The sequence below is a fragment of the Dermacentor variabilis genome, chromosome 3, assembly GCF_050947875.1.
Source record: "Dermacentor variabilis isolate Ectoservices chromosome 3, ASM5094787v1, whole genome shotgun sequence".
Lineage (NCBI taxonomy): Eukaryota > Metazoa > Arthropoda > Arachnida > Ixodida > Ixodidae > Dermacentor > Dermacentor variabilis.
The window spans coordinates 127,368,217-127,440,305 of record NC_134570.1 but is presented as its reverse complement, the minus strand read 5'-3'; the positions used below and the strand labels follow the sequence as shown (position 1 = coordinate 127,440,305).

General features: G+C 47.2%; 1 protein-coding gene across 1 annotated transcript; it reads right to left on the bottom strand.

Moving 5' to 3' along the window:
* Positions 1-35,856: 35,856 nt before the first annotated feature.
* LOC142574736 (neprilysin-1-like) lies at positions 35,857-59,385 on the bottom strand. The gene is made up of 5 exons (XM_075683759.1): positions 59,283-59,385; positions 57,333-57,530; positions 47,006-47,238; positions 39,057-39,200; positions 35,857-36,210 (listed from the first exon to the last, which is right to left on the bottom strand). Exons 1-5 carry the CDS (start codon positions 59,383-59,385, stop codon positions 35,857-35,859), a joined length of 1,032 nt encoding a protein of 343 aa, XP_075539874.1.
* Between the last annotated feature and the right edge of the window lie 12,704 nt (positions 59,386-72,089).

The window sequence follows — 72,089 nt, the reverse complement described above, 5'->3', positions numbered from 1 at the left end:
TCCTGCGCAGAGTACTACACAGACGCTTCGAAGTCAAATGCCGGGGTATCCTATGCAGCCGTCGGCCCATCCTTCTCGGAATCCGATGTACTGCATCCGGAAACCAGCATTTTTACGGCCGAGGCCTACGCATTACTCTCTGCTGTGAAGCATATTAGAAGATCAAAACTTCCAAAAGCAGCGATCTATACAGACTCTCTAAGCGTCGTGAAGGCCCTAATGTCACTCTACAAACATAAAAATCCCGTATTCAATGAACTGTATTCGGTATTGTGTAAAGCGTACACATCTAACCAGAACATTATAATATGCTGGGTACCTGGCCACAGAGGTATCGAGGGCAATGTACTGGCTGATCAAATGGCCACATCACTCACATCACTAAACACTTCTTCTGCAGTTGCTGTCCCGGACACAGATCTGAAGCCTTTCTTGCGTAAGAAACTGCGACAACACTGGCAACGCATGTGGAACGCAGAAATAAACAATAAACTGCACGTTATAAAGCCACAGCTAGGTTTTTGGCCCTTCCCATCAAAATCACGGCGAACAGATGTCCTATTTTGCCGCCTCAGAATAGGGCACACATTTGGTACACACAATTTTCTTCTTACTGGAAACGAACCGCCAACCTGTGGTCGATGTGGTGAGAGGCTGACCGTCCTCCACGTCCTCTTGGAGTGTCGCGAAGCCGAACGTGAAAGAAAGAAGCATTTTCCTCTTGCATATCGTCATTGCATACCTCTTCACCCAGCTATGTTTCTTGGTAAGGAACCGCTTTTTAACACCAAGGCAGTCCTCGACTTCTTAAAGGATGTAGTTCTACACGTTATAAGCCCAATAAATTCGTAGAGCATCCTCGCTCCAGAGGATGCTGCTGCGATAATTGTTCTGAATAGCACATGCCTCCAGGCCCTTGTGTTTTCAAGGGCCATATGGAGGCAGTAGTGCTCTAGCATTTCTTATAATCTGCTATATTTTACCTATCGTACCATTCTTTTTAAATGCATCTAAATGTTCATAGTACAAGTCATACGTCATCGCCATAATTTTATTGTACAGATTTTACGCACTTTATTGCGTATATTTTAAGGCCCCTTTACAGCCACGTCACACCAACCTCATAGTAATCATAAGTACATTGCAAACCCATTAGCACAGACTTGGCGCTCTTTGGCCATACCTGGCCCTTGCGCCAAAAAACCCCATACATCATCATCATCATCTGTTGATGTCCTCTTGAATGCACGGCCGAGAGAATGGAACTGCCTAAAGGGGGACAAGGCGTCGGCACAGACTGCCTGTACTTGTCGCTGCCATCCAGGGATGGAGGCTGTGATTGCTGCGAAAGGAGCGTGCATGACGCGTTAGTGAAGCGTTCATGCTTCTCGCCCCGCTTTTGGACAGAACAAATTGCGTCACTTCGCCGCCGAAATGTTGCGTTGAGCAGTCTCTCACGCACCCCGCAGAAAAATCATGGGAGTGCAGGGCGCATAAAATCCTTCCTCTTTTTGTTCTCATGTTTCAGAATTTGAGATCATTTGCAGCACGTTTGCATACAATAAAAATGTGCCGGCAGCGTCATGTAAAATTTTTACTCGACGATGCCGACTTCTGGCAGTAATGTGGCATTTGTAATTAGGAGTGCTCGACACAAGTTACACGTTAATATTCGTCGAGTTACCTTAACATCTATAACGAAAAATTATGTAATACCCTTTCACTCTGTGAAGAAGGATAGCCAGGGCAGTTGTATAGGGATGATTATGTTGACAACTATATTGATTTAGTAAAGACACATACACGTAACTTTGTGGTTTTATCGTCTTTATTTTGCCTCATTCGTTAGCATAGTGGCCATAGCTTTCTGGTAGCTGTGGTATCATCGCGATCAGTTGTACTGCTATGCTAGACACGTACTTGCCTAAGGTTAAATATATCCACCACTGGTGACACGTGGTCGGCACATCGACGTCCGTGTAGCAGTCAATTCCAAACCGTTCCAACAGGAAGGGTACAATCCACTTGCCGTCGGTGCGTGCTAGGTTGACGGTAAGGTCGACGATTGGTGGTACACTATTGCGTTTTATTATACTTTGCGACCCTCTAATGGGAGCGTAGGAGCACCGCCATGCCACGTCTTATACATGGCCATGAAGGTCTTGCGTCATAACATGGTAGATAAGATGATAACATTCAGAGCGACCGCCGCGACTGTCATCACGAGGAAGTGGTATTGCATATTATACATAGATGGAAGATAACATTCGGAGCGACCGCCGCGAGTTGTTTCTGTCAAAATTTCGGACACTTTTACCAGATCCTAACCACAGACAGCTTCGCTGTAAAAATCGCGAGAACCCACCTCAGGATGACTGGCGACGGTAACGCGTTTAGCGTCGAATGAGTATAGCAATAGGACGTATTGCCACTGTGGAAATGAGTTATGAGACGGGTACTGCAGTGGGACTCCTCTGTCACGTTTCGCAAGAACAGTTGACGCTATCTAGCGGCGCCACCGCAAAGCCCACGCGTGGCCTCCGAAAAAATTGCCGCTCCAGTGCACGCGAGCGCTGAGAAACGCGCCACATGGCAGCGGGGCTGTTCTCTTGAGCTTGATGATGATTAATTGACATCCTATTTCTTAACACGCTGGAAGTAGTGGCGTTGCCGAGAAGTGCTCCCGCGACTTCCAAAATGAGAAGCGTGGTGCGCCGGTGCGCGCGAACACTGAGAATTGTTCTTTGGCTTATCGTGCTTTCGGCAAGCGAGTGAACAAACTATTAGGCTGGTAAGGCTGAGGAGTAAGGATCAGCGGCGAATATGCGAGCAACCACCGGATTGTATGTGACAGTGCTCCTGTTCAGAGACACTGCCTTATTGCAAAAACCAGCGTCTTCCAGTGCCTTCCAGTGCGAAAGGAGCGTATTTGTTTACGCTGGATCGCTCTCTGGGAGTCACTGGGGCACCGGTGAGAACTCCAGATAACAGCTCTCTCAGGCTGGACCGGGCGCTGGTTTCACTGCTGTTGAGGGCGAGCTCCACCACTGGAAAAGCTAGGGCCACTGTCGGCGTGACGGGGCATGAGGGATCACGTGGACACAGCGGCCGCATCGGCTCCTTCGGAAGCGCCGAAGCGAGATGAAAACGAAAGTTTAGTGCCACCTGCGCCGCGGTTCTAATTCAGCAGTCAGGCTTTGCAGCCTTAGATGTCTCTTTGACAACATTTGAAAGTACTATAATAGGTAGTGGCTGCCTTTGGAGGCGTGCAGCATGGTAGGCTACTGCTCGGTGCCGCAGTGCCGGACGTACGCAACGGAGCCCGGTGTCAGCCTTATTCACGCGTAGCCGCAGGGCAAGGAGCTGCGTGAAGCTTGGCTGGCGAAACTTAGAACCGGCAGACAGCCATCGGCTACAACTCGGGTATGCAGCAAGCACAGACGCGAGAAACATTTCTGCTACGGCGCCGGGACTGCGCGATGTTCGGTGAGTAGCAGAAAACGCGCACTGAGACGCTCGCCCGCTACCCGGCTGTCATGACGGTTTGGTCTGTGAACTTGTTGATGCTAGATACTGGCAAGTTCACTGGCACGAAAAGGCGTGGTAAGACGCACATTAAGAAAAGGCACGGCATATGGTCATGTTTGTGTGATGAATTAATGCACTGGATTACGAAAAATAAGCGGAGGGAAATCGCGCGCTGAGAAGACCGATAAACATACAGCGCGACGCAACTTGAGAAATAATATTGAAATGTCCAAGAATTTAGAAGACAAAAAAAGATTGAATCGTCGCGACGGCACATCACAGTCGCCGTAGGCGTCGACGTCTCTATAACGAAATTATTTTAGAACAGTTCTGATAGCGTCCACGCAACAATGGTTGCTAGTGTACTGTGAAATGCTCATATGCTCATATGACGCGGCCTAAAGCTCACGGCACCAGTGCGAACACCCGCTCACACCGAAAGCAGAACATTGTGCGCGGACATGCATGCAGACGTGCAGTCCGTCGTTGCGAACCCGCGGGATCGCTACATTGAGGCTTTATTCTGTTATGCCCCATTTGGTTATACAGACATATTTCACATAGTTTACTCTCAGCATTTGGCTACCTTTCACGCAACAAACCGGTTCGGGAGACTCCATCGCGGCGACCGCGCGCAGTGGCGTTCACTGTACGTATTCGCTGAAGAGGTAGCGTCTGTAAACGATTATGTCCTTTCAGTTTGCCCAAGATTAGTATATCGACAGTCAAAAACTTCCCTCGTTTTGAGAGTACCTACATAAATGTCCAGGAGGGCTGCCGCGAGGGCTGATTTTATTGAGCGCCGGAATTGAAGCCTATGAGGAGCGCGTCCTGTGATCCCTCATACTACGCAAGGGAGGCGCTTCCGACAGAGGGCGACTCCGTAACTCCTCGTCGCCAATAACGCTAGGGCGTACTGATTTGTGCAGTACACGCCCTGGTTGTCGGTGCAGTTCGCAGGCTCGTACTGGAAACTTGAAAATGCACTGGTTGCGTTTGTGCCGCACTGGTTCCAGTACAGAAGGGGTATAGGTGCTGTTGAATAATAAATGATTGATACAATTTCATCGGCAGATACTAGTCTCTTGTCCTGAATAACGCTTTATCATGGGGCAACAAATATTTATTTAGTGTCGAAGCTTAGAGTAAAGGTGCGTGAGCTGCCCCGCTTATGCATATATCCGACACTGAAGATTACTTTCCTTTTAGGCAGTTCCCTATAGCTATCCGCCCAGTCAAAACTGGGCAGATAGCTATATTCTTGAACGAAATTGCGCAGACGCAGATAACGCCTCGTTTTTACAGCGAAGTTGTACATGGCTAGACTGTTCGTCCGTCCGTCCCTCTGACGGTCGCCTGTACTCCGAAAACTCCTCCGGCGCAACCCCATGCGCATGCGTGAAAAAGGAAAAGAGAGAAAGAAAGCCGCGCGATTAGCTAACACCACTTAGATAGCACAAGGCATGTTTACTCCGATCCGTGACATCCCGCTACCTGGCCCGAAATTTCCGTTGACAAGGCCGGCGTGGTGAAAGCGGTGACTTCAATATCGCCGTTGTCTACTCGAGTGGATCCCCTTTAGTTTCTAATGCAGTCAGGCCAGGTAACATGCCGTCATAGATCGTAGTGAAAAGGCCTTGTGCTATCTGGGCGGCGTTATATTAGCTGCGCCAGCATTGACTTCTTTACTCTCAGTCGCAGCCGAGCCCGCGCGCAGTAGTTTCTCTCCGGCTCCAAAATGGGTAGGCGACAGGTCATGCGTGCTCCTGAGGAGCAGGCAGCTTTCAATAAGCAACGCCGCGAGCAGAACCGGGAGCGAGGTCGTTTACGCCTTGCCGATGCTGCAGCCCGGGCAGAAGAACAGCCTCGTGCAGTGGAGCGCAAGTAGCAACTGCGCACCGAGAATCATGCCGCCTACCAAGCCATCGTATGATGAACCGTCGGGATTAACCCAGTGATAAACACCGGGGCTGGACATTTCAGCTTCACTGGTTAACCATCTGTATGAAGTGCTTGGGCGGTGATTTTTTGCAGTATGTACGCAACCGATTAGTGGGAGTTGTCGCCGATGAGTGGGTTTGCTACCCTGCACGGGAGGAAGGGGCATGGGGACGAAGAGAGAGATAAAGAGAGCACAGTTTCGCGCATATTTGAAGGTTCGCATCGATTCTACACACGGTTGCCAATAGCAGTCGACTTGAGGTGTTTCGACAACGCTTTCGTAGCTTTCTGTGCCATCGACATGTACGGCTATGGTCCAAGGCTTTTCATCTCCGAAAATGGTCTAGAGTCCAGCTGGTTCAATGCTGTCCGGAGAGCTTCACGCTCGACGTCGTACTGGGGACAGAGACATAGGATGTGTTCAGTCGTTTCTATGGTTCCACAAGAGTCGCACATGGGCGTATCCCCGATTCAAATGCGGAAAGAGTAGGCTTTCGCAAATGCCATCCCAAGCCAGAGGCGACACAACACTGTCGCCTCAGCGCGGGAAGCTTTTGATGGCACTTGCAGCTTTTACGATAGATCAAGCCTATGGAGATGACACTTCGGGACGTTGGGAGAAGACCGGTATTTGTGTGTCATAGCTTTAGCTAGGATATGAAGCTGCCTTGCAGCGTCGGTTCTGGATAAGAGGTTTGTTACTTCTTGGGCTTCCAGATGCAGGCACTGCCATCAAATGTCCAAACTTCCATGGATCTCATGACGCTTGATCAAATGACTGCTGCCTCTAAAGAAACCCAAGAGATCATCTCATCGAGAAGCCGCCGCTAAAATCAGGAAGCGACGCTCTCGTCGCCGACGTTCTTCAAGGAAAGCCACGTCGTGACGCGTATTTCACGTCCATTGTCGCCTCCTCCGCTGCCACCCAAGCCACGTATATCGGCAAGGTCCACAAAGGACAAGGGCACTCAGAAGAATATGGACACTAAAGCCTGGGGTGCGTTGCCAAGACGGCAACCACTAGCATAATCACTGCACCCCGACGGAAGTAATCCACCCCGAGCATCTCCTGTCGGTGACTTGACTGAACAGGATCGCAAAGTGGTTATGGTGGTGCGAGCACTAATGAATACCATTCGCATGCTTCTGAACGAGCTGCAGACACCGACAGCTCAAAGCTCACGCAAATACTGGACGCGCTGAATCCAATACTTGCAAGCCTCATATAAGCACCATGGCTCACCCCAACCTTTCTTTTCGCACTGATGTTAGAAGTGCGACGATTTTTCAATAGAATGCCAGATGCTTGAAGTCCCGCATCTCAGATTTGAGCCAATTTATCTTGAAGAATCAGTTTCCTATACTTGTTATTTGAGAACCGAATGTGTCAGCTCCTTACAGATTACCTGGTTACGAAGTTTTCGCTTCTTCTACATGCGAGAAACGAAGCAACGCTCTTATTTACTTCCACACGGACTTTACCTATGTTTCGCATACTGTTAAGCCTCAGGAGTACAACCGATACGTATGCCTCCGCGTCAGAAAGAATAAAGTGTATTTCACTCTTATTGCTTGTTAAATCTCCCCATCCAGGCAGTTTAACTGCGAATGACTGAAATATATATTGCAGGAAACTGAAGGCCACTGGTTCATCACTGGAGACTTCCAATGCATTCCACTTGCTTTGGGGAAACACTAAGATCAACTGCAGGAGAAGGAATGTTGTATCGCTTGCCTCTGATTATGACCTCTCCATTATGAGCGATGGTAGCCCGACGTACCTGCAGGATCCTACGTACAGCAGCTGCCTCGACTTGACCTTAGTTTCACGGAGGTTCACGTCACATGTTAAATGGTTTTGCGACTCGAGACTCAGCGGGGTGGTCACATTCCCACCTACCTAAAGATAAATGGACTCACTCGATCTTTCTTTCGTGGTGTCTTGAAGAGCACTAACTGGACTATGTTTACGTCGCTTATTGAAGAAGCGTGTCCGTGTCGGACAGATTTCACCGGCAACCACGACCACACCGTCGCAGAAGCAATGAAAGCTGCCGAGTGTTTATTATCGCTGTTGTGAAACCGAACGGATTTTGACATTGAACTTGAGAGACATCATGAGATTCGACGGCGTGCAGAGCGACGATACAGACGCCCAAGTTATGACCTCAGAGATGCTCGACGCATTCAGAGGGAAGTTGAGCGTCGCATAGACAAACTAGAGAGAACGATGGAAGACATTCTAGGAATAACTGGACCCTCGCAAGCCGCTTTCACATAGGTGGAGGACAGTTCGTGGTCTTACTTCATCCCCGCAACAACGACACCCATTCGCAGCTTTGGCCCTCCTTCTTGGCCAAACTAATCTTGGTGTGGGGGAGGAATTCTGTGCGAGAGTCGCTGGCGAGCCTGTCAACACCAACATTGATATAAATAAACTCCCTGCGGCTCGGGTACCAGAAATCTACGTGTCTGTTACGATGGAAGAACTCGAAAGAAGTCGAAGCTGCCTTGACTGTTCCTAAACGATCATCCTATCCACGCCCTGACGGCGTCACCTATGCTGTCCTGGGACACCTTGGACAAGAGGCAAGAAGAGCGCTTCTGAACAGTTTCAACAACTCAAGGCACAGTTGAGGTACAGGTACAATAGAGGTACAGTTCCCCTTCAGGAAATGTCGGCTGGTACCTTTGCTAAAGCTGGGGAAAATCACCGTTGGACTTGACGGCATATTGCCCTATCGCTCTGGCCAGCTGCATCGGAATGGTGATGGAAAAGATGGCCCTTGCACGTCTAGAATGGTATCTCGAGCGTTACAATACCTACCTCACTTCCATGGCAGGCTTTTGTTGGGGTCGTTCCTCAACTGATAGCATCATTCATCAGACAACGTTTGCGGAACAGGAGCAAACGCCGTAAGGGCGTATCATTTGCGCTCTTGATGTGACAAGCGCGTATGGCAACGTTGCACATGGCGCCGTCCTCAACCGCCCTGGATACTATTACAATCGTCCGCCGCATGATTCGCTGGTTATCCGACTACATAACTCGCCGGTCGTTTTTTGTATAAACAGAAGATGGCCCCACAGCTGAATATTACACTTTCTGCGGCGTGCCTCAAGGAGGAGTATCGAGTCTCAAGTTGTCCAATGTGACACTCATTGGACTAGCTGAAGTTTTACCTAAAACAATCTACCTCTCGATATACGCAGACGACATCTGGCTTTGGGCTTCTGCGGTCGCTCGCCTTCAGGTTCGCGCGCGTTTGCAGCGGGCAGCAACTTTGACATCAGCATACCTTCAAACCCAAGGCTTGACTGTATCGACCGAGAAATGTGCATTGATTGCATTCACACGTAAACCTATGACACCGTACTCAGTCTCCATTAAAGTACACACTATCACCTATGGAAAGACCCATCGATGTTTGGATGTAATAATCAACCGAAATATTCCCTGGAGCACACATTGCACGTATCTGAAGAAAAAGCTCTTGTCGATTGCCCAGGTACTGAGATTCATGTGTGGGAAAACATGGGGAACATCTGTACACTCTGTACATCAGTTGTACAGACCTCTATTCCTTGGGTATCCACGCTACAACCTTCCAGTGTTGTCCAGTACGTGCAAGTCAAACATTCGCTCATTGGAAAGCTCACAGGGCCAAGCATTGCGCATGTGTTTAAGACTTCCTTGCTGTGCGTCAACAGCTGCAACAATCGTGCTCGCCAAAGATCATCCCATCTAAAGATACGTTGCTACGAATTGTCTCAGGACGCATATCTGTCATCTTTCCCGCGTCCCCGATCATCACTTGATGTTTACTCTACGTCAAAAATGCCGGATTGGCGTAAAATTTGTCAGACCAGATTTCTGTAAACAAAGTCAATTACTTGAATTGAAAAGAAGGTGCCTTTTTGGTCTCGGTGGCAATAGGCACACGATGGCGATCATGAATAATAATAATATGTTATAACTCGACTTTCATAATGGCGACTTATCACTACGGACATTGCGGTGGTGATTTGTTATTACTAGCGATTCGGCGCGAAACGCTGTTTCGTTTGATGTACATCATCGTATGGAAATTTACAGAATAGGCAGAAGCGCATACGGCAGGAATTTCAGTCAACGGGGGTAGCTGATATTCCAGTGGATATTCGGAAAACATATCGCGGCAGAACCCATCTCACAATAACTGTCGATGGTAATGCGTTATCATGAAATCTTACAGTGACACATTGTTTGCCACCTCCAATACTATTCATGTACGAGTTGTGTATTGCAGCGGGACTCCTCTTTAGCGCTTCCCTAAGAACACGGCTGCATCTACTGCGGCTGCCGCGAAGTCTGTGCATGTCCTCCAAAATGCACGGCGAGCTGGTGCGGGCGAACGTGGAGAAACTTCTCATGGGACAACCTGGTTCCTATCTCGCGCTCCTTTCTAGACACGCTGCTCCATATAGTGGCACTGCCTAGAAGTCTGCGCGTGACCTCCGAGAAGACAGGCGTGGCACTCCGGAGTCTACGAATGCTGAAAATTGTTCCCTGGCTTGCCGCGTATTCAGTGGCATATATTGAGCGACACAAGTTGGCGAGAGGTTCGTTGGAGAGCAGCACATACCCAGTTTGTTCCGGCACAGATCGCTAAAGCGTTGGCGTGTAAGGCGTTCTTTGAATGACGGCACATATACCCCGTGCACTTGTGGCGCAGCATGCCAATGCGTGGGCTCGCTCTCCTTGTGGCGTGGGTTCGATTCCGCTAAGCATCGGAGAAATTCCAGGGATATTTTTCATGGCTCAAGTTGGCATCAAAGAGGTTCACTGACGACCAGCATAGCCCGAGTGGCACATACACAGTTCTCCAAGACTGCGTCAAAGTGCTTATGGCGAATCTTCGGGTCCGCACACATGGAGTCCGCATCGTGCGGGCCCGTATGCTCGGACAATCCCAGACAGCCCTACTCCACTTCGAGGGACCCCAGGTGCCTAGATTTGTGTATTACTACGGAGGGGAGATGCCTTGCCGAGACTACCAGCCGACAAGGCAGTTCTGCTCCATCTGTAGAATCACCGGACACCGACCAGACGTCTGCCCCAACCCAACGGTGCGTGCGTGCAACGTTTGCAACCACATTAACCCTGACGCCGGACACACTTGTGTTCCGAAGTGCGCCCTGTGCGGAGGGGCCCATCTCACGGCTGCAACAGAGTGCAACAACAAGCTCAAGCGCATTCCACCCAGATGGAAGCCTACCTCCACGACCACACCCAAAACCCAACGACAGCCCCGCCCGGTCACTCAGTCGACCAAGGCGGCTGACCTTCGCCCGCGATGGTTCAGCTCCGAGCGGGAAGACTCCGACTACTCGGAGTCTCCGAGCATCTACGGATCCCGGTCCGCTTCCAACCCAAGGTCCAGGTCCCGCTCCTGCTCTCGCCCCCGGTCCCACTTTCGGTCGCCCAGACGGCGATCTCGGTCGACGCCCAAACAAGGAGAGCAGGCAGCCCCAGCCACCGCGGCACTCAAAGACAAGGGGCCCCAGCAGCACCACCGAAAGACCAAGGAAGCCTCACCCAAGAGGACTACCACCAAAGTACACGAGGTAAGCTGGGCAGCAGTAGCCTCCCCCTCGTATAAAAAACCACAGACGCCACTATCTGTTAAATTGGAACAGGAACTCGCCACCATGCGCGCACAGATACAAACACTCACACAAGAAAACAGACAACTCAAACAACAAGTGATACAGCTCACACAAATACCACAAGAGATGGCTCCGCACAAGGACATCATCGACCTACAAACCCATGTCGATGCCATCCGCAACCAGATGCAAGCCTTCATGGACGCTACACGCGCCCAGTTGGAACAAATAACACAGACTGCAATACAACGCACAGATGCAGCAATAAAACACATGGAATCCACTGTAGATAGCAAGCTTAGGAACCAGCTTCACTCCATAAAACTACGGAAGACGCTACGACAGAACCTTTACAAGGCCACACCTGTAGCAGCACCGAACCAAATCGTAACGTCACCGACCACAACGTCCAACAATGCCTAGACCATACAGGCAAGTCAAAGAAAACTTAGAAATTTGGCAGTGGAACTGCCGTGGGTTCCGGAGGAAGAAAGGGCTACTGACACAATTGATCACCCATTCCTCAAAGCCACCGGGGGTCATAGCCCTACAAGAGCCCGGTACCCGACCAACACTACATGGCTACGAAGAATACCACACAAGTCAAGACGACAAGTGGAAGGTAGCCACACTAGTAGACAGAAACATCACAACCATACAACACAAACCCATAGACGACGTGGACATACTACATGTACTTCTCGAAATAATATACAAAGGCAACCAGAAACAGAGCGCCTTCATCCTCAACATTTATTGCCCCCCCAGCCAAAGGCGGGCAAACATAGGAAAACTCTTTGGGGACACCCTCCGCCTTGCTAAAGACAGTCCCCTGGTAATCATAGGCGACTTCAACGCTCAGAACACGCTATGGGGGTACCAGAGGCAGGATTGGAAGGGTCTCCAGCTACAAACACTAATTGAGCAGTGTCACCTCACACTCATCACAGACCCGAACATACCAACGAGGGAAGGGAACAGCGTAACACGCGACACCACTCCCGACCTCGCCTTCATCACTCAAACCACGCGAGCCGAATGGCTCAACACACTCGAAAATTTAGGCAGCGATCACTACATACTAAACATAACACTACAGACTGGACGCCTACGCAGGCAGATCGGCACAGCTAGACTCACTGACTGGCGCAAAATCAGGGAAGCCCAAGAACAGGATGCCGACACAATCACGAACCTGGAAGACTGGTGCGACAATCTCCGTCGACATAAACAACGCCACACAAAGGAAATCGCCAGAACGGAAGAGACCCCAGAGGTGGATCCCCACTTACTACACCTGTGGGATGCCAAAAGGGGCCTTACCCGGCGCTGGAAAAAACAGAAATATAACAGGAAACTGAAGACGCGCATAGCACAAATAACAGCGGAAGCAGAAGAATATGCCATGCAACTCGCCTCAGCGAACTGGTATAGATTCTGTGACTCCTTCGGTGGCACGCTGGACACGGCCAAGACGTGGCACATCCTCAAAGCCATCCTGGACCCCACCAAAACCAAAGGAGAAGGACACAGGGCTCTGGAAAGGTTACTACACACCTACCCAGGCAGCCAACAAGACCTCATCGATGCCATCAAGACCAAGTGCTATGGAGATCCCACTCCCACACAACCATGTAGAACACCCTACACAGGACAACCCAACCCACTAATGGACGAACCGATCACCGAAAACGAATTGAGAGCAGTCATCGCAGCCACCACCCGTAACACAGCGGCGGGCACGGACCAAATAACGAATTCGATTATCAGAAACCTGAGCGACAAGTCTATCTCCGCGCTCACGGCCTTTCTCAACCAACACTGGGAACAAGGTACGGTACCGGCGATGTGGAAACACGCACGAATAATCATGATCCCTAAACCGGGCAAGAAATTGGCAATTGAAAACCTTAGACCCATATCGCTCACGTCCTGCCTCGGCAAGGTGTACGAAAAAATTATAAACACGAGACTCCAGAGACACTTGGAAGATAACAAACACCTACCGGACACCATGTTCGGTTTCCGCGCAGGCCTGTCCACACAAGATGTGCTACTTCAAATCAAGGAAGAAGTCCTCAGTAACGTTTCCCGCAGCGGCGAGCACGTCATCCTAGCAATCGACATCAAAGGGGCTTTCGACAACATCAGCCACCAAGGAATCCTAGAAGGGTTGGCCAACACCAACTGCGGCGAACGAACGTACAAGTATGTTCAGAGCTTCCTGAGCCACCGCACGGCGGAGCTGAAGATGGGAGAGATCCAGACTCCAGTGTACCACCCTCCCAACAAGGGCACACCACAAGGTGCTGTCATCTCTCCCACGCTGTTCAACGTCGCCATGATCGGTCTCGCAAGCAAACTGCAGGACGTAGCAGGTCTTCGGCACGCAATCTACGCAGACGATATAACGCTCTGGACCACAACAGGGTCCCTCGTTGAAAAAGAAGAACGGCTGCAAACTGCAGCAAATCTCATCCAAGATTACGTCAGCCAACGGGGTCTACAATGCTCCCCCGAGAAATCTGAGCTTCTACGAGTCTGGCGAGGCCGGGGTAACCACACAGTCCCCACAGACCCAACAAGAAGACTCGAGGTACGCCTCAACGGGGGCCTCATACCAGAGAAGCCATTGCTGAGGGTGCTGGGCATGTGGCTGCAGTCCAACCAGCGGGCCACACACACCCTTGCGCTCCTTAAAACCAGTGTCAAGGCGGTATCACGCATGATCTCCCGCGTAACATCCAAGAACAGAGGCATGAAGGAAAGGGACACCCTCCGACTGGTCAGTAGCCTGGTGGTGAGCAGAATCACATACAGCCTGCCTTACTACCACCTCACACAGTCCGAGACAAAGCAGGCCGACACACTTTTGAGGATGGCTTTGAAGACCGCTCTCCGCCTGCCGATGAGTACATCGACTGAAAAATTATTGGCGCTAGGGTTGCACAACACCCTCAGCGAACTGACAGAAGCCCATTACGTCTCGCAACAACAGAGACTTGCGCGGACTCGCACGGGCCGGCAGGTCCTACGAACCTTGGGGTTCCCAGCAATAACAACACGAACCCAAGAAACCTGCTTGATACCTCGTCACGTCCAGGACAGGTTTCACGTTGCCCCGATACCACGCAACATGGACCCTAACCTACACTCCGGCAGGAGGAAAGCAAGGGCCCAGTACATGGAGAAAGCGTTCAGGTTCAGTACAACGGCCCGGTTTACGGACGCCGCCATGTATGGGACGAACTACAAGGGCGCAGTTGCAGTGGCATGCGACCACCGAGGCCACGTTACCTCCGCGGCATCGACCCGCCCCTGCACGATTACGGAAGCCGAAGAGCTGGCCATCGCGTTAGCCATCCGCGAGGGCCTACACGCAAATCAACCATTGACGATCCTCACGGATTCCCAGCAGGCCTGCCGCAACTTCCTACAGGGTAGAATTGGAAGACCTGCTGCACAAGTCCTAGCCGGAATACTCAAGGAGGACTCTGAGGACTTCGCCACCCAAACTATCATCTGGATACCGGGTCACACAGGCATCACGGGCAACCTGCAAGCCGACAGAGCAGCTCGAGGATTCGTACATAACCGAGCACTCATCACGCCGGCTGCAGAAGACCTGGACCCTGTCGACCTCGAGTATTCAGCCATCGTGAACTACCACAGAGGGCGTCGCTTGCGATATCCACCACCCCATCGAAACCTAAAGACAGAAGATGCCGCTGCCTGGCGTAGGCTCCAGACAGGCACTTACACGAACCTACACATATTACATCGGATACACCCCACAGCCTACAGGGACGAATGCCCATGGTGTGGGGCCACACCAACCCTATACCACATTACGTGGGAGTGCACACTACACAACATAGAACACCCAGACACGAACATAACGAGGGAGCAATGGGAGGCACTGCTGTCCAGCTCAGCCCTCGACGACCAGCTCAAGCTGATTAAGAGAGCTGAGAAGATGGCAAGAGCCAGCGGAGCCCTGGACTAAGGGCCCCGACCATTAGCGGTTTTTCTGATTATTCTTTTAATAAAGTTTATCTATCTATCTAAGTGCTTCATCGAACAGTGGTACCTACCCAGTCCCGCATCTTACATTGACCCATGTTGGCGTGAAAGAGGTTCGTTGCGTAGACACGTATGCCCACACTGCCCCACAGTGAACCAGGTTAGTCCGATGGTTGCTTTCGAACCTTGTTGCTGCTTTCGAACCTTGTTGCCTCAGCACAGCGTCCCGATGCGCGGCCCATTCGACTACAATATACGTAGTGAGGCAGGGAGGGGTGAAAACGGCTAGATATACGCACATAGGCAGAAGCAAGGATAGATAGATACATAAATAGATAGCCAGATAGGCCTCGGACGGTGTGCTATGTACCATAAGAATCTAACGCATTAGAAGTGGGCCTGGGTAGGCATAGGGCAGATAAGCGGTGCTCTATTAGAGATCCATTCTTAAGAAAGTTTGCACCCTTTGGGTCGCATCTTGCCCCACTCCGATAATCATCATCTGTCTTGCCCGCATTTCCTTTCTTTAACGCTCCAAGCGCAGTACTTTTAAGTCACGAACGGCTTGCGCTGATCAACGTGACAAGCCCTCCTCGACACGAAAGTAGCGAGCGCTCACTTTTCAAGAAAGGAGACGCAATCAAGGCAGAGGGCGATTATTGTTGTTGGACAAGATAAGCCCGTAAGGTGTAAACTTTTAATGCGTAAGCATGATATGCCCCATTACGTAAAAATCCGGCGTTGTCGTCGGCGTGGCCGAAAGACGGCGCCAAAAATGGCCGATGGCGCGAAGAGTAAAAAATTCTGGGATTGTCACATTCGTCAGACAGCTTTCTCGAATTAAAGTGAATTAATTGGAAAGAAGGTACATTTCATTATGGGTGGGAGGCGAACCCGGCCCTCCGGGGTGCGAGACGGGCACGCCTCTCCGACGCTACGGCGGCTTCACGGTTTTCATTTACTAAAGTTGTGGCTAGTGCGTGTGTCATTCCACACATCACGTCACTGCCTCCGTCACTGCCTCCCTTGTGTCACTTGCTCTTTGGATTTTTTAAGCGCGCACAGAACGGGCGCTAAGGGAAAGTAGGTGCGGTTTAGAACGGTAGAAAATTAGGTGCTCCGATGAAATTGTGAATTTCTCAGGTGCAAGGTTCGAATAAATTAGCGCAAGACAAGGGTAAGTTCACATCGCTGGGAAAGGCGTTCCTCCGGCGGTGTACATGAAAATAGACTGAAGATGATTATCATTAATAATAATAATAAGACACAAGTCGACGTTCGTAATTGCGACTTATGACTACGGACATTGCCCTGTACATCTGTAATTATTACTAGTCATTTGATGGCGAACCGATGTTTCGTTTGGTGTACATTATTGTATGGCACAATAAAGACTAATGCCATGAAATTCAGAATAGTGATTAACCACTACAAATTAATAACAAAGAGAAACCAGCCACCCGTTATATGACACTAGCAAAGCGCTAATTGCTTCTGGGTGAGCACACAGGATAGATGATTCGGGGACATGTAGGTTCAGAGCAAGCCGTGGTCGCTTACTACCAGTATATGCTAGGCACAAAACTATGTAGGCGGTCGTCCCAAATGAAAGAACAGCCTTTAGTTCTGCAAACAAGGGCAAGAGGAAGCGTTGCGCAATCTTAGACGTCTTTCGGCCACGCGCTCCCACGCTTAAACTCATAGTGAGCGCGACAGCAGGTATTTGCGACTCAAGGCACTCGCTAAAAGTATAAATGCTGAACGACGTTGCATTTGTTTTCGTGTTTATGGAGGCACCATCTAGGCCGAGTAGTAGTTATGGTATCGCCATCTACATCTCGCTCGCATTAAAAAACAAATGGTCCTGAAGTTTCACAGCGAAGCTGTATATGGCTAGGATCCGGGAATCTTTCGCGTCCGTCAACAGCAAACTATCATCATCAATGGATCATACCCCTGTAAGCACATAGCACTCATAGCCCCGTAAGTCAGAGGCTTCAATCAATCAGCAAAGTGAAGGAAACAGTGAAGACATTCTTGGAAATCACGCATACAACATACGCGCAGAACAGCATGTGAAAAACTATCACCATCAATGGTTCATACGCCCGTAAGCAAGCAAAAAAAGAAATGCAATGGCTCGTACCCCTGCAAATCAGACGCTAGCAAAATGAAACAACAGTTCATACATTCTTTGGAAGCACGCATTCAACATACAGAGCAGTTTACGTTTCACTAAAGAACAAGCTCAAGACAGGCATCCAACCTCATAATTCTTGATCAGGCGCTTGTGATAGCAATGCGAAGCACGTAGCGCTCCCCGCATACGTTTCCCGAAAAGGCTACCCTTCCACAAGCTGACACGGCGACGGCAGCTTACTAAGTGGGGTATGACGTCGCTAGCCTCTCGTAGATAACATCACCAGCCTAGCAACTGATTTCTATGTTGTTGCCGCCCCTCTATATGGGCGGCGGCATGCTGTCAAAATTGCCATTACTCCAATTCCTACCATTACCCTAACATTTCAAGGACGCTTAAGCTTCGCCACTAGGAATGGAACGCGATAGCATTAGATGATCGCCGATTGCTTCTCACGTTTCCCGGCAACTGTAGCTTATGTAAATGTAATCTTTATCAGGAAAACGCTGGCGGTGAACGGCACAGGCACGAAGGGAAGCTTTCTGGTAGGAACGCGGCCTTTTGCGTGGGCCTATCATTTGTTATTGCTTCGCACTTTTAGTATTCAGTCTGAGAAGATTTAACGTTAAAGGCATGCGCTGTCGGTGTTTTGTGTCATGATATTTGTTTGTGCGCTCTCATTCTCAAAATTCCGAGGACTAACTTTCTAAAGAATGTAGGACAAGGTCTGAGCAACTTTAGTGTTGGAAGAACTTTAGTGCCTCATAGAATATGTAGGACGATTTTCGCTCACAGGACGGTTTACGTTGAACACCGACAACGGATTTTCGGCGACACGGGGCCCCTAATGCCCTCGCGTTAAAGTAGCACTACAACCATTACACGAAAGCCATAAAGCGTTGCATGTCACTCTCAGCTGTTGTAGTGGTGGTTTTCAGCAGCTTTGCTGGACATCCATTTTCACAGGGCCCGGATGGCCAGTTTTTTCGTGGCATGAGCATCGAGTGACGCCCTTGTTTCTTGCGCAACACTTCTGGTTCACCTCCTCAGCCGACCGTACAGAAGTTCAATATAAATCAGAAAGAATATGAAAATAGTACAGTACCAAATTCACGGCTTTCATTATAGATATGATATAAGAGCATACGTTTCATTACAAATTTAGTTACTGAAGTGCATGGAATAATTTGGATTAGTTAGAAATCACTGAGATGACCGGGGACAAAATTCAAGGGCTTCATTATAGAAATGATATCAGAGCATAAGTTTAATTACAAGTTGGGTTACTTAAGTGTCTGGAATAATGATAATTAGAAACCGCTGATTAGGCACACGAAAGCACGGAATCCTATATTTTAGAGACCTGCCACGTGAGCACGACTTTGGCGAAATTCCTGAAAAACCGGAAGTAGAAAGCGGAAGTAATGACGTCTCTAATTACGTCACATACGAGAAGTTGTCATGATATTTAACTGGCTAATTAGTCGGGCTCAGTGGTCTCCGAGTTAGGTTAACGTTAACCTAAAGAACAGTAACGCTGAGGTGCGAGTGCCGCTAAGAGATACCTAAAAGATTCGGGTCGGCTGCAAATTTTTTTGTTTGCGCTTTGTCACGACTGCATTTAGTACACCTAAATAGACGAAAGTGCAATGACAGAAGCGATCAAAATTGATAAAATAAAAATTGCATTCTTTCTGCGCCTTTAGAACGGTGTAGACAAGGTCACTCTGTAATATTGGCAGCGCGCTGGTTTAAGCTTCCTAGTACGTTGTCCGTGCTAATAGCGTTTGAATCCATTGCATTTCGAGAAATGTCTTTCGCTGAATGCCTAGTTAGCTCGACCATGCGCGGCAGGATTATTGCTGAATCTTCTACCTTCTGAGCCGTAGTAGCTAGACTGTCGGTCGCGTCGATACTGTAGTCAGTGAGGCTGTGACCGGCGCTTGCTTCGTGTTGCACGAGGCTCATCCAAGCCGCGAACACGCCGAGGAATACGAGCGCGAGAAGGAAGATCACCACAGCCTGCCTTGTCGAGACGAGGTCATCGGGTGGCACTGGATTCTGGGGCGCCTGCACGTAGTTCTTGAGGACGTCGGGGCCGTCGTCGAAGCCGCGTGGCATTGGAACGCCCAGGCTGGGGCTCCACATAGAGGCACGCGGTAGCAACGGTGGCCTGTACAGAGGCACTTTATGAAATGGATTTGCGGCGGGTAGCATCGGGGCAAGCGCCGCTGTCACTGGCTCTTCAGGAGGTGGTCGGTCCTCGGCGAGATGGCGTTGCTTTGGAGTCGCTGGCCCGCCAGCTGCAGCCGCTCCTGGAGCTTCCATAACGCGTCGCAGGCGTGTGGGTGAGCGAGCTGGATTTTCTTTTCGCCCGGCTATCTCGGGCTCCCGTTTTCGCAGCTGCGCATTATTGGCGTCCAACGCCCGAGCTTTCACCGGCGATCCTGGAATGGCGGCGCCTGGCTTTGTCGTGGCGGGACGAGCTCTGGCTGTCTTACGAGGAGACGCAGGCGTCGTCGGCGTTTTGCCAGCGGGTGTCGTATGTTTTGATGCCTTCATCTTTGTGGACTTCACAACCGGGGACTTGGTGTAAGGTTTGCCGTGACGCTTCTTCACCGTGGGCGATTTGGGATTTGCAGGCGTCTTCGCCTCGATTGGCGATGCGTCGTAAGACGGGTTCATAATGGCTCCTTTGAGGTCCCTGTATTCTTCCGGCAGCTCTTCCCAAGCATCGGGGAGGGCAAGCGTCGCTTGTTCGGTCGTCGGGCTGGCCGGAGACATAGGTTCGGCTTTTGAAGGTAAGGGCACCCCCTGGAGCTGCCCCGGTTGCGGTAGTGCCACTGCTTGCAGGGCGCCATTCTTTGCAGACGGCCGGACATGACGCGGGGCTGATGATGGTGCCGGAGCGACCTTTGTCAAACGGTCTGCCATGGCGATGCTTTCTTCTTCCTCGTCGCCTTACGTATTCATTGCACGCGTGGTGCCTATTTTCTCTCCGTATACTCTAACTTTTGTTTCGTGCGGATCAGCGACACGAGAGCTTGGAATCTTGATCATGTTATGTACGTTAGGTTAAGCTAAGTTATCTTAGAAGGGGTATAAATCAGCATTTCCGGAAAAGTCATGCGGCGGATGAAACTAGAGAACTTGACCAAGTCGAACTAGGATTGCACTGTTCCCTTTATCAAATAGCATGGCCCCCGCGCAAGGATATCATGCTAAATCGTGAAACGTTCCACATTTTTTAGCATTCTTTAATATAATACTTAGCAGAATCCCCGTTCACCAAGTAATAAGCACTTATGTTTATGGTGAGAACACTGCTTTTATTGCTATGGCTAGAGACATTTTTTCTGCCCTACATAAGTGAATGGAAGGCTGGAATACATAAGTGAATGGCTAGCTTACATTTAAACTTGAATGCTAATTAGTGGGCGATTGTTGTTTTTCTCGTTGAATACCGATTATACGTATCGCCTATTATCTACAAGTGCAGTCCACAACTAGAGCCACTTGCATATCCCAGAAGTACAATCACTCAAGTACTTTGGAGTTATTTACAACGTAGCTCTTAATTGGCGGCCACATATTGAATTTGTTTGCGGCAAAAGGAGTTCGTGCAGTGGGCATTTTTCACCAGTTGAGCAATCAAACATCGGGTATGCGCAGAAAATAACCTTTGAGGGAGAACAAAATGTACGTTCGGCCGGTATTAGGATTTGGTTGTGTTTTATTTTCAGGAGTGCCAACATACGACCTTCGGGCACTAGTTTTATTAGAACGAGAGGCCCCACGTTTGTGCTTAGGATTCCCAAAATACGTTGTGAATGCCGTATTGTACCTGGAAGCGAGAATCCCACCCATCTTATGCCGATTTCACCTACTGACCGTCGAGACTTTCTTAAGACCATTGAAATCGCCATCGCGCCGTACTCAAATCATTTTCACCTACGATCCAGAATCAGTTTCCTGTTCATTGGCTCGGGATTCATACACCGCAGATTATATTTGTGCAAACATTACTTGAGTCACTAAATGTACAAATACACGATGTGCTTCCCAGTAATGCGCAATGAAATTCTGCGGAAATTACGTTCGATGAATTTTTTCCAACCATGCGAAACGACTACCTCACGGCATCGTAAACGGCATATTACAAGACAATTTAAGCACACTAACAACAAACGTCATCATTGCAACAGATGCACTGCAGTGTGACGAACAGGCTGGATTTGGAATATTTTGCCCTGCACTCGACTAGCCTTTCTCAATAAGCTTGCCTCATTTCGTGCCCACTTTTTTGTCTAAGGTTATAGCACTATTTCTAGCTTCACGAAAATTAGAACAAACGGCTACAACAACTGCTATTCTTACTGACTCACTATCAGTGTGCACTAAATCTTTTTCGCTTGCTAGTTCCTGTCTATCTTCAATATGTTCATTTTATTTGGGTACCTGGTCATAATAGTTCTTTCTTTTAATGAAACTGCCGATTCATTGGCAAAGACGAAAGTCACTTTTCGGTTGAGTTCATCCGGTTTTGCCAGTGAAAGCACACATCATGGCGGTTAGATTTTGGATGTTATCAAATATGAAATCCTTACCAGGCCCATTACTTACTGCTTCTCCAGATTATCAGCACCTAGCATTTCCGTGGCCTAGTGAATCATGTAACACAAAGATACTTGAGGTCTCTATCACAAAGTTACGTTGCCGCATTCCCGCCCTAAAGTTCTGCATACAGAGGTTGGGTTTGATGCCCTGCTTTCTCTGCTCGTTTTCTTATGAGAAAGAACAATCCGTCACTTGCTTCTATCTTGTCGCCGCTTGAATGCGCTAAGAACAGGAGTATTGGAACTACCTCTTCGACGACTTGGCCTGGACTTAACATAAGCCGTTGTTATTTCGTGGGGGGCCTCGATTTTGCGATTCAGCCACAGGAACGTTTGTTTCGCTGTCCAAAAATTTCTTATGGAGTCCAGCCAAATGCCCTGTTAAAATTCAATCATTTCTCTTTCGTCTACTTTTAAGCTAATGACTGCTTAATTACTGATTCGATCTGAATTTACTGATTTTATTTTAACATATAATTTTACGCTCCACAGCGCTAGGTCCATGGATATCCTAAATTTATTCTTCATTGTGAATTTGAATAATACATACATTTCTTGGCCAGTTCCCTATAGCGGGAGTGGGTCACATGCATGACATGATACAATAAAAATAAGGACGTATTCGCACATGCACGATTAAGTTTCATTGCAGACCTTGGTTTAGCACAGGAAGCTGGGTGATTCGGTGACTGAACGTGTTGCTAGGGGTGGGCAGCGCAACCCGGACAAAAGGCAGAATGAAGTGGTCGATACGTGCGCAGACTACCAACTGGTTTATTTTTTCAAACAAGTGAATAAATATCCGCTTTTAAGATTAAGTCACTTTCTTTTGTCGTTCGTCCGGGTTGCGCTGCCCACCCCTAGGAACATGGTCGAGCCTTGGCCATTCCCCCTCGTGGGTACATGCCATATGTTAAAAGCGACAACATCAGTCAAATATGGACAGTCCGGCCCTGCGTCGCTTCCGCCTCAGCCTGCCTTCGTTCATAAGCATAGTGCCTGCAGTATCTTTCCTGCATGGCGCAATTGATCATAAGGAATTCTCAAACAAATTGTACAGCCCAATTTCTAATTCCATTTTGGGAACGATACAATAACTAGGGGCTGCAGTGGAATGACGGCTGCATAATGATGTTGGCTACACAGTCACTCGACGGTTAACTTGACGAACCATAATTGTAACGTTTTCTCTACAAAAACAATGACATCGTCGAAAAGGGACATTAAATTGTGTTTGATATCTCCAGCTTAATACGGTTGAAGCATGGGGCATGCGGCGGATATACCTGCTTACCACGCTGAAGAAAACGACAGTATGGGATGGATGTAAAAAGTTTATTGAAAGTCCTGAGGTACGCGATTATCGCGCAGCGGGCCACTCGCACGTTGGACGGGCAAGCAGAGCCTGGCGTCGATATTAACTAGCAGGAAATATAATACGAAGAAGTATTGCAGTTTGCGACGTTCTGATTGCAAGCGTTGGTGGCGGTAGATGAAACGAACCTCTAGCAGTTATGTGCGCTACGCCTGAGCGAACTTAACCGCCACAGCACTGTGACCACATCTTTTTTTTTTTTTGCTGCTATCCGCAGACAGCCACATGAACTTGGTCCTTTGTATATGGTCGGCAACGAACCGCTGCTGTCTTTGATGCTATCCTATTCTCGCGCTATGTGACATCTACTCTCATCAACTTGTAGTTGTTGCCACGAAATTTGTTCCTGGTGCCGCTAATTCTTCTTTTTTTTGCATTTGCATCGGCGTAACTGACAGAATGAACGAGCCCATTGAAAGATGAAAAAGGAAAGTGAACGAGGAGCGCAGGGGAGGATGAAAGACGGTGATAGCGAAAAGAGCATGAGGGAGAAAGTGAAGCAGAAGGGAGCGAACGCAGGGCGCAGCGCCGGATGAAAGACGGCGATATCCAAGAATGCGCGAGGAGGAAAGCAGAGGAGGGAGTGAACGGGAGCGCAGCGGAGGATAAAAAACGGCGATAGCAAAGAGAGCGCGAAGAAAAAAGCGGAGGCGGAAGGAGCAAACGCGGTGCGCAGCGGGGGATGAAAGATGGCATTAGCGAAGTAAGCGCGAGCAGGAAAGCGGAGAAGGCAGCGAACACGGAGCGCAGCAGAGGACGAAAGACTATGATACCGAAGAGAGCGCCAGGAGGAAAGCGTGGGAGGAGGGTACAGCGAAAGCATGAGAAAAGCAGACGAAGAGAGTATGGCAAACGGTGAAGAAAGCGGAGTGCCGCACGAGACGTTCTCCATGCCGATGGCATCATTATTAAGGCATGCGCCTAGTGCGTTCAGCGATACCATATATGGTAACAAAGCGCTCGCGTGGGCTTCGGACCCACTGTGTATGCGCCGCCGCTGCAGAATGCGATCCATGCCAGCCACTAGTTCCCGTGTTCACGCTTCCTTTCTGAATGGGTGACGCAACCGGTTGGAACTGCTTCGTCTGCCGCTGCTGCTAAAGGAGCTGTCGGAGCAGAGGCTCAGAGGGGTACCTGAATGTCTTACTCACCGGCCGCTTCGTACGGAGCGGCGGGCGAAGAGAACATAGAAGCACCGTAAGGTTCAGCGTCGCCGCCCAGAGAGTCCTATGGCTAGATTCAAATTCGTTGCTTCAGTATATCGCCAACTGAAAGCACCGAAACGGCTGCTCTGAATTTTCGCATTAGGGAGTATCGTAATCATCAGCGAGTTGTTTTGTCCCATTGCTAAAGCTCGTGAACGCGTAAATAGCAGTATTTATATGTTACGTGTTGCCTGCTTTGTTGATTCCCCTCCGTCTCATTAGCACGATTAGCTTTCTTCGTTCGTAAGCATCTTTAATGTTAGCAACTGGAGAAAAAATCGAGCCCCTTGGAGCTCCTTTTCGCTACATGTAAGCACGATGCCGTTTTTGTGCGCGTCTTGTTTTTGCTAGTCCACTTTAGGACACACGTCGCCTTGTTGCAGCTTGTCTCGACAGCGACGCCTCGTTTTCAAAACAGCCAATGCATCCGCTTTCGACAGAAGGATCTTGCGACGCGACTGAAATGCTACGACGCAGCATTTGTTTTACAGCGAAGTTGATTGTGGCTATAGCAGGTAGGCAGGCAGTGAACTGTATTCATTGTCCTGCGGAGCGACTTCGAAACCCCATTACGGCGGAAGTGTTCCGTGAAAATTTCATGTGTCGTAGCAAAAACTATCATATTCAGCAATGGCTCGTGCCACTGCTCGCGCTTTCGTCGTCGTCGCCTTCTTCGACAGCTGGTTCCGTGTGCCGCTCATCATGCCATCGTTCCCATGCTGCCCTTCGTGCTCGCGCCTTCGTCTTCTCCTTTCGCGGTTGGCTCCGATGACGTTCGTCATGCCAGCGTTGCCATGCTGCTCCTCCGCATGCGAAGGCGCTGAGGGCACAGGCCCACTGCCAATCGGAGCGGAGAATTGGGTATCAAATTCTTTGCCTCAATATACCGCGAAATGAAAGCACGAATGTATATAATGAATGTGTCTGACAAATGTATAAAACGAATGAATGCGAATGTAAAAAATAAATGTGTGCGCATACCTTTCGTCACTATGACCACCGACAAAGACAATAAATGTGCTCGTACCTTTGTCCAAATTCTGTGTCACCTCATTGTGGTTTGCGATGCAGCTTCGCTGGTCTTCCACGAGGGTAGTGCAGTTTAATTCAGCGGTGAAAAACACGCCCTAGCACAGTGGCAAACGGAGCGTTCTTGCATTCTATTTCACCTGGCAGCTAGCATTTCCAGACGTTGTCATTGAGATGCTGTGCCATTAGTCGTAGAAACAGACGCTGTCGTTTGACGCTCGGTGCCTCTGGTCGCTGCTGTAGCTTAGGATTCCGATGCGGCCCTTGAGAAACTGGCGCCTGACGAACCGGCTAGCACGCGCCTACGCCTAAGTCACGAAGGTACGGGGAGGGCCACAGAAAATACACAGTGTGAGCGTAGTGCCACCAATTACCACGTCCCAAAGCATGCTAAGCGCATTCTTGAGTAGTAACTGGGACTGGGTCTTCATAATGTTTTTCAGTACTGACACAGTGTAGCCCATATTTTTCTTTTTTTGTGGCGTAAATGAATTTACAAATTCTTGAAACTCTATAAAAAGGAAGATTAATCGCTAGGGCGCCCGAAATACTCCAATACGGGGCACGACATTGCTCTGGCTATGTTCTCACACCCGTTCTACGCACAGGTCTTGGCGCTGTCCCTCCTGAAAGCTTCCTTCGGGGGCTTCGCTACGCCGGGCATTCCCTTGCCACTGGTGCGGCCTTCGACGAGCTTCATCGATGACGTTGTTCCGGCTGAGTTTCACCGCTCCCAGCCAATTCCGTGCCAGCATCCAAGACTGACTGCGACATCTGCTCTCACCTGGCAACCAAAGCCTTCCAGCGTCACGCGATCCGAGGGGCGGATATATAAGCAGCACTTGTCAGCTGAGCGCCCGGGGCACGACATTGCTCTGGCTATGTTCTCACACCCGTTCTACGCACAGGTCAGTTACTTACAACCTGCTAAATGTTATCGTAGTTCTAATCGTTGCACAGTAGCGGTGTCGTGCCCCACCAACTTTCTATATGTTTTGCGAAAGTGCCTTGTAGGGTTGGTTTCTGCTATTGATGCTGTATCGAGTGTTCTGTTAATGCTCTCGGGAGATATCGAGAGTAACCCTGGCCCTAGAACCAATGCTGCACCTACAGGTTCTGACAGTGCCAAAATCACGGAAATTTTTGAAGTTGTTAAAGGCTTGGAAACGAATCAGGCGAGGTTTCTTCAAGAAATACAAGTTGTTAAAGAACAACAAAATGTGCGGAATACGTCAGTCCAGGCCCTTCTTAGCAGGGTGAATCTTCTGGAAACTGATATGCGTTCTCTCAAACAGATTGATACGCTCAATGCAGCTTCAGCTCCGTGCGCTCTCGACGCCCTTCGTCATGATATGATGAAGCTTAGGGCGTCACTTGATAGCGAGAGCAACAGATCCAGAAGAAACAACCTCATTATTTTTGGCCTGGATGATTCAACCGATGAGACATGGTCTGTATCGGAGGAAAAAGTACTGTCTTTCTTCGAAACGCAACTGGATGAACAGGTTACCCCAGAAAGTGTAGAGCGTGCTCATCGGCTTGGTAAATCCCAAGGAAGCAAAAACAGACCTATCATTATAAGGTTTGTTAACTTCAAGGATAAGGAACGTATCCTATCTCGTGGTATCAGGCTCAAGGGTACTAACTTTGCGATCCGTGAGGATCTCAGCCCTGACGTCAGGCTTGCGCGATCTAAACTTGTAAGTTATGCAAAAACATTGAATTGCTCTTTCAAACTTCGATACGATAAGCTACTCATTGATAAGAAGTGCTATGTTTATGATGGAACTCAGGATATTGTTGTTGAATTGAAAAAGTAGCAGAAGGGGCGGTACCCGAAAAATAAGTCTTCAAAGCAATGTGTGCGCACGGGACGTTCCGCTCATCCAATTTCAGAGCTTACCATTTTAGTCGTGAACTGCAGAAGTGTAAAAAACAAAACTGATGAATTCGCTACTCTGACCTCTTCAGTAAAACCCCACGTGATTATAGGTACGGAGTCTTGGCTCGACGAAGCTGTTGGTAGTTCCGAAGTATTTCCGCCTGGTTTTCACGTCTACCGTTCCGATCGCAATGCGCATGGCGGTGGTGTCTTTCTACTTGTGGACTCGTGCTTGCAATCATCTCCCGTGTTAATCCGAACTGATTGTCCCGAGTCAGTTTGGTGCAATATCCGATTTGAAACTGGGCAATTACTGACAGTTGGCTCCTTTTACCGTTCCCCCGCTTCCACATCGCCTGAGACCTTCACAACCCTATCCGAGTTTCTTTCTACAATAAATAATGACTATATTATATTGTTGGCGGTGATTTCAACGTGCCTGACGTGAGGTGGGTTCACTATAAGCCTGTCCGCGAGGCAATAGTTACCAATGACATTTATCAGTTTGTTACTGAACCTACTAGGTATGGTTCGAATAGCTCTTCTATCTTAGATCTGCTTTTTTCAAGCCAGCCATTGCATGTGTCTGATAACGCCGTAATTCCCGGTATTAGTGACCATGACTGCATTGTGGCGCATGTGCAGATTGTCCCCTTCTCATGTGCACATGATCACCCAAGGTAGGTATACTTTTTTGAGAAAGGCAATTATGTTTCATTGTCTAATGATCTTGCTATATTCTTGCAGGAATTCAGTCATTTAGCTCAGTCCGCAGATTGCAATACCCTATGGGATACATTTTCCTCCACACTAAAGCACCTGGTTGACACACATGTTCCATGGAAACATTTGTCTGCAAAAAATTGTAGTGATAAGCCTTGGGTAACTCGGGAAGTCAAGCAATTGATTAAAAAGAGACATCGCCTTCTGAATGCTTATAGAAAGCAGCGTAACCCTTCTGTATTTGTATTGCTAAAAACCCTTGGAAAAGATATATAAGTAAAAAACAAGGTTGCTAAGGAAGAATACTTTTTAGCATTGGGCCCAAAGTTACAAAATAACCCGAAAGAAATGTGGAAGTGTTTAAAAACGATTAGCAAAGAATCAGTTGGCATCCCGAACTTAAAAAACGGTAGTGTACTTCTTACTAATGATGTCGATAAAGCTTCTTGCTTCAATCTTTATTTCCAATCATCTTTCACAACTCCCTGCCAGAATGAATTACCGCCTATTCCCGACAATGTGTTTGAACAACGCCTCCTCTATTTTCAGTGCCCGGCAATTCACGCTCTCAGCGCCGTCGCGTCTCCGTTCACGTAGCGCGCTTGGCAGCCGCGAGGAGGCGCCACGTAAACAGGGTTTGTTTATCACCCGATGGCTCGCGTGATTTGGCCATTTGGGATTTGGCGACGTGCTTTGCTGCGTTGAAACATGTGCTTTTGCGACACGTCTCGCTTCGTCTGACATGGCGTACTGTTGCGTGCCTTTGTGCAAGTCGGATGAAAAAAAGAAGACTCCGGGACTATCGTTTCATGAATTTCCATCAGACTTGGCATTGAGGGAGAAATGGATTGCTGCAGTTCGATGCGATGGTTGGAAACCGAACGACAGGTCGTGCTACACAAAGGTTTGCAGCCGGCACTTCAAGAAGGAAGATTTCATTGAAGGCAAAAGACGTCGACTGAAGAAAGGTCGTGTACCTTCCGTTTTTGATGACTTCCCTCATCATTTGCAATCGAAGGCAACACGAGACAGGAGCACAGCAAGCATAGAGAAACGAGCCCAGTTTACGTGTTCGCTGTCGACGAATGCTTCGGCCGCCACCGCATCAACCTCTGCCTTGCTACCGTCCGTAACTTCGGCCGAACCACCTACTGAGGAAGGTGCTCTAATGGACACAACACCTGTCAGTGAACCCGCGGACCACTGTTATGTGAAGAGTAATATGAGCAATCGAGGCGTCCAGGTCGACTGCAGAGCACCAACAAGTCTACTGACAACAGAAAGAGCGAAGTGGAAAAGAAAAGAGAAAGACCTAAGAAGCCAAATTTTGCGACTGACACAGACAGTAGATAAGTACAAGCAGCTGCTAAAGGAGCTTAAGGAGGATTCGCTCGCTACAGATCTTTCTTACATACGGCAGAAAGCAACGGAAAATGAGTCTTCTGCTTTAATTTTGCTTGATCAGGTGAGAAATTTTAGGAAGAAACGACCAACATGGTCTGAAGAAACGACCCGTCAATGTGTTGTGCTGAGACACCTTTCTACAAGAGCGTATGAACACATGCGGGGCCATGGAATTTTCAAACTTCCTGGCAGAAAGACACTGTCCGCATACATTGGAATACAGAACAGCGAAACAGGCTTCACAGAACTTGTTGAAGCTCGCCTCAAAGCAGAGCTTGAAAATCTCAAGGTGCCTCAGTCAAGAATGTGTTCTCTCATCATTGACGAGATGCGTATTAAAGAGAAGCTGCAGTACAATAAGCAGCAAGACTGTTTTGTGGGGCAGGCAGACATGAGCTCGCCGAATGCTAGCAGTGACCTTGTGTTAGCGAACTCCCTTTTGTGTTTCGTGATCAGTGGACTTTCATCCTCGTACAGGATTCCTGTTGGTTACTTCTTTACAAAGGGTTTAACTGGTACGCAGCTTCATGCGCTTACGGTCTTCATAATGAAGAAAGTTGAGTCTTGTGGTTTTCATATTGTCAGACTTTCCACTGACAACCACAAGGTAAATGTACAAGCCATGAGACTTCTAGGGAACGGCATCGTTACCTACAGAACTGACCATCCATGTGACCCGGATAGGCCACTGTTCATGAGCTTTGACCCCTGCCATGTGCTAAAAAATGTGCGGTCCCAATTTTTGGCACACAACATCGGACCCAAAGGAGAAATTTCAGCGTCATATCTGAAAGATGTGTATGAGCTCCAAAAGAACTTGATTGTGAAGCCGGTGCGTTACCTCAGTCGGAAACATGTTTTTCCTAATAACATAGAAAAAATGAATGTGGTGAGGGCTATTCAACTGATATCTCCTGCGGTAACGGCCGTTTTGCAACATCTTCAGGAACAAGCTGGTCACACTTGTCATATTTCATTCGCAAGTGCAGGCCCGACCATCACTTTTATGGAGAACTTCTATCGCTGGTTTGTTCTCCACGACACCAGTAATACAGTTCAACATCTGCGCCAGAGGTTCCCAGATGTTAAGCAGTACGACAGCACAGAAGATGCCCGGCTTGAGTGGCTAGAGGTCACAATGCCAATGTATCTGCATGAACTGAAAACAAGGTGCACCCATCCTCGTGAGTTTCTGACAAAGGAGACATACGAGGCATTCTTGACCACTACGTACAGCACTGTGGCTTGCATAAAACACCTGTTGAGGGCTGACAAATTTGCATTTGTATTGACACGGAAGTTCAACAGTGACCCGATAGAGTCTCTATTTGGAACACTGAGAAGGTCAGCTGGGTGCAATGATGCACTAGATGTTCGTGCTGCCCTTTCAGGGCTTCAGAAAGTGCTGAAAATTGGAATAGCTGCATCCAATCCACTTTCGAATGTGGCACACAGTGAGCCGGCAGTCATGTCAATAACTGTATCACCTGAGAAGCCAGAAACATCTGTTAAACCTCATTCGCAACTGGGAAGAGCTGCTCTGAATGTTCTTCAAAGACTCAACACTACTGTTTTGCCTCTATACATGCCTTCCCTGCAGATATCTGCGACCGTATATGCTGGTGGCTATATTGTCCGCGTCATCAGTGAGCAGATAAACTGCGAGAACTGTGTGGCGATCGCATCCAAGCCACTAACAAATCAGCCATTGCAGACGTTCACTCGCAGCCAGGACCGTGGGGGACTTTTATATCCCTCTGACCAGCTGCTTTTTGTCCTGGACATCTTGCGTGTTTTCTCTGAGCGAGCCCTGAAGGAAAATCCAGCTCTTCCGAGACCCCTGACTAGCTTGGTGGCACACGCTGTTCCAGCTCTGTGTGCCTCAAAGTTGCTGCAATGTAAAGAGAATGACATGATGCACCGACAGAAGCTGATGGAACTTATTGCAGTGCGTTTTGTGAGGCCTCTCCTTGCAAACTATGCATTTAGCATCACAGACAAGCACGATGCTTACAAGTACTTTGCTCAAAAGCCACTTTCAAGAAAGAGTATAAAACTGAGATAAGCAGTGTAACACCTTCAGGTGCTCTTTGCACAATTGTGCACATAAAGTTAAAAAGCGAAAGCAATTTGAAAATAAACATCCCTTGTATGTATTTCATTAAACTTGAATCACTTCTGATTGTATTTATTCTGCAGATTTGAATAAGTGTCGCACTTTTCATTGTTTTTCAGGTATGCCACTGACGAAGTCGGAAAGGCTCTTTCTTAACACACTATATGTTGCATGGTGGACTTTTTCATATTGACTTGATTCTAGAAGGTCCTTGACACTTCACTGAATAGAGTCTGTTGAGGTGATTTAAATCATGGTGTGTGCATTCTTCCAACCCAACATAGCTTATTGAATTGAGTATTCTTAGTTTGTTCTGCTGCTGTGCGCGTTGCGTTATCCTAAGGTGCTAGAAATGCAGTAAAGCTAAATTCTCAATGGATTCAACTGGCGCCAGAAAAAGACAAGTGAATTTCACATCCATTCACATTCTGTAATATTTGTATCTGCTTCGGATGTCTTTCGGTTGTTTTTCTTTGATATCTTTGCTCAGTGCTCCTCGTGGGGCAAGATATGTTGAAATCGTCACATATCCAGACCTGCGGAAAACAAAGCGGGAGAACACGTCTTGCTGTGTTTTTATCCACTGCATTGCCACTTTCCACCACGCGCACCACCCCCGCCCCTCCGCTGCCCTGGTAAACCAGCGTAGGGGAACCCTGTTTAGGTGGAGGCACCTGGCGGCAATGCGTTGTACTATCGCCGACGGCGGCGGGCTATTGTCCTGCGCTCTTTCGCCGGGCACTGAAAGTATAGAGGAGGCGCTGGTTTGAACCTATGCCGGAACTGGTCGTGACACATGGTGGTATACTTAAGTTACTTGGCAATATAAATGTCTCTTCTGCAAGTGGTCCTGATGGTATACCTTCTTATGTGTTAAAGACTTGTTCTGGGACAATCGCCCACTATCTGGTTATTATTTTTGAGAAATCGTTAAGTACTTCTTGTTTACCTAAGGAGTGGAAAGTTGCAAACGTGGTACCAATCCATAAAAGTGGCCCAAAAAATATTGTCTCCAACTACAGGCCAATTTCTCTAACTAGTGTGTGTAGTAAAACACTGGAGCACATCGTATACAGTTCCCTAATGAAACATCTAGAAAACAATAATTTTTTTAGCAAATATCAGCATGGTTTTAGGTCTGGTCGTTCTTGTTCGACCCAGCTCCTAGAATTCAGCCACGATCTTTTTCATTCATTCGATCTCGGTATACAGACTGACTGTATATTTCTAGATTTTAAAAAGGCATTTGATTCTGTTCCCCATGTTTTATTGTTGTATAAGCTATCATCCCTCGGTATCTCTCCTTCATTGCTTGATTGGATTAAATGTTATCTACAAGAACGCATGCAACGTGTTGTAGTTAATGGCTCACAATCCGATTATGTTGATGTTACATCGGGAGTTCCCCAGGGATCTGTTTTAGGGCCATTGTTGTTTTTGGCCTACATCAATGACATTGCTCAGGTTGTGTCATGCAAAGTGCGTCTGTATGCGGATGATTGTGTGATTTATCACTGCATTAGGTCTGCCACTGACCACGAGTGTTTGCAACGCGATTTGGACTGTAAACACGCTGGTGTGTTAGGTGGCAAATGTCTTTAAACCCCTGTAAGTGTCAGTACGTGTCCTTTACGCGTAAACAAAATCCACATCTATTTCATTATACAGTAGACAATGTCCAGCTATTGCGAGTAACTCAGTATAAGTATCTTGGCGTTTATTTCTCATCGAATTTAACTTGGACTAAGCACGCTGAATATGTTACAGCGAAAGCCTGTAAAATGCTAAATTTTGTTAAACGCAACTTCCGGCTAGCTCCTCCCAAAATTAAAGAACTACTTTATTTTTCGAACGTAAGACCCATATTAGAGTATGCCTGTATGGCCTGGTACCCGCAAACCAAAACTCTGTCTAATATGCTCGAGCATGTACAAAACCGCGCAGCCCGTTTTGTCTGCAATAACTATGACTTTACTTCTAGTATTACAGCACTTAAGGATAGCTTGGGCTGGGAATTATTAAGCACACGCAGAAAAAACATGAGGTTGGAAATGCTTTTTAAAATTTATTTCGGCCTGGTTAAAATAGATAGAGAAACTTACCTTTTACCTCCTCATTTCTTATCTCACAGAAGTGACCACTATTTAAAAATAAGAGAACTCATTTGTAGAACAAACGTCTTCAAGCATTCATTTTTTCCACACACAATATCACAGTGGAATCAGCTACCGCAGGAAATTGCTGATTGTCACACTGAAGCATCGTTCAGAGCATTTCTGCTGAGCATTTAGTGGCGTGAATTTTTATATTGTTGTGTTATTTTTTTTTTGGTTGACCAGTTCTGTATTTTGTCGAGCTTATGTACACTGTACATTCCCCCCTGCAATAATGCCTTCGGGCGCTGCAGGTACTTGAAATAAATAAAATAAATAAATAAATAAATAAATAAATAAATACAATATTAATTTGCAGGAAGCGATTTCGCCTTCGCTAATCGGAGGTGAATGCGTCATGTAGTTGCTGTTGTGGCTGAAATGAAGGCACAGAAGGAAAACATAAAAGTAGAATGAGGGTACAAGAACGATCGCGAGGTAAGAGCATAGCTTTTCTTAACACTACAAATTTATGCAGTTCTTCATTATACAACAAAGATACGGTAGTAATAATATAGTACAGTCCCAAATACAGTAGATTTTCACCGAAACGTCATTTCGGACTGATATATTTGTTCGCTCGAAACAGAAAAAAAATTTTCTAGGACTATTTAGGGAAAAGTATTAACTAGTTGTTCTAAATCTAGGTGGAATCCAAGAAATTGAAGTACTGCTGAAATGTGAGCACACTTCTCACACACAATTATTACCTAGGTGTTGCCAAGCTCTGCTTTGGTGCAGTAGGCTTGTGAGTTAAGAGACATTGATAACGCGCTGCTCAAATCGTCATAGTTAAAAATGCTAACAGCGTTTCTAGTAAATAGTGATCAGGAAAATTCTCGCAGGGCAAAAGCACGAAACTACAAGTACAGTCCTTATTATAGTTATGCATTCTTCGTCGATGGAGGCTGTTGTCATATTCAAGAACATGTGCGTGTTTTACGAATGAAGAGTCCTTTTCGTGAGCCAAACACACGCCACGGTAGTTTAGCAGCTAATGGTGTTGCTCTAGTATAGGCACGAGGTCGCGCGATCGAATCCCGGTCGCGGTGGCCGCATTTCGATGGGGACGAAATGCAAAAGGGCATGTGTCCCGTACATTGGGGGCACGTTAAAGAACCCCAGGTGAACAAAATTATTCCGGAGTCCCCCCACTACGGTGTGCCTCATAATCATATAGCGGTTTTCACACGTAAAACGCCAGAATCTATTCTTCGTGAGCGGCATTTGATATCCAGCGCCAGGTGTTCTGCTGAGTGACGCCATATCAGCCAACATCAGTTTTGCGAAAGGGGTGGCAGCCACGTGCTTCACGGCGTGGCGAGGACATTGTAGTGGTGTTAAAATAAATAAAATAAATGCTCGCTTTAAAATTGAGCCGCGTATAGTTCAGTTTGAGCTGGGATCGGCGTGCCTTGCAATACGGATTGTATTCATCCCGCTCGAGCGCAACGTGAAGTTATATCTAAAAGTTTTTGAGAGGACGCTACTAACAATTTTTTTCATTATTCATTTGATATTGTATGTTCAATAGGCGTAGATGTGCTTTCTTGTTTCGGTTAGGCTGTCTGTGCAAACATTTGGTGCGTTTTACGTGGGAAACGCTGTCTTGTTTTTGAGCAGTGGGTGACAAAAAGTACGAATACATTTTTTTATTGCTTGCTCATACTGGATGTAAGTATTTTAACGACAGGCACTAGAGCCGTAGATATGTTTCGCCAGAAGGGTAGAGAAAATTATTCATTTTGTTCTTGACATAAGATGTCCTTCGCGTAGCGCCTTTTAATATCCGTGTAATTAGATCATTGTCAAGAATGGCTTCATGCAGTCAAATTAGTTGCTGAAAACCCCGTATTCGTTTACGCATAAGTTTACTTGCACGAATATAGAGCGCCGAGTTTTTTGGAAGTATCTCTTTTGGATGACCACAATGAAGTGAGAGACTGTACGCGTTATGACAAGATATGTTTGGAGGAGCAGAAATACGTGCGCATCCACAATGGCGCGGTACTGTTCCGTGGCATTTCAGGAGAGCGCCGAAGTGGTGGATCCATAGCGGAGGAAAATTGCTTTCACGCCCAAAACGGGCACTTGTTCGGCGGGTTCATGCGCACCGCCTGCGGGCACGCGAATGCCGCCGAGAATTCGGCCATGTTCATCAGGGGCACAAGGCAGCGCAGTCGGCCTGCCGCGTACCCGGCTACACTTGTCTGTCTGAGGGAACACCACTTTGCGCAGTGGCTGACAAAGAACAGCTGTTCAGCGGTCATGCCGAGTCCCGGTAAAATGGTGTCCCGCTGAGGTTGAGGTAGGGATGCGAAGGCGGCGTAAGAAATCATCGCGCCCACGATGTCGGCCAGGTTTTCCGAACCTACCGTCACAAACGTCCCGTTATTAGGCACGCCTTGACGGGCGCTCGTCTGCACCTGCGAGGTATATAGCCGACGTCGTTGTAATCGCGGAAGGGAAAGTCCATTTCGCATTTGGTTGAAACAGGGGCTCGCAATAGCATGTCTCATATCTATGTATTTTCAAGGTCCAACCATTAGCATATTCAATCTCGTCTTCCTGTAAGCGCTCAGCGAACTCTTTAGAAATCTGCCGTCATTACATAGTAAAAAGTTCACGGAAATAGCTGAGGCGAAGGAAACTTTAGATAATGCTTTCAAGGGGCTTGTCTAGTATTCGTATGGTGTGGTAGCAGTACTGAAGCACACCCGGTGCTACTCCAAACAAAAGAGCCATTCGCAAGAAATAGCGGAAGACCGTCTTGTCTTCGTCAGTTGCTGCCATGACGAAGGCAGTTGCCGTTGTCGAATGGTTGGGTTCAGTGACTTTCCGTTTTCTACCACTGTTAATCACCCGGGGCTACGAAGCACAGCACAGTGAGCGCCATTGCTGACATCATACCTTTGTGATTTTTATAGTGACAATAGGTTAGTGCAGGATACAATGAGATATTTTAGGTCACCCGTCCTAAGACTTTGCCATTTGTAACAAACATTGTGCGTAAAATCACGAGGCCAACATAGGAAGCGGTATCATTCGAGATTTATGCTACGGCGATAGTGACTACCGCGTTGGTAAAGCATATTGAAACGAAAACGGTTGCGTTCATACTGCCGATAAAGCTAACCCTCTAATAAACATTAATGCGGCCGAAGTTAGAATATGCATCCACAGTATTGGATCCCTATCAGATCACACAGATAAACACACTAGAATCAATCTAAAATCGCGCAGCAGGTTTCATCTTATGTAACTGTTCCCTTTATGCCAGCATTACTTCCATGAAAATCACACTTACCTTACCGGACCTTTCCTTGCGCAAAATGGCCACAAGATGTATCACCATAATCCACTATAAAACGGTCTTCTTATAGCTTGCTCATCATACATTTTATCCTGCTCCGATCACATGTTTAAAGTTGACGTTCGATTTTTTAGAACGAAAATGCGTCATAATTCTCTTATTCCCAAGACCAGTGCCGACAGGAACGACCTTCCTCCCTCCATCGCTGCCATTTCTGATGTTGACAATTTCAAGATCACTGTGTTTTCGGCCGTTTTTCTAAACCTATTATTGTATAATTATGCACTGCTTTTGTTGTACTTACAACTCCTTTCTTTGATACCTTGGGGCCAGGAAAGTAGTAAAAAAATTTAAAAAATTAATAAATAACCTGCTGTTTCCCGTCAGGCTATTTTGTCTGCGATATTGACACGCGTACTTATCTTTATCGGGCGACTACGTTTCGCCGCCTAACAAATGTTATCGCACAGCGCGGGACGCGCCCGCATGTATCCGAAGTTTCTGGAATCTTATCGATGGTTCCGTTCACTGTCTTTCACCGCAACTTGCATCTATGCGCGACGCGAATAGTGTAGAACCTTGTGGAAGACACGCAGGTCCCAGCGGTTAATCTCGAACATTCGACGACCGATCTATAAAATCCGACGCGCTTGACCCGCTGATCAGATTTTCGATGATCGCCGACAGTGTTCGCCGCTATCGTTGTGCTATATGTGTAGCCTGTTTTGTGGGCACAGGTTCGCCCAATATAAGTTAGTTTTGTCGTTCACAGTTTGCTACTGTGTTCTTCAACGTCAACACCATGTGACAATATCCTTCATTATTTCCCTTGCCCAATTCTCAAGAGCTACCCTTTAGGCGTGAAATAGGGAGTGGAATATTAAACAGCGTCCTGATGTTGAAAGATAAATCAATGTCTTTCGAGAAATCCTAAATCGTCCAAATTTCTGTCTGCCTGATCGGAAACAAAATTTTTTGCCTGATTTCCCAGACTAAGTGCGTAAGGTAGCAGCGGCTTTCTTTGGCAAAAGGCGAATGGTGGACTGCAAAGAAGGCTGCCGTTTTTACTCAAGAACAGTTGCTTCAAAATTGGAAAACAATTGGATACTTACACTGTGTTTTTTTTCTGCTCTAGAACCGTACGCCAGCTTCATTCATTGGCGCAAAATAACAGCCTATTTCATACAGGCAAGTCTGCACTGATGTCCACTTTTGAAAAAAGTACGTTGACTGCAACTGTGTTGTGAAATCGGCCGAATCTTTTGAATATCAACATGTGGTTTCATGACGTACACACTCACGTGGCGACATTTAAGACACGGGACGCGTGAATAATGATGTCTGCTTTTCACGTGCAAAGAACAGGAGCTGCAGCGTGCGATATTTTTTTCTTGATAGCCCATGAGCCTGCAGGAATGCTACGTCATTGCGAAGAAAGTTTAAGTGCGCCACGGTGACGTATCGAAGATATAACTAACTCCAGCGTTCGTGGGCACTTCGATCTGTGCATGATAGCGGTCTTCCCCAGTTGCACTTTCTATCTGCACGTCTGACAATGGGCCGCAATGTGTTTGGTGGACGTGATTCACATGGTCGCATAGATGAATGTTCAGGAACCTGTCAGTCAGGCCAATACGACATGGCGCGTGGTAACAGCGTGTGACGTGCAAGACACATGGGACGTATGGGCGGTTATGCATAAATTTGCAGTATTGTGTCGTTTTGTCTATCACGATTGGTAAAGTGCATATTCTTGACAATTTACGTAGGTCGAAAAGAGAAGATTCGTACAAATTGTTAAAATTATTATGCATTGCTGCGCATGCGACTCGTGCCTCAAGCGCGAGTGGACAGGATGAGTCGTTTAAGAATTTACAGATATTCAAGCATTCTCAGGATTTCACGAAACAATTTAGTCTACATACATTATGACCGCAGTCGTGTGAAAATTGTACTCACATTCTCGTAGGAGTGTTGCAGGCAAAGGGCTCTCTCCAAGTAGCGCTGCGTAGCTTCGGGAGTAAACCACATCCGCACTTTCCCGGTGTCATCGATCTGCGACCCCACCATATCGTATCCGTGCATGATCTCGTGGCCAACAACCTGACAGAAAAAGTATCAACGTGACGTTGTATTTGTCCGGCCTCTTGAAAATTAATCCTACTGTGTGGGTTTGTGAAGAAAATCCATTTGCAATCATGCAAGCGGTATGTCAATCAATCACCCGATCAATCAATCCATCAGTCAATCATGCTTTATTTCACCTCCACTCGGCAGAGGGCTACATGAGAAAAAGCCGTAGGTTGACGAGCCCTGAGCTTTAGTAATAATGTAATAGTGTCTTTATTTTTCTCCCGTAAAAGTACACGACACGGGAGACCTGCAGTAAAAGCTGTCATGAATGACAGCTTGACAGAGCCGTAGGCCCCCCATACACGGGGCAGTTACATAACGACAAAAAGGCATATAATACATATGAAATTACACATTCCGAGCGTACGATATAACGTACACAAAAAATAAGGCAAAATAGAAATACAAATTGCAAGTTCACTCATACAATAAAACATCACGTCAATGACGTTGTAGTCACAAAAGAAATAACGTAAATGCAGTTTCACTTATCCGCAAGAAATAAAAGTAATACATACTCATTGATGGTAAAGAGAAACAAAACAGATAAAGCACACATTATAAATTGAAAGAGGGAAAACGGAACCATTCCCTCACCATGTACACTGTTGGGGATAACGGGGCAAAGAAAAACTTGGTTTGCAATAACGAAAAGATAAGAAGGTAACTGTCTAGGATGTGTTAAAAGGCTGTCGAAGTTCTTTGAATGTTATATCTTCAAGTATAACGTGTTCATTATTTAATCTATTAAGTAACCTGGGTAATTTGTTCTGTAGTGTCTTTAGACCATACGTTGTTCTATAAGTTCTCATGTTCCAGGGCATAGTGTTACGTGTCAGGCGGGCAGAAGTGTTTTCCTGTAGGTTAGCTAAACGTTGTATAAAAGAGCTATTATTTATTGTTTCGTTTTTAAATGCTTTGCCTAAGATGGTAGTCCAACAAGCTGGCAACTGGGAGTACGTTGTACTTGTCAAAAAGATGCTGTGTGTGCGAGTGATAGGGCAAGCCCTCAACAATTCTAAGGAACTTTTTCTGCAACCTATGAAGCCTGTTTAAGTTTCCCTGTGTTGTTTGAGACCATATTAGATGGCAGTAGTTTACTCTGCCTGAAAACAATGAATTACAGATTAACATCCTAGTTTGCGGTGATGTGTTTCGCACACAGTGCGAAAGTGGTGTAAAATAAACGGAAGAAAAACATCAGAACTTGAACTCAATAAAGATTAGACGCAGGACTGCAACAAGTATACTTTACAACAGCTCTAGAAATGCAACTTGTTTTGTTGTCTTAAACAAAAGCGATATAGTAAAGAACGCCCGTTTCTTTAGCCCCAAGCAATACTGCAGACCTATCAGCTCAACAAGATGCGAAGGAACACGCTTTCGCTCGTGAATTGCGAGTGGAGGAATTCTGTTGCGGATACTATAAGCCTGGGAAGCCTGCACACCATTTCACAATAAGGAAAAAAAATTGTCACTTAAGTATCCTTACTTCGTTTGAGTGCGAAGGCATTATGGACGCGAATCGCCCAAGATAGGCATATCTCGTACTGACGAAGCGGCTTGCTGCAGCGTTCATATACCGTAGCGGCGCTTCCTCCGTTCCCCCAATACCCTTTGCGATAATGTGCACGGTATATGTCTGGACACGTATCGCACGACGCGCCACGTGAACCAATGGCAACGCTCAGAGTGATGTCACGTCATGAAGTTACACGTGACGTGACGTCATACATGAGGATCTCGGAATCAGTTTCGCTTCTAATTATCAGTGGCCATAATACGTGACATCACACATTGTCGCGTGTCTTTCAGTACTCTACCTTAGTCCACGTCAATCCGTCTTGCTTTAATTTGTGCCAACATTATTCCGCCCTAATCCACTTTATTTCTCCTTTATTCACTTCACCTTAATCCACTCTACTGCACCTTAAGTCACCTTACTCGAAATTCACAACTCTACTTTAATCCTCATTATTTCACCTTGGTCCAATTTGTGCGAACCTTAATCCGTCTTAATTCACTTAAGCCCGCCTTTATTCAATTAATCCGCCTTAATTCACTGAATTCCTTAAATCATATCGGCTGTGGCGGTGGAGCGCAAAGGACCCGGCACTTGTCCCTCTTTCTGTGTTTACGAGGTTCGTTGGGCACCCAACGCTACTACAACAGGCCTGTAGTACAACTTCTATTGGACCTGCCCAGCTGCTTCCATCTTCAGTACTATGCTACTTGCCAAAAGCATTTTCATCGCCTCTGCTAACCTGGACATTCGAACTTCGCGCCTCCTGTTCGCAAGCCGGACCACGTGTGCTGCCACCATGGTCGACGAAGCGCTGCTCGTAACTGAGCTGGGGGCGTTTCCTATCATATTGGCTGTGGCGGTGGAGCGCAAAAGACACGGCACTTATCGCTCTTTCTGCGTTTCCCAGGTTGGTTTCTTTCTCTATGTCTCATCTTGCAGAGCGCTCTTTCCGCTACAGCGAATCTACAAATTTATGATGATTTCTTGTTTTTATTGCCTTATTTTTGAAAGTCATAGACCCATACAGTTGCAAACTATGTCGCGTTGCTGTGAATGTCGCTCTGTGATAGATGAAAGCGAATTGTTTCTGACTTGTTCACAATGTGAATTTTCGCATCATAGAGGTACCTGCTCCGGCGTTCCCGAAAGTGCCATTACGGGCAAAAGAAATCAATTCAAAAAGTCTTGGAAATGCCAATCTTGCAAACCTACAGGAAGTAAAAGCTCCTCCTCTACCAAAGCATGTAATAATGAAAATGAGATTAAAAAAACTGGCTGAAATGGACCAAAAACTAAACTTGCTTGTTAGTTTGCCAAACAAGGTAGACGGGATCGAACAGTTCATCGAAAAACTTTCCGATCATTTTGATAAAATTCAAAGAAGGTTCGAGAGCCATGAAAAGGAACTAAACACTGTCAAACGGAAAGTATAAAAAATAGAGAAGTACGCTTCTCCTAGGGAGCGCGATCAGATTCAAGCTGACATAGACGCACTTGGGTGGCATAGCAGACGTCTTAACATTGAAATACACGGTGTACCTGAGGTTGACAGTGATGATAAGGTTGATATGTAGTTTTAATGGCGCAAGGGCCAGTTATGGCCAAAGAGCGCCATGACAAATGGTAATTTAAAGGATTTATTCTGAATGGCGTGGACAGTGAATTTATTATGGTAGGTGGGACATAGCTTTATAAGGGCTTAAATACTTTTGCTGTAAATGACGTAAATATATAGCTAGTAAAATAATGACACTGATTAGTTATGGACGTGGACGATGGCAGTTGTGTTTTGATAAAAAACATGCGAAAATGAGACAACAGTTACACTAAAGCATCAAGACGGCCCTCGAATACAAGGGCTGGTAATCACGTGTTTAACTTTCCTGGCCAAATTATTTTCTGGCTGTCGGTTTCGGCTAAGAAATCTAAGACTACTTGCAGTTCATCACTAAGAAAAAATCCAGGGTAAAAATCCAAATTTTCGCGATATCCAGAAGGGAAATACTTTTTCATCTCTGTTTCTATTGCAGGGCACAGGATAAGAACATGGAGCACTGTCAAGCTATCGCCGCATCTACTACAAGTAGGAGAATCCCCGCCAGTCAAGAGGTAGGAGTGACATTTCAGACAATAAACGAGTACACATTAACTGCCTTTCAAGATGCCTTGAGACAAGTATTTGGCAAGGAGGTTTTTCAACAGAAGGAGGCTGAATCAGCACACAACATTTTCATAAAGAAATTGTCAGCTGTTTATGCGCAACGTTTTGTACACAAGAAAAGAAACCACAAAGCTTATCGGAAACCTTGGATCACCAAAGAGCTTCTAAAATAATAAAGAAAAGAGTAAATTTCATGCCAGGTTTATAAAATCTCGCAACGGCGAGGATCTAAATTGCTTCGAAATTTTTAGAAATAAATTAAATAAAGAGCTAAGAAGTACGCGAAATCGCTCTTGTTTACGTATTTTTTCTTCATGCGAGGGACATACAGAGAAGATGTGGAACAAGATAATGAGCTAATTCGACGCACACGAAACACTGAACCTATAAAGAAAGTTTCTGTAAACGGATGCCTTTTAACCGGAGATCATTTAGTTAACGCATTTATTGATTACTCTACAGACACTGATTCCCATCCAGCACAAAGCCCACCATGTACATTTCAGTTCCCTGCAACTATGGACACGATTTTTTTTCAAGCGACAACCCCTACCGAGGTTTGTTCAGTTTTTCTCAAACTGAAAAAAATTCATGTAGCTGCGATACTGATGGCCTCCAAATAAGACCTATCAAACACGTTATTTGTGTCATTGCACCTGTGTTAGCTTATATCTATAACTTAAACATAACATCAGGCACTTTTCCTGAAAAAAATGAAAATTGCAAACGTAATTCTGTTATATAACAATGGTGGCAAGCTCGATATAAAAAATTATTGACCGATGTCTATTCTCCCGCAGTTTTCTAAAGATCTTGAAAAAATCATTCTTATGCAATTAACATCTTTCAGCAAGAAACATAAACTAATAACAGACGCTCCATGCGGTTTTCAACAAGGTAAATCAACAGAACCAGCACTTGTAGCACAGAAAGAATATATACTGCACAACCTCGGAAATAAGTTACTTTTAATTGGTTTAAATTGGTTTAAAGCGTTCGACTGCATAAATCATGACCTCCTAATACTTAAGCTTGAAAGATATGGCATCAGGGTCCTTCCTCTCCAGTTACTGAAATCTTTAGAAGCCTTAGAAATCGGCAGCAATATGTGTCTATAAACACCAGCAAATCTACACGACAAATACGAACAGGTGTCCCTCAGGGAAGTATTCTTAGTCCATTTTTATTTAACATCTACTTAAGCGACATAGTTTTTATCCACTTAGAAGCAAAATTCATAAACTACGCAGATGATACAAGTGTTTTTTTTATCAAACAACTCTTATACAGGCCTCATTGGTGCAGCGAACAATCTCTTAACCCATGTCTCAAAATCGAGCCAGGACAGCTTTTTAAAAGTAAACTCTAATACAACAAAAACAGTCATCTTTAAAAAAATAGGTACGTCTACTGCATTGACCCACAGCATATTTTACAACTCTGAGAATATAGAGGTTGTTGACGCGGTAAATGTACTTGGCATATACTTTACCGAAACATTGCAATCGGACGCTCACGTGGATCTTATACTACAGAAACTGAGCCGCATAACAGGTATACTACATCGAAATCGGGGACCTTTTACCAACGTCAGCTAAATTGATCAATTATAATGGACTGTTTGCCTCGCATGTAAATTATTGCCATCTTGTATGGTGCACAACGTCAGCTTCCAATCTCTCTAAAATACTACTGATGCAAAAAAAAAATGATACGCGCTACCGCAAATGTGCCGTACAACTCAGACACTGAAGGTCTTTTCACCAAGTACAACATAACAGAAGATCATCATCTCTACAAACAAACTCTCCTACGCACCTACTACTTGTAGGTAAAAGATAGAAGCAACTTAATAAAAAAATATAGCAAACCTACAAGAGAATGTACCCACATATGACACGCGCAGCCATGAAAAATGGCTCATACCTTTTTCCAGAACAAATTACGGCTACCAAATGGTCGAAAACACCTTGCCACGGTACTAAATTCTCATCTAGAAGCCGGCATTGGCATCCATGCCTTGACACCATCGGAGCTCATCTGTGTGGCGAAAACTACGATTTAAATCACCATGGCGCAGTGAAACCACGTGTATTGTCACTGAAAGAAATGTAATTACTCCCTTTAATTGATGTCACCCACGGTTATTTGTTTTTCATTTCTGAAAGTGTTCTTTTCCACCGGTCTGCCAATATGTAAAGGGCGCCAGAGACCCCTCAAGCTGCCAATAAAGAGCTTTTACCTTGGCCTTTTCCATTTGCTTGCAAATCGGCCCAAATGAAATGAAATGAAATAATTCAGCTTAATTCACTTTACTCCACCTTAATTCACCTTTCTCTAACTTGTTCTAACTTTAATTCACGTTAATTACGGATAATTACGACTAATTAACGTCATACCATTTAATGTATACTGTATTACCATTGGCGTTACACCTGATGCTGATGACGCCGAATTGACATTTGGAACCACTCGTTTCGGACAACGCAGCCTTTTCTGCCTCATGGGACTTGTAAAGTTTTTGCATAAAAACAGTACTTGTTAGCCTTTCTTTCTGGCCATTAAGTATGCTGACGTTTACAAAAGAAAAAGAAGCGCGCGATCTGCACTAAGTGCATGTTGCCTAAATGTGAGTTTTGAGGCATCAAACTCAGATTATCGTTCATGATTGCGTTGTCTTTGTGGGTTTACAGTTACAAGTTTACAAGTTTACAGTTACGGTTTCACAAAATGGAATGGAACAAGCTGCACTTATGGTAAGTATAAGGAGAGGCGCTTGCAGGAAAATCTGTATTTCATTCAAGGCTCGTCGCTCTTTCCTCTCAACGAAAGCTTTCGCAGCGAAGAAATATTACTGTACTTGCCGATGATTCACGGTTCTTTAATAATGCTTAGCTGTAATATGGCTACACATACATTCAGCGAATACCTCAAAGGTGATGGTAAAGATGGTTGGTGATATCAAGGCGTGTGGGCGTCAAACAGCACATTAGTGTCAAAACGAACGAGGCTTGCGCTTCATCATCAACAAGAACCATGTAACTACATCCCGAGAAGCCGAAAAATTTTGCTCACTGAAGCGCGGTGCACATACCCTATTTAATTTTTGTTATTCAGTGCCGATATAGACGGCGAGTGCCATTTTGTTTCACTCGTATTCATAACAGGGCGCACTTCTTGGAGTCCATTACATTGCGTCTGTTTCAGGTTCTCTACTGGGATGTTAAGGAAGCGTTTATCAGACTCTTCGGCATTGCTCGACACTCTGTTCAATTTTATTTTATTGCGACAGCAATTATATGGACACTCCAGGCGCATTTTTGCCATCACCGTCGCCGTGAGGTTCCGTATAAAGTCGAAGGGCGATAACAGCGCCGCCGCGCGCCGTAGGCTGTATGTGCGAGCGAATGCGTGCGAGGTTGAGGTGACGATGGCGGCTCAGTCTCGCGCGCACAAGGGAGGAAGCGCGCCATCTTTCGTCACGCTCCGGGGGGAGGGAAGGGGAAAGAGCTGGGTTCTATTCCGGCGGCTTGCATTTGCAACAGGGACAGAGTACGCCGTGCGCTGTGTTTTCGTAGCTTAGTTCGCGTTGGATGTGAGAGGCAGCATGGAAGTCAATTCGCTCGCTCCTGCAGTCGCGTTTCCACACTTCAGCGTTTTGATAGCGAATTTCCGCGGTCATTGAGTGAGATGTGGTCATGTTTGCTTGGGCGCGCATCGCACCATGCATGCTCGTGTTAATTTAGCAGTAAGCCTATGTTTTGCAAGTCCATATGGCCGATAACACTATTATCCTTACTTGATGTACCTGTGTACTAATTTGCTATTGAAATCAGTGCTTCTCTTTGTGGTGAAACTTCAACTTTTGTCTGCTGTGACCGCATGCCGACGCGGTAGTGTAGGTCGGAAAGGTGACAAGGACACCAGGCGCCCTTTTGAATATACCCATAAAGGTCAGCCGAGCGGATATACAAATCTTGGCAAAATCTTCGCTATTGGTATAGAGCATTGACGTTACACGAGCAGGCAAAGGCTCAATAGAATTCTGAGGTACTCGTATGTATAGAGGCGTGACGAAATGCAGCATACCGTTCCTGCGCCGCCGTAGTTTATCGCCGGCGGTCCTTCAGTGAAGAAGAACGGTGGATGGAGCATTGCCCGCGGAATGACCATAACGTTGATGTTGGCGTAGTAGAAGGCGTTAGCGGTGAGCTGCTCGTAGAATGCGTGTGTCTGGTCTGTCCACAATTGTCGGGTAGCCGCTGACAAGGCCTCTCGCCATGCTGTGAAGAAGCGGTCTGTGGTAATGTCTGGCACTAGTTCTACGTGAGAAAAAAAATGTTGATCAAGGAAGTAGCACTGTTATAGTAGTGCGCTGCAATATGCCAGTTGCAAACAATGTACACGTGTTAAACATTGCACAATACGTATAGATAAGAAATTATACGAAAGAAAGCCGTACTTTCACAGCATACGCTGAAAGGGATAACTGGCTATTAAAATGTTGTACGAAGTAGTGCTCGTAGATATTACGGCAGTATAAATTGCCGTAAATAATCGTTTATTAACGCGGGCTGAAGGAAACACATGAATACAGTTCAGGTCACTCGATAACCGTTAGCACTGGAGGGCACATGGCATGATAAGTACCGCCCGTAGTGAGAAGCGCGTATTGTTGTCCCACAGGGTACTTCCCGTGCTGCCGCACGTTTACTCCTTCGCTCTGAACCATGCATATCAAAGGACTGGAAGTCAAAGCCGGGGACGTTAGCGTGGCGTGGCAAGTCAACGAGACAACAGTTCTGGAACAGAACACGTTTATTACATCCCTCATCGAAACGCGTCCGTTCGCGCTGGCGGCGGGAGCAAGAACGAGAGATAGCGAGCGGGAAAGCCTAGCACCGTGTAGGCATAAAGCTGGCGCAGGAGGTGGCGCCAGCGATCAGTTCCACTAGACAGGCGCTCACATCCCACCTCTGTCTGACTGACTAAGTTTCGTGGTCAATGAGTTCAGCAGTCTGTCCCATAAAGGTCACAGATTGGCACACGCGTGACAACACACCTCATTCCAACACGAAGTCCTCGAAGTGTCTAGGCAACCACCCAAGGCGTTATGGCCGCTGAGGCTTCTGCTGCGTTATGTAGGCCACTCTTCACTTCCGCGTTGCACGAGCTCTGTACGTTGCATGATGTAGGGTGATGGAACTGTTCACTGCAAAGGGGGGGGGGGCAAGATGACACGTAACTTTGGGCCGATTCTTCCATGTTAAGCCATCGATAACAGTCCTGCACCCTCAGCAAACCCCGCAGGGGCGTCTGCGCAAGCCGGCGTTTAGTGTGTTGCGACACCACGTACCCGAGCACACGAGGGTTGGACCCTCCCGCGTGTAGCCGTGCGCGGCTTAGCCGTGTCTGGGGAAAAGGGGATCCTGGGGGTTGAGTCGATGCTGGGTGTTTGGACCTTTAAGGCCCCCCGGCGGAGGCAACACACTTCTTCGGCCTCAGCTTCACATAGACGGCACCTCCAGACTGACCCACCTGGAGGAAATCGGCAGTCGCCTTTTCCTGTCCTCCTCTCCAATCTTCGTCTTTCTCTCCCACTTTTACATCTTTCCTGTCTTCTCTTCACTTCTTATTACTTCCTTTCTCCACGGCGGCAAGGGTTAACCTTGTGTATGTGCCCTCCCTTGGGTATAATATATTAGGTTATAGTGGCAATGCACGGTTGGCGCCTGCAGCCTTACGCGTTAAGTTCTGCAGCGTCCCCATGTTGGGCTCCGTGGTGGGTGGCCGCCATTGCCGCCGAAAAGAAACTGAAATACTATGGGAACACCCACATTTCCCCGTCTACTTGATCGTCACCCTCAGAAGAGGGGATGCACCGATGACTTAACTACATATTTGACCCGCACAAAAGAGAATTACCCGAAATACCATGTTGTACATAGTGAGAACGCTGCAAAACAGGCGAGACTCATTTCACCATTCATAGCTTCAAGATCCTTGACCGAAGCCTTAGGGTCAGGTTATAAGGTGACGAAAATGGCAAGCGGAGATCTTCTTCTTGAGATCCCCCAGAAAAATCAATATGAAAAGCTAGGCAGTCTGGTAACCTTTGGTAACTCTTGGAAGGGTGGAAAAATCAAAATGTGACCGATGCAAAGCGTATTATCATTAGACGGGACAATAAGGAAATTCCAACCAAGCATCTCATCTTAACATTTGCATCCAGCGTACTACCAGAAACAATCGAAACAGGATACATCAGGTTAACTGTGCGACCATATATCCCCAACCCTAGACGGTGTTTCAAATGTCAGAGGTTCGGCCATGGCTCGAAGAGCTGCCGTGGTCAAATAACTTGTGCAAAGTGTGGAGTCCAGGGCCACCCTTCCGACAACTGCAGTGGCACACCTCACTGTGTGAACTGCAGTGGTGACCATGCAGCTTACTCACGCTCCTGTCCGAACTGGAAGAAAGAAAAAGATATAATCACCCTTAAAGTCAAGGAAAACATTTCGTTTAAGGAAGCTCGTAAACGGTGCTCACCTTTTCACAGCACACCTTATGCTGATGCGGCGCGTCGGGGGGCAGCGTCGCAGCGGCCAATGCCAAGTACCCAGCCCGCGTGCAGCGAGCAGGTACCTTTGGCTCCTGCCCACAGGGTGGAAGTAGGTAAGCCTACTCCATCCAACCAGCAACCAGGCCAGGCTACCCTTGGGTTGCCGGCCGCACAAGAGTCATCTGCGGTAACCTGCGCTACGCGCAGCGATCCCGCAGGGCCGATAGCGGCCACGAAGGTAGGCGCAGCCGAGGCTGCCTCGACCTCCCCGGCCCCTCCCAGCGCTGGCAACAGCCGGCGCAGCCAAATTCCACAGGGAGCCCCATCGACCTCCGGGCTGGTGGGCGCAGCGGTCTTGCCCTCCAAGGCGGGACCCTCGCTGGTAATTTTCCGCTCGCAAGAGCACGTGCCAGGCGCCTCACAAGAGGCAATGGACACAACACCTATCCCCACGGCGCACCAAGCGCCTAAGGAGCGGCGAGGCTCCCTCGAGCGCTCCAAAAAAGGCAAAACCCCGGTTACAGGGCCTCGCAAGAGCTCTGTAATCTAATTCAATATTTCTGTTCACGTATACACAGCACCAATTTACATTAAATATGGATACACAAATCATACAATGGAACGTCAGAGGTCTCCTTAGAAACCTTGATGATGTGCAGCAAATCATCCACCAACACAATCCAAAAGTGCTGTGTTTACAGGAAACACATTTAAAACACAAACACACAAACTTTCTCTGTACTTATGTTACGTTTCGTAAAGATCCCGATGATGCCGTCGCATCATCGGGTGGTGTTGCGATTCTCAGTCATAAAAGTATAGCATGTCAACCTTTACAGCTTCGAACGCCCCTTGAAGCAGTGGCGGTGCGAGTTGTTCTGCTAAACAAACTCATCACTATTTGCTCGCTTTATATACCCCCACATTACAAATTAACTAAACATGAATTTCAGTCCTTTATAGATGAATTGCCAGAACCCTATGTTGTTCTTGGCGTCTTCAATGCACACAACGACCTGTGGGGCGACCCTCGTATAGATGCGCGAGGTCGTCTTATTGAACAGTTTCTTTTCTCTTCTGGTGCTTGTCTTCTGAATAAGAAGGAAGCGACATACTATTCTCTTGCAAACAGAACATTTTCTTCAATAGATCTTAGCCTAATCTCCCCGTCACTACTGTCTGAAGTTGAATGGGAAGTTAACGACAATCCTTACGGGAGCGACCACTTCCCTATACTACTAAGCACATATAAAGAAAGCGAATGTCTACCGCAGGCTCCCAGGTGGAAAATCGATACAGCCGACTGGGAGCAATTCCGAACTCTCACCAGGATCTCATGGAATGACATGTCCTCTTTAGAAATTGATGCTGCCGTTCAGTATCTTACAGCGTTCATTATAGATGCCGCATCTAAATGCATATCTGAAGTGAGCGGTTTCGCATGCAAACGGCGCGTCCCGTGGTGGAACGACGAATGTAGGACCGCCCGTAAGAAACAAAACAAAGCGTGGTGGTTGCTACGCGCCTCTCCCACTGCGGAGAATCTTATTAATTTCAAAAAAGCAAAATCCGAAGGAAGGAGAACGCGCCGACAGGCCAGAAGAGTGAGTTGGCAGAAGTTTTTATCGGGTATCAACTCTTATACAGAGGAGGGGAAAGTCTCAAACAGGGTTAACAGGATAAACGGACGACAAACTTATTCATTGGTGCAGGCTTGTGTTCACCTGCCGTTGAAGTGCGGATTCTGCGGCCTCCTAAAGTTGTATCCGACTATAGAATCACGTAATGCCTTGCACTGGTTGCATAGACTTTAGCAACTTGATAGCACACACTGATCAGGACCAGAAATATATAAAGGCACTCAAGTAAAGCTGGCTGGCCACACTTCCATTATGAGGGGCTGTAAACAGTTTTCGCCAAATATTCCCATGACATCCTTGAAAAAGAGGTGGTGTTTGGCACTTTAGAATCAAAAACAGATTACAATGAACGTTGTGTACCTCATTGAAACAAACTGAGCTTGGTTATCTGCACAGCATGTAATGAAAGCATGTGCTTCACATAGGAAACAAAGTGCTCTGTCCAGTACAATTGTCGAGTTTGCTGTAGCACCTATTATGTCATTAGTGTCAACATACAAATTTTCAAAGGCCATTCATTTCACCATTATTTTTGTATGTTGGTTCTATCAATTAGTGCTTGTATTACATGAGCAGGTGGATTTGAAAGCAAAGCTTTGTTTGCAAACCTTCAGACTTCCATAGTTGTGTGGCAAGGCACTGGCATGGTGTCGAATAGCTCACACTTCCTCGGTCCTGCACCAAAGAGGCCCAATGCTCTATTTGAAGTTGGATCGCGCAACAATTCGACGGCACACAAAGAAGAGTAACACACACAGCAGAGCGTTCTGCTGTGTGTATTTCTCTTCTTTGTGTCCCGTCAAATTGTGGTGCAATTCAGCTTCAAGCTTCTATACCGATACGAGTCTTCAACCTCACCAATGATCTAGTTATTAAGCCACAATGGCGCACATCTTTGAAATGTCCCAAGACAAATTAGCTCTCCAACAAATCACCACAAGCATAAAATTTTGCTGCACAGGTGTATGCACGTGCCATATTCTGTACCACTAAACTCGCAAGAATCAAAGGGGCAACCATTAACCAGCCTTACTGCTGCCGTTACCATCATCATCATGACACCAATAGAAAGACAGTGCTGCGTTTCAGTAAAGGGAGTGCCGGAGGGAAAGGCGTGATAGCGAGGCTTGAGGCTTACAATAAAAATAGGATTTACAAGACTCGTTCAATGCCAAAATATGCTGCATATCGCTCATCCTACTTTGGCATTGCGACAAGCTTCTACACGTTTGAGCATGTCACAGTTTGTGTAATCATTGCTCTAAAGCTGTACAAAAGGTCTATTCGCTCTGCCATCTTTATTTTTATCATGGTGGGTTAAAGACCCACTTTTAATTGGCATCTGCACCACATTTCTCCCGATATGTAATTTTGCCTTGGTGGTTCACGACATCTTCACGCACACTGAGTTCTGCAGAGCATTGGATCTGCATTGCTCTACTGCTGAGGAATTAGAGCCCCATTATGAGACGGAAATATACGATTTGTCCATACAGAATAACGCTGACCTCCCCCCCCCCCCGAAAAAGAAGATACGCTGAACCACTGGCACATGCACCAACAGTGAACACAGCAAACACTCTGAAGTATTTTCTTCATGCAAGCCAGCACACTAAGATTCTCAATGCATTTTCATTTTGCCATAAATGCATAGGCACAACAGGCTTGGCGCGACATCCGCATCTCGCACTGCAACGAATTGTGCAATGCCTTGCTGCTCATAGTGCGGCCGATAACGCATGACCAAAATTCAGCGTTATGCATACTAAGTAATTTGTGCTACGTACTAAGTATTCTCATAAAAAAACCCAAGTTCTTTGTGAGATTAGCATTCACAGGGTACTTCACACAATTTGTGATATCCATTTATCTATTTATACTTCATTAACCTCCTTCCCCAAAAAGTGAGCCATATGGAAGGCACCCTGATAGACAAGTAGAACAATCGGTAAAAAGTCAGCAACCAGCGAAAAAGTCAGTATCATAGGCTGCCGCATGTGTGACGTCGGTAATACAAAATTTAAGTCGGCTACACAGAAGTGACAAATTTGGCAACATGGTGCGTCTAGACATTGCTTCAATGCTAATCACAGTAACGCTGACATTGAAGGCACCTTAATTCCTACGTACGTTCCGTCGACATACCCGACTACGTTCGTAATGTTTCCGCGAAGTAAGAAGCGTTCTTTTATAAATGCCCGCTCAGCCGCAGTCTTCGGGAAAGCCAGCCACCGCTTCCGCACTGCCGCATCAATAAGCGCATCAGACATCTCTGACGCAGAGGCTCACAGTAGTTTGATGACGTCCAATGTAACGCTCGGCGCCGACGCTTCGCTGAAAACTCCCAGTCCCGTAGAAACGGAGGGCGCAGAAGACTTGCTCTTCAACGGTGAGCGAATGAAGCCCGCCACGCTGCCTCCACAGACGAGAGTCTTCGCCTAGCTCGTCACACAGCCAGCACACTGATGTCTTCGACAGGCCAAAATGACGCTGAAACTCCACGGCGGTCATGTACGCGAACGGGTCCAGACGGTCATACTGACGCTTGCTGCCGCTGGCTGCAATAACACAGGCTGCTGCTGCCGCCGCCATGTTCCCGAGTTGAACTCGGAGGGGGTTTCGCGATATACGAGTTTAGCACGAGTTCGCCTGTCAATCAAAGCCAGAGGTCACGCCCCGCGCGAGGCACGTAACTCTTGTGCGCGCACCCACCACGGTTGGGCCACGCCCAACTTATCTTTCGGCAACAGCGACGCGGTGCCGAGCTGAGAGGCATCAACAATATTCACCACCGACATAAAACACGCACAACACACTGTCATCGGTGATGTACTGCGCACTACTATCAAAAACAAAACGTTGACTGTCACTGGCTTATGCATCTCGGGCTGAGAGGGCCCCACAGCACGGTTTCATTGCCTGCATTGTGGCGACGTAGCGCACAGTAAATAATTATCGGCAGGTCACTGTAGCTGCTTGCAAGGCGTCGATGTGCCGAGGGTGACGACGATGATGAGGAGTGCGTATCGCAGCAGTCGTTTGAGATGGCTGCTCTGTCATCGGTGATGTATCGGAGCCACAACGTCGTAAACACGATCAGCGTCCGAGAATCGCTCGCTCTTCTAGACCCAGTGCAATGACATTTCTTCATCACAAGCACTGCGCACTCAACAGTTCCAACACCTTCCTCAGTTCGAAGTCTCATTTCATAACCGCACACAAGAGCCCTCACGTGCCAAAATGCGATTGCTGCGGTGTCATTACGATATCCTTCTGCGATCCCTGCTGGCTCCAGCATAAGTAATCCGCAAGCACCTTCGTGCGCACAAAACACTCAAATGCTGCGTACATGCGCTCAGAGGCACTTTCACTGGGCAAGCGATGACAAGCGATGAATTGTGTCGATGGGAAGCACGCACTTTTTCGCAATGCATCGCCGAGGCTTCGCGCACAAAGATAAACTGGTACATTTTCACTAAACTGCGTCACTACGGGCACTACAGACCGCCATTTTGCATCGACAGCCGTCGCTCCCGTATTTATGACTAGTGTGTCGTTTTTAGTTGTTAAAGTGGAGGCCTTAAGGCGCCTGCGATGAACAGCCGTACCACGGCGCTGCGTTTCTATTCCCCTAATAGAGAAAGAGTGGTGATCAATGACATTACTGAGAATAGCACTGCAGCGCCCCTAGGCGACTTCTCACCGTATGAACTGCCTCGTGTGTGCGACCCGCTTCAATATATCCGTTTCTAAGCTTTCGCCTCACTGTCGCCACTCGCGGCAAGAAGTGCAAAATTTAATAATTTGCTCGATCTCCGTTTGTCATCACAAATTTCTAGCATATAAAACGAAAAACAGACACTTAAAGAAATAAAAATCTTCGTTATTTTATTTGCTGTATTTTAACGTATTCGTTTGAGCGAAAGCGTAGGTGCAAGAATGCGCCGCATGTACCCTGTTCGCATTCGATGGAGGATAGAAAGCTAGTTGCCGAAAGAGGAGGCACGCCCTTGACGCGCCCGGGAAAGGCGTGGCAAGCGGCTCACGGCAAGTGTGCAGACAGACAGCGGGACAGTCACGGTATTGCTAAGTTGCGATAATCCGTTGATAACAATACGCGGCGCTGGCGCGTTTCGTTGTGCAGCCTTCTGCGCTTGAAACGTGGAAGCAGCGTGCCGCGCAGGGTGCGCTCATGTTGTCATACGCGGCTTTTTGTCTACATAATTTTTTGCCTGTAGCTTTTGCGCGTGCCGCGCTATCTCCGTTCACTGACTGCCGTCGAGCAAACTCGGGTAAAACTCGGGTGAACGAGAAACTCGGCGCATCCTGCATAGCACCCCAGGCTGCCGGATCTGTCGTGACAAAATCAACAAAGAGGCCTATGTTCTCCGGAGCTATGGTCGAGTCTACAACAATCTTTAATAGGACGTCCGCTTTAACATTGCCGTGAGAACCAAAGACCTAGAGTATTTGCTGAAGTTGGCCAAAGTACGGATGAAACATTACAGCTAGGCCCTGTCCGCATGTTTGTCCCTATTGCGATGGGATAGTGTATTTTCGATGGTCGACAAACTCCGCGATTCAACCATTGCTGGTAACATTGAGACATTAAAAGTGTTTAATTTAATCTATTAGGGTCCCCCCGAGCCTCTTGAATTCATCCATGTCGTCCTCCTTCTCTCTGATTCTGGCGAATAGTTGCTCATTAAACCCAAAGGTAGTTAGTTCTATAAGGTATCGAGTGTTTACGCAGGCAGCTTTTGCGCGGATGAGCCATGATAATGTTTCCGAATGCGTTCGTACAATTTGGGGCCCTTGATTTTAATTGCAATTTATTCCAAGAGCCACGCAGGACTATATTTCATGCCTTGGGCGTACTTTCGACGCTTTAAAGCATACTATAGTCACCGCTGCTTATACGCACACTATAGTGCTGGGGAGTACGGAGAGCTTATCTTCTGGGCTTGAAGCTGATATAAAAGTGTTGATTTGCTTCATCCTCTCGAGCTCAATGCTCCCGCTTTTTAGTTTGAGTTCCTCTCGCTGTAGCTGTATAGTGTGCATCGCAAGCTTCCTAGCGGCAATGATATTTGGCCTCATAACTTTCTTTCTCCTTTGATAGGAGGCTTGGTTCAATGAAAGCTAGTGCAGATACTCATACTTGCATTGAACGCGTGATTTTTCACACCGCGATATGCCGATTCATATTGTGCTATACAGCTTGTTGTCGCACTCTCGGCATTTTGTTTCCCTGGAGGTCGCAGGAAGCAAGCTTTTTTCGAACCCTGAACTCGCGCTCATTTTGTTTATGCGGTGAAGTAGGCTCTCAATGTTTTTAACACCATAACAGGGCGACAAAATCGTCGCCGCGCGCTGTGTGCTTTATGTGCGAGGGAAAGCATGCGAGGGTAAACCAGCGATCGGCTCTCAATCTCGCGCACGAAAGGACGGAAAACGGGGAGGAATCGCGCCGTCTTCCATCGCTCGCAAGGCTCCGGGGGGGGGGGGGGTGAGGGTAAGAGAGGGGGCCGCTGTACTTGAAATGCAACCTGCGACTGGGACAGAGCCCGCCGCGAACTGTGTTTTCGCGGCTTAGTTCGCGTTCATGCGAGACGCAGCACGGAGGTCAATTCGCTCGCTGCTGCTGCCGCGCTTCCTCAGTGCAGCGTTTTGACAGCGACTTTCCGCGGTGATCGAGTGAAATGTGTTCATATTTGCTCGTGCGCACGTGACGATATGCTTGTTAATTTGGTTAGTATGCTTATGCTTACAAGTTTACACGGTCTATAAAACCACTAATTTGCTATCGCAATCAATGCTTTGGCGTTCGATTAAAGCTGGGACTTTTTAAAGGTAAACACTGTTGCCATTTTGGCCAGGTAAATGAAATACGTTTGGGGGCTTCCGCGACAAGGTTACCTCACCACAACTCGGATGGCAGCTTTTCATCATTGAGCAAGTCCAGTTCTTCCACACTATACGCGGGAGCATCTGAGGGACCGCTCACATCCTTGTCGTCGCTGGTGACGTTTACGAACCAAGAGCCACACGCGCCACGGACTCGACCCGTGCTTTGCTTCCACCTCCCCCCTCTAGCCACGGTAGCGCGATCAAAGCATTTCGCTAATCTTCGAAAATCCACGCGATTCAAGCCAATTTCGTTCTGAATGTCATCTAGTGCACGTTTTGCGCAAACCTACGACAAAACACTCACTGTAGAATTTGTCCGCAAAGACTTCGCTCTCCAGCGGGGCCACTCCGCCGACGGACTGCCCCATCTTGCTCAACTTCTTCAGTGCTTCCGCTCGCGTGCTCCCTGTTATCCAGCTGGACGATTCAAAAGCCTCTTTCAAGGCCTTGTGGATATTGGTGACCATCTCTTCCGCTTCTTGTATTGTCTTCCCGTAAGCCACTGTCGGTTGAGAAGGAAAGGAAAGGAGAAACTGTTTCAATCGCAAAAATTTGCGCTAGATAGGTGAATATAATGACACGTGAGGTAGCAGATACGAGGGTCAACAGAACACACTAATATAAATATGCACTCTTTTTAGCTTGTCTGCAAAAAAAAAAGTTTTATATTTTACGTGCATTCCTTTCAATGTTGCGCTGCCGGTACTTTCAGACCGTGAATTGCACTCGCGCTTCAGCTGTCTTAGTGTTCTTGACAAAACATTAGGAAAGCTCAAATGATTGAAGAAACGAAACGCGAGCAAAATAATTGCTCATTATTCTTTCGAGACATGGCCCAAGCACCGCACTGGCATTCAATCAAGCGTGACCCAATGCTAGCAAGAAATTGTACAAGCACTGACCGTATGCTAGCAGTCGGGCGAAATTCTAGCACATCCTTTCACGGCTCAGTGTTAGAGCCACGATTGTTTGGACGTCGTGTCATTGCAACAGCCAATGTACAAGTATTGCAGTATAGGGCCAGAGCTGGGGTTATTGCTGCCATCACCAATGGCAACATTGGGCCAATGGCCGCTGTATGACGAATACCGTAACTACGATGGCTGGGGAGTACGTAATCATTGATACCAAGAACCAATCGCCAGAGACATTTTTGATAGCATTCGTCCCCCAAACTGTCTATATCAGTCAGGTTGTAGCTAACGAAACGAAACACAAATATATTACTACTGGAAGCAGTAGTCCTAAGCCAAACCAAATAATGGCTCAGAGTACTGAGGCTTTCTATAACTGTTTATAGCCAAATAAATAATTGTCAAACAGGCATCTTCTGTGGAACTGAGTGGCTGACGCTGGGGTATTCTATAACAATTTATTTACCGACAAATAAGCGTCAAAGCCGCATATTCTGTAGAGCTAGGTGGGTGACGGTGGTTTAGCCAGGACTTTTAGAGCAGGGCATTGACGTCAGCGGGATAATGATTGTCCTGAAGACGGCGGGTTGGTGAAGACCCTGAGGACAGAGGTTATGCAAGAGTATCATTATATTTTTTGCCACTTCACGAAGCGCCTTCTCTCTTATTTGGAAGAGGTGCGTCTGTTGGAAATTACGCACAAATATTGTCAGCGTTGTGGGAATGAACATTGCATGTGGCAATGTTTACTACATTTTTGCTGCAAGATAGTTGCGAGACAGTGTTCATTAGCCCGTTATTGACGGCGCATATACATAACTGACAACTATTTTCTATATAAACGAGCAATACGCGTAATGAATAAGCACAATCAAAGAAAAGAAAAGAATACCTTGTAGAATTTTTTTCAGTAGTAAGGCGGAAACCGCAGGCAGAAAACGAATTGGGCTTCACCCCAAGCCACCTATAGATTCATTTCGAATTTGTAGACAGCTCTCACCATACGTGAACCATATGTGTACATTTCATTCGCTTTACAACACTGTGCGATTCCATTGCAGCCGGAGATCTTGCATTGGTCTGTCTCCTTTGAGTGTGTTTCGAAAGAAAGCGAGTCGCATGCCAAACTTCTACCTCGTCCTGTGTTTCTGCTCTGAACCAACTCTAATGAAGAAGAACACGCAGGAGAGAGTAGAGGGGCGCTATCATATATATGTAGGACGCAAGCGCGGATCACTAGCTGTTGGCGCCGAGAGACGATAGTTTCTTTGGGAGTGCGTTGGTTTTCGTCGCTTGCCGCCCATAAATCCCCTTATTAAAGTGGTGGAGGTGCGGGGTACCCTCTTCAAACCTGGAGCTCAGAAGCCGGGCGTTGCCCACCGCCGCTCTGACCATGCCTGATGACGCCACACAGCAATCCATGGCCCAATCTTTGTCGGTCATCGTGTCAAGCGGGCTGAGCCAGCGCAATCCTGCTTTTTTACCGGTTCCAATGATGATGACGTAGAACACTGGCTGTCGTCGCTTGAAAGCGTGAGCACGCACAAGCGGGACGATTCTACAAAGCTACACAACGTCCTGTTCTACCTAACAGACGCCGTAAACCTCTAGTTTCGCAACCTCGTGTCTCGATTTGCCACTTGGACTACTTTCACGATGAGCTGCGCGGAAGTGTTCGGTCGCCTCGCAGTGCGCAAGCTTCGCGCTAAACAGCGTCTACGCGGGCGGTCACAGCAGCAGGGCGAGAACTTCACGAGCATGATTGGCTTGAGCGAGCGCATGTATCCTTTTAAAATTGAGCAAGACAGGATCAAGGACATCATGAAAGGCATCGATGACGCCGCCTTTCATATGTTGCTGGCTGAGGACCCGCGCACGGTGCCTAACAAATGAACCTGTGCCAGAGCTCCGACGAACTACGTAAGCAATGCGTCTTATCTCGGCGGCAGACGACCACAGACAATTCCCTCTCCGCGTTGACCATCGGCAGCGACGACATGGCGCTCCTGGCGCAGATAAAAGAGCTTGTGCTCTCGTTCTTCCCAGACTCGCAAGCGCCTACGCACTGTCTGACTCCGACCATCCGACAGGTTATACAGGAGCAGGTCACCGAGTTTTGCCGTCTGCCTGCCGGCCGACTCCTGCCGACGCGCCTGTAATTTGCGATGCTTTTGACGTCGGTTTTGGGGGCAGTGCCGCTGTATACAAATTCTAGGCGCACTGCATACAACCGACTGATCTACTACGCCTGCTGAATTCCGCCTCATGTTGTCCGCTACTGTCGCCGGCAGTTCGCGGCGAGAACGTACAAGATGTGACCTATGGCGTTGAGTTCCTTTTGCTCACTTCGTGGCCTTATAATCTTACCATTAGATGGGATTTTCTGTTACGTAATCACGCCGTTATAGACTGCGCTCGTGCGCAAGTAGAGCTCGGTGTATTTTGCGAGATACCTTCCGGCCATGTGGCCGCTCCTGGTGATAGCAAGCTTGTCGTCACCGCTGATACTGACCTACCTGGCCTGTCAGATCCTCCCAGTTTCATCATTGTTTCCGTTTCTTGTGCTGTCCTTCCCGATACCACCGTTATGTTCACGCCATCTGACATAATTCGTGGCCACCACAATACGTCACTGTCATTTGCGACCATCGCGCTTCATCAGAATAATCCCGGACTACTTGTTCGCAACCACAACTCTGGCCTCCTGACTTTGTACCGTAATGAAACGCTTGGCCACGTGCAGCCTGTAGACGCTGATGCTATTGTGCCGCTTCATCTCTCCGAACCTGAGGCAATACATCAGCTTAACGCCCTAATACCTCACTATGCGTCCGACGTCATGCTATCGGATTCTATTCACCGTTCTATCGACAGCTACCTCGCTCCGGCTTAGCGGACGCAGCTTCTTGCCCTTCTACACGAGTTCTGCACTTTGATTGACATACCGCAAGCGTCACGGGGCCGAGCTAAAGCGGTTGCTCACATGATTGACACTGGGGCTCACGCTCCTTGGCGACAGCGCCCCTGCCGCTTGCCACCTGCGGAGCGTCGTGTAATTACGAAACAATTTGACGACATGATTCAGCGTGGAGTCATCATGCCTTCTTGCAGCCCCTCGTCCTCTCCTGCTGTACTAGTGCAAAAGAAAGATGGCTCTATTAGATTATGCGTGGACTACCGGCGCCTCATCAAGGTAACTTGAAAAGACGTTTATCCCCTTCCTCGAATAGCTGACGCCCTGGATTGCTTTCAAGGTACCCAATTTTTTCTCTCGACTTGCGATCAGGATATTGGCAGGTCCTCCCACCAAATTGGGTATGACTATCAGGCATTTATGTCCGTCCTCCTGGAAGTTGTCGCCGTATAAAAGTGCATCGCACATTGCGAGATGCATGGCTTGGCGACGAAGGGCACGGGCTGGGCTAACGGGTGAAGAGGCGCAGAGTACCTTTGGTGGGAGGACTCCCACCAAAGGTCCTCAATTCGAATGCCATAATTAACTATGTTATGTAAATGCGCTTTAAATAACTTCACTCTGATTATGTCCAATGGTGGTGGGTGCGAGTGCCTTAATTAACTGAACGTTAATTACCTTCGCCTCAATTAACGCCAGAGGTAGAGGGTTCGCGTGCATTATTAAACTATATTGATTACATGTGCCTTAGTTAATTTTGGCTTAATTAGCACGAATGGCGAAGGGTTCGTAACCTTAGCTAACACCAAAGCTCGTGGGCTCGACTCCTGCCAAAACTCGAGGCTTCGTAGCCTTTTTGGGCCATCGTGTGGTCAAGCCAATTGCAACAAGGCGCAATTTTGCGCCTCATTAGCCATATACCGCTTTCGCATTGAAAAGAAGCTCTACACCACAAACATAGGGCGCCATAACTTAAGCCTATTCTAAGTTGTTTTATTCCATTTCTGGAATCAGCCCAACACTCTTAAGTTTGCAATCTTTGGGACTTATCTTGTCCCACAAAAATATTCGTCATCTGCTGAAACATCTGCGCTCGTTACTTTCCTGTCGAGATTGCTATGTCACGCTAATAACACGCATGTCGTTCGTGACATGGAAGTACCTGGTCCGCAGCATTAAAGAAAGGTAACGCAAGCAAGGTAGATGACGGTTATAATTGTGAGGGAATTTATTTAGGGCCATCCCCACTTCGACTCGTATATTACGCGAGGTCAGAAAAACCGCAAAACCTCCTCATCAGATATGACCTGTACATACGTATCACGCATGATTAGACTGAACAAAGGGAAAATAACCATTTCAAATTCTACGCCTTTTTCGCCATCAACCGCCCGCAATTGGGGAAAAGTTTTCGGGTGGCGCCCAATTCGCCTGTCTGTCACGCGATGTCACAAAACGGCGAAAACTCAGCGTGTGATAGTTATGTGTACGCATAAAGATTCAATAATATGACGAATAAAACTGAATTCTGTTTAGCGTAACAGCCGGAGGCTGCCACATTCACAAATGAATATAAGATGGCGGCACACCGATAGCTCTGGCGTTGGCTGCTTAGAGCTGCCAGGGCGAATGGATTTATTTGAGTATACTAAGAATTTCAGTGTGCCAGTATAACGTTGTCGAGCTCTATCAGCAAGTACGCGACATCGCTCTGCCAAATTTTCTACGCTGAGGATTCGTTTTAGCTGAATTTTTGCCCTTCCGTTGCATGCTGCCGCGATTTTTTGCCATACACCCAAAGCTAAGCAAGAAGAAGCGGACCAATCACAGGCGCTGATAGCATCCTCCTCATGAATTTGTCTTTCACTGCGCTAGCTCGGTCCCCCCGAAACCTTCTCCACTTCTGCGTGCTCCTCGCCTCTGGTCAGCTAGTTAGCCGAGAAGGACTTTCACCTAAGGCAATGTTATTCGCTTTGAAAGCAAACTAAAGTGACCCCCTATAAACGAGAACAGCGTTTTATTGGTTAGTTCGAACTATGCTGCTATTCACTGCCCGATGTATGCGTTGGAAGGTACCAAAATTTGATGTCAGAAGAGCGAAATAAAAGCGGACACGAATAGGTTACATGATAGGGCCCCTAGTCAATGCAGCACTTCACAATTAAAAGCCAATTGTAACAAAACTTTGAACAGCACAAAAACTTAGTTTCAGATAGTGTGTATAAATAAAGCAGCTCCGTGCAATGTTGTACATTTAAATTCGAGCGGTTGCGTCAGGAAAATCAAGTAAATGTCTGCGTTTTTGTACATAAATTGCTAGGGAATAAAATCCGCCTCCATTCCACCATGTGAAAGTGATTGTACGTCGAAGCTTTTACCACCACCACCACCATAAGCGAAGTACCTCACGCGCACACGCACGTGTGTGGCAGAGCAGCATACTTCCTCATGTTTGTGATGATGATGATGTGTAGTGTTTTATGGCGCAAGGGCCAGGTATGGCCAAAGAGCGCCATGACAAAGGTAATGTTAACGGTGCATTGTGAATGATGCAGGCAATGAATTAGACGATGAATTTCTCATGGTATATGTGACATGGCTGTAAAAAGGCCTAAAATCGCTCGCTGTGGATGGCGTAAAATATATATGTGCTAAAATAATGACTCTGACTAAGTAATGCTGTGGGCTATGGTAATGGGGTTTCGTTAAAAGCATGATGCAATACAACATGGCATTGACACTTTAGATTCAAGAAAGCCTTTGAGTACAAGGCTGTTATACGTGAGCTAAAAATGCCCTGGCCAAATGATTTCGAGAGTGTCTGTTTCAGCTAAAAACGCTAAAACTAGTTTCGGATTAAAAAGCGCTTCATTGCCGAGAAAAAAATTCGGGTGAAGAGGAATATTTTCGCGATATGCAGAAATGAAATACTTTTTCCTCTGTGTTTCTATTGCAGGGCATTGAATAAGAACGTGCAGGACTGTGAGGTTTTGGCCGCACTTACTACAAGTGGTAGGATACCCCCCCAGTCAAGAGGTAAGTGTGAGTGCCGTAAGTGTGTCCTATTCTTAATCGGAAAAGGAGCACTTCGTTATATCGTGACATTCTCTCCGATACCCAATATCCTAATTTGGGCTTTATCAAGTGCAGTTTATTTGATATCTCAGCATTCCACTGCTGCTGCCAATGGATTTTGAGCTTGTAACGCAAGTATGCTTTAAGGTCTGTGGCTGGGATGGGTATGTTTATGTTCGTGTCCCTAAAAGCTGCTGAAGTAGCTTTCTCGTCAGCAGCTTCGTTGCCCTTTATGCCACAGTGGCCAGGTACCCAGCATAGGATGATCATTTGTTTACCACTATAAGCTGAGCATAGCAATGTATACAGTTCATTAAAGACAGTGTTTTTATGTTTACATACATTCATTAGGGCTCGCACTACACTCAATGAGTCTGTGAACACTATAGCCCTAGTCAGATTCGTTTGCTTGATGTGCTTCACTGCAGAGAGCATTGCATATGCTTCCGCTGTAAAAATGCATGTATGTGGGTTCAATCTACCGGATATTAAAAATGCTGATTCTAGTGCTGCGTAAGCGACACCAGACGAAGACTTAGAGGCATCTGTGTAAAATTCAGCACAAGAATATTTCTCTTGAAGCTCAAGAAAATGTGACCCTATGTGTGCCTCAGGTGCTCGTTTTGATATTTCTGCAAACGAGACGTCAAATTCGATAGTCTGCCACTCCCACGGCGGTGGAAGCCGCGTAGTGGCCATTATGACATTCTCTACAATCGGCGCACCCGTTTCTTCGGATAATGCTTCCAACCGAAGGGACAGAGGAGGTCTAGTGCTTGGGCGATTATGGAAAAGCCTAGCCGTAGACAGGTCGTAAATAATTGAATGGCATGGATGATGCAAATCTGATTTCACCTTGAGGGCGTAAGAAAGACTTAAATATGTTCTTTGAAGACACAGGGACCACTCGTTAGATTCAGCATACAGGCTTTCTACAGGGCTAGTCCTAAAGGCACCTGTAGCAAGGCGGATGCCTAAGTGATGAATAGGATCTAGCATTTTCAAAGCGCTAGGTGCAGCAGAATTATAAACTATTGCTCCGTAGTCAAGCCGTATTAATATTAGACTTTTGTAAAGTGTTAAAAGGCACCGCGTGTCGCTTCCCCAAGATGTGCGCGACAAGAGCTTCAGCAGATTCATAGTCTTGAGGCACTTTGATTTCAGATACTTCAGATGTGGTACAAAAGTCAGCTTGCTGTCTAAACGGATTCCTAGAAATTTGTGTTCATGGCTCACAGATAGCCGTTCTCCATTTAGATCTACTGCGGGGTCCGAAAGTATGCCTCTCTTGTTAGAAAACAGGACGCATGTACTTTTTTGTGGGTTTAGCTTGAAACCGTTTTGGTCCGCCCACTTAGATAATTTATTTATGCAAAGCTGTATATGTCGCTCGCAGATACTTAGGTTTCAAATCATGTAACCTAAGTATCTGCGAGCGACATATACACTGCCAACTTCGTCCAGTCGGCTGAGTCGACTTTCCATCGAGGAATATGTGTATGACACGGACTTTGTTTTTTAAGGTTTAGAACGATGGGGAAATGATCACTGCCATAAGGGTTATTAATGACATCCCACTGGAGATATGGCACAATTGTACTAGACGCTATGATTAGGTCTATCGAAGAAAATGTTTTATGTGTAGAGCCGTAAAATGTTGGCTTGTTCTTGTTAAGCAAGCAGGAACTTGAAGTGAATGGGATGTTTTCTATAAGCCGTCCTTTCGCATCACAGCGTGAGTCGCCCCACAGTGTGCTATGCGCGTTTAGATCACCGACGACTATGTAAGGGTGACGCAGCTCATCAATAAAGCTTTGAAATGTTGTGCTAGAGAGTTGATAACTTGGAAGGATGTATACAGACGAGATGGTAACTATTTTATTGAATAGAACTGCTTCGATAGCCACTGCCTCAAGCGCAGTTTGGAGTTGCAGTTGCCGACAAGCAACGCCTCTGTCGACTATTATTGCTACACCTCCGGACGATGCAACAGCATCATCTCGGTCTTTCCGGAAAATAGCGTATTGCCTAAGAAAGTTTGTTTACGTAGATTTAAAATGCATCTCCTGAACACACAGCACCTTCGGATTGTATTTGTGTAAGAGTTCTTTGATATCATCGAGGTTGTGGATCAAGCCTCTCACGTTCCAGTGTAATATTTGTGTATCCATATTGTTTGTGTTTATGTGATGTGTGTCAAGAGATATCACTTAGGTTGGCTCAAGGGACCTTTCCAGGCCCCTTGATGCGGGGTATTTCTTTTTTGTTGGCGCGCTCCAGGGAGCAACGCCTTTCCTTCGGCGTCTGAGACGCCGGATAAGTTTTTGTTACATCCATCGCCTCGTCAGAGGCGCTGGATGACGCCCGCTCAGCGGGCACTCTCGGGGGTTTTTGGGGCCTGTCTGCACGAGCAGTGGCCCTGGGACCGGCAGGCTCGGGGGTCTGCTGGCGCTTCGTGCTAGGGGGCGGAAGAGCAGTGGCTGCTCCCGCCAGGGGGGCTGATGGCGTAACCACCGTCACACTCCGTGTGACTTGCGCGGCCGCCAGAGGATGTGGCACTGCCCCCCGGCGCGTCACATCACTGTAGGACGGATTTGATTGGTGGTGGACAGAAAAAACGCTTCTGCGCTTCTGGAAAAGAAATGTTTAGTTTAACCTTCAGTTCGATTATTTGTTTTTCTTTCTTCCATGATGGGCACGATCGCGAATAGGCGGGGTGGTCTCCATCACAGTTAGTGCAGTGGGTTGCGGAAGAACAGTTATCTGATGTGTGGTCTTTAGATGCACATTTTGCACATGTAGCACGCCCTCGGCAGCTCTGAGATGCATGCCCAAAACGCTGACACTTGAAGCATCGGCGCGGATTGGGAATATATGGTCGTACGCGAAGTTTGTAATATCCGGTCTCTATCGAATCAGGCAGTTCACTTGTTCCGAATGTTATTATTACATGCTTTGTTGGGATTTCCTTGTCATCGCGTCTTAACTTAATTCGTTGCACCTTTACAACGTTTTGGTCTTGCCATCCATCCAACAGTTCGCTTTCACTGAGTTGAAGGAGGTCGTCATCAGAAATGACACCACGCACAGTGTTCATTGACTGGTGGGGGCGCACTGAGAAAGGAATGTCACCAAACGCAACAAGTTTCGTCAGTTTGCTGTGTTGGAGCTTGTCGCGCACTTCCAGAAGAAGGTCGCCGCTTCCCATCTTAGTTACTTTGTAACCAGAACCGATTGCTTCTGTCAGGCATTTTGAAACCACAAATGGGGATATTGTACGCACTGTCTTGGTTTTAGGTTGACTATGTATTACGTGGTATTTGGGAAATATTTCTTTTGGTTTCATCAGAAAGTTGAACGTTTCATCGGTGCGCCCCCTCTTCAGGGAGCGATCAGGGAGTGGGGGGAAACTAGAAGCCATATATAGGATTACTTTATTCGGCAGGAATGCCCGCCGCCCACCTCGGAGCCCAACCTGAGGATGTGACAGGATTAGAAAATTTCTATTCTGCGTACGCCAGCGGTACGTTCCCACTATAACCTAATATAGATATACCCGAGACTGGATATAGTACACAAGGTTAACCCTTGCCGCCCAGAAAATAGGAAGTTAAAAGAAATGAATAGAAGACAGGAAAGATGGAAAAGTGGGAGAGAATGGCGAAGATGAGGGTAGAGAGAGACAGGAAAAAGCGACTGCCGATTTCCTCCAGGTGGGTCAGTCTGGAGGTGCCGTCTATGCGAAGCAGAGGCCGAAGAGGTGTGTTGCCTCCGCCGGGGGGCCTTAAAGGTCCAAAACACCCAGCATCGGCTCAACCCCCACGATGCCCTTTTCCCCAGACACGGCTAAGCCGCGCACGGCTACACGCGGGAGGGGCCAACCCTCGTGTGCTCGGGTACGTGGTGTCGCAACACACCAAACGCCTGCTGACGCAGACGCCCCTGCGGGGCCTGATGTTTGAAGCCTTTCCGCCTTGTGCAATTGCATTATTGAACTAAATTATTGTTTAAAAGTAAATTGCGTCAGAAATTGCGCAATGTATGACCTACGCACACTCTGCAGACATGATAGATTCGGATTGTTATTCGAATATAGGAGAAACCGTAGTAACTATGTTAGGTGAAAAGTGAAAGAAAACCCTTTACGAGCTGCCGTTTTAGGTGTGTATGATTTGCCGCGGCCGACAGGTGGCGTTACCGTTACCACAGCATACTTCCTTATTCCTGTAGCCTTTCCGCATAGCGCAATAGCATTATTCAACTAAATGGCCTTGTCAAAATAGAATTCACACAATTCGTAAAGTACGACTTACAGAAAACCTGAAGATACGATAGCATCGGAATGTAAATCGAATATACGAGAAAACGCTAATCTGTTAAACGGAAACCCAAACCAAAAACCTTCCAGCTGCCGTTTTTTTTTTTTTTTTGATGAGCATGCCGTGAGAAATACCGACCAACTAGAAGTTAACAGCTTCGATGCACAATGCGGCCGCTGTCGCTTGCCGTAAATGATGCTGGACTAAAAGAACAAGGACAGGCGCGGTTCGTTGGCGTAACTTGCGAGGTCAGGTATTATCCAAGGCACGGTAAAAATCAAAGCAAGTGTGCTGGGATTTGCGTCGTACTAAGTAACCGCCGTTTGCACGTACCATGCGCTGATGCGCTATCAAATGCAGCTAATAAAAGTACAACACAACTACCAGCCGTGTAGTTGTGCGAGGGTGGCTTGAGTACTATATATACGGTGTGATAACCCTTGCGTTGGGAGGAATTGATAGCATTCACGAGAACACAGCATAAAGGAATCATTCATCAAGCTCATATAGTTTCTATTCAAAGTCAGTGGACATGTGCAAGAAATTTATCGGTGTCTATCTAACGGGGAAGAATGAATAAAAGAAAACATCAGCTACGGCGACTCTTCCGACTCTGAACTCAATTACTTCCGACAGCAGCATTCTCTCACCATTATGATGGCCATCTTATTTTCGCCCACTTCAGATTTCGTCAAATAATTGAATTACGCCACTACGGGGAACTTGAGGACAAAACAGCATTCATAGGGTAGTTTGTTGGAAGGGGGCTTCCGGTCGTATGAAAATATATTCAGGTAAATTAAAACATCCAGAAAGGAATTGTTTGTTCAACATTTCAAATGTAATAAACTACTGATTCATATCTCTTACCTCTAGCGAACCTAATCCGCAAACGAATGTGCCGCGATTATAGCAAGGAGATGCAAAACATCGTTGCAATCGCCAAGCAGAAAATGTGCTCATGAGCGCCATCCAAGCGACGATAAAGCGTGTTAGACGATGGGCAATTGTTGTAAGGTAGCTGTATCACGCAGTTCAGTTTATCGAAGCACAATAGTTTGTAAAACATGCTGCATTTATGCTCCGTTATTGCACACTTGGCGCCCTACAATGTCTACCACATGCGCAAAAGAAATGCAGTCACGTTTGCAAGGTCTAGGCACATCTCAAATTTAGGACAGCGTAGACATTTTAAAAGAAAAAAGGTAATCTTGGCTCGCTTCATTAGTGTTTCGCGTATATCGGATTTGGCTGTCTTGTAACCACTTCCACAAACTAAGAAGGATCGGGTATGTGACTTGTAGATGTCGTAAGAAAATAAAAATAGTATGAACTGATATCTCGTCTTGCCGAGAACAAGTAGCGATAATCATCAACTAAGGATCCTTATCAAGGTATAATAAAAATGACAATTTTAGGCCGTGCAACGGAGTTGACGTGAATGCCTTTGTCCATGTAGTACCATCTCTAAGTATAATCTAATTTACCCACCACGGTGGCCTAGCGGCTACGGCGTTGCGCTCCTCAGCACGAGGTCGCAGGATCGAATCCTGGCCGTGCCGGTCGCATTTCCACTGGAGCAAAATGCAAGAACGCCCGTGTCCCGTGCATTAGTGGCAGGCTAAGGATTCCCTGGTGGTCAAAATTAACCCGTAGTCACCCACTACGGCATGCCTCATAATCAAATCGTGGATTTGGAACACAAAACCCCAGAATTCAGTTCAGCCTAATTTTCGTGCCTTCTTCCAGAAGGCGCTAAGTGCGAAGTTTGGGACGGAGGATAGCTGGATAGCGCGAGTGGGTTCGCTCGAGCCTTGGGCATATGTGCACGTCTGAGGGCGCGTGCGCGCGGTTTTCCTTCAGCGCTAAAATGCCATGCCGGCTTTGATGCAGTACAAGTGCGGCAGGGTAATTCATTGTGTGTGAGCGGTTCGCAACGACAACACGACGCGCCGTCGCAAGGCAGCAGTCGACGCCGCAGCGAGGAAATGCAAGCGCATCGATGCTGCGCGCGCTCGACGGGATAGGGAGAGTGCCGACGGGCGGTAAGCTTGTCTCACCAAAGCACGCGCCAGCTGCGCCCAGAAGAGAGCCGAAAGCTCGCGAGGCCCGTCCCGTCCAAGTGGGCGAACAGTATTGTGCCCGCATAATCAATATTTATTTATCGATTGATTTCAACCGCCCTGTGCATAAACCTTGTTTTTCAAGCGAAGCTTGCATTGACTAGGAAATGACGTTGTCATGGTCGCGCAAGAAAAGGCTGAGTTGCTTCCAGAGCAGAGCAGCTGCGGGACAGGGTGGCTTTAAGAGTTGACAGCTACATCGGCGCCGAGGCGTGAGCCATTATCAAGGATGTCAACTGCATAGGCGCGCGCTCACTCCACGCGCGCAACCAATCAGAGCCGCTTCGCTTACGCCGAGGAGGAAAAAGGGCAGGATTGGGCATTGCGCGTGCTGCGCTGGCCTTGTTTCCGTTCATTCTCGGATAAAGGATGGGACGGCAATGCGCTGCGCGTTTCCCCGAAGAACGGGCAGCCTTCGACGAGCGGCGGTGAGAACTCACCCGTGATTGGGTTTACCGTCGGTGCGCCGACTCTGCCATTAGAGCCGCCCGAGCCCAGGCAATCCTTAAGCAACGAGAAGATCTCGAGCTGAGGGAGCGGGAGGCCGAAGCAATGCGGCACTGTAACCTGTGGGCTACTTAACCGTGACGAAGGTCAGATGCGCGCAGGACAATCTTCGCTTACCCCCATTTTCTGATAGTGAAAGAGTTGGTAATTTTTTTAGCGCTGACACTTTAGTGGACCCTTTCCTTTACGAGCAAGCATAACTAGCCAACTCTTGAAATCGACGTTGTTTGTCTGAATTCACGAAGCAAGCGAATGAGGAAGGCGCCTGTGCCCCCGTGCTGACTCCGGTTAGGATGCAAATTTAGTCTGCGCATTTAATTAACACTTTGGGCCACGATAACGCAGAAATTTGAGGATAAACATCGCCAAGCGTCTTTCATGCTCTTTCACTTAGCTCTTTGAACACAAAGTTTGACTAGCACATTCCTGAAATTGAGCTGCTGAAGTTTTTGCTATTAATCGGTAACAAAAAAATTTATGAAGAATCAACTACGCTTACTATTCAAGACTAAGTTGAGCGTGCATTTGGAGTTGGTTATTTGCGGCACATATTGCACTTTGTTATGGGGGTGCTCCCCCTTACCGCCATGCCTTACCCGTAAGCACAATGCAAGCGGTACTTCGAGCGCCCACGCACTTCAAGCAACGCATTCGGAACCACGTGCAGCGCCTGCTACTGCCTGCGACAGCAGACACTGCGACCAGAGGCGCAGCGTGTCATCGACAGCGTCTCAAAACGCTAGCTGTCATGAGGGAAGAATGCGAGAACGCTCCCGTTACCACCCTACCACCATGCGGTACTGAACGGTACTGCCCTGCCAGTGGTATCACCATAGTGTCTCACGGTGCGGTTGTGGTCGCGCGGCCTTTATCTTAAAAGCGATCTGTTTTGGGAGCACAATCAAGGTGGGCCGGCGCCTCGAAGCTTTTTCGGCGCTGTGCTCTCACCGTTCAATTGGCGTTGAAGCGATAGACAGCACGAAGGTGACTTTGCCCACTGCTGCAATTATTCCTCACGCCAGCGTTTTTGGCAGCGAGTGTCCGCGGTCACCGTGTGTGAAATGTTCAGGTTTGCTTGTGCGCAAACATGAACATGTGAAACATAAAAATAACATGAAAATGAGTTGCCTACCTACCTCTGTTCAAGTACCCGCTAGTCATTGCCAGTCGCATAGGCCGATTGACGGCATTGTAGCAGAACAAGTCGGC

What these genes read in the sequence shown, in the direction of transcription:
- LOC142574736 (XM_075683759.1), bottom strand. Translation starts at nt 59,385, where the DNA reads ATGACCGACAAAGATTGGGCCATGGATTGCTGTGTGGCGTCATCAGGC. An exon ending in GAGCTCCAGGTTTGAAGAGG is followed by an intron (nt 57,531 to 59,282) that starts GTACCCCGCACC and finishes CTCAACCGACAG; the next exon opens with TGGCTTACGGGAAGACAATA. An exon ending in CTTTGCGGACAAATTCTACA is followed by an intron (nt 47,239 to 57,332) that starts GTGAGTGTTTTG and finishes TTTCTCACGTAG; the next exon opens with AACTAGTGCCAGACATTACC.